Genomic DNA, 72,089 nt, shown 5'->3' with positions numbered 1-72,089 from the left:
GAAATCAGGGCAGGTTCATAAAGTAAAGTGAAAGCAAGTATATTAAGAAAGTAAAGACATAAAAGAATGGCTACTCCATAGACAGAGCAACCCCGAGGGCTGCTGGTTGCCCATTTTTATGGTTATTTCTTGATGATATGATACATAAGGAATGGATTATTCATGCCCCTCCTTTTTAGGCCATATAGGGTAACTTCCTGATGTTGCTATGGCATTTGTAAACTGTCATGGGTGGGAGTGTAGCAGTGAGGACAACCAGAGGTTGCTCTCGTCACCATCTTGCTTTTGGTGGGTTTTGACTGGCTTCTTTACTGCAATCTGTCTTATCAGCAAGGTCTTTATGACCTGTATCTTGTGCCTACCTCATCCCATCCTGTGACTTAGAATGCCTCACCTTCTGAGAATGCAACCTAGTAGCAGCTCCTATTCAAGATGGAGTTGCTCTGGTTCAAATGCCTCTAACACCTTGATATGAGTATTGCTGTCCTGAAGGTAAAACCGGACTGGTGATGCCTCAACTTCCTGTCCAGGAAAGGGACCTGGGATAGAGTGCTAGCAACATCACCAACTAGTTATAGGAAAGCCATTCCTGTCCAGGGACAGAAACTAATTGAAATAGAAAAGTAGGTTGAGAAATTCATATCTTGTGTTTTCTTCAACCTCTGTACTTTCGTTCTGAGGTTAAAAAAAAAAGTTCCTAAAATAAAACACACTCCAGAAACCTCAAATTTAAAAATGAGTATATATCACTGGACATATCACATTTTATTTATTTATTTATTTATTTATTTATTTATTTATTTATTTATTGAGATGGAATCTCGCTCTGGAGTGCAGTGGCACGATGGCGGCTCACTGCAACCTCCGCCTCCCAGGTTCAAGCGATTCTCCTGCCTCAGCCTCCCAAGTAGCTGGGATTACAGGTGCACACTACCATCCCCGGCTAATTTTTGTATTTTTAGTAGAGATTGGGTTTCACCATATTGGTCAGGCTGGTCTCGAACTCCTGACCTCGTGATCTGCCCGCCTCAGCCTCCCAAAGTACTAGGATTACAGGCTTGAGCCACCACACCTGGCAAACATAACTTTTATTAGAAAGAATAAATATTTTATTAAACTTCTAGTATTCTTCATTTTAATTGGTTTCCTTCCTTCCTTCCTTCCTTCCCTCCTTCCCTCCTTCCCTCCCTCCCTCTCTCCTTCCTTCCTTCCTTCCTTCCTTCCTTCCTTCCTTCCTTCCTTCCTTCCTTCCTTCCTTCCTTCTTTCCTTCCTTCCTTCCATTCCAATGTGTGTTTGTGTGGGCATACCACTGAAAACCCTTCATGGAATGAGGCAGATGAACTTACATGAACTTAAACATTTTCTTTAATCCTCACCACAAATTGATGAAATGGGCATATGGCCCATTTTACAGATGAAGTAATGAAGAATCAAGGAGTTCAAGTAAATTGTCTACCTGACAAAGCCAGGAGGTGGTAGAGCCAGGATCTAAACACAAATCTGATGCCAGGACTCCCAAATTCAGAATGGGGGAGCACCTTGACCTACAACCTCACTGTGCTTCAGAGACGGGGTATTCCCAAGGCTGACCTGGGCAAACAGATGAGCTGAACACTTAAATGTGAATGAGACTGACATTTACACTTCACCATTTTAATTGTGCGGATAGAACTGGATGTAGGGATGGGATTCAGGTAACTTTCAACCAGGAAAGAAAGAATGGATCAGGAGAAAAAATCCAGGATAATTGACCATAAACCCAGGAAGCATAATAGCCCTCTGGGCTCACTATCTTAACTGAGAATCATGGACTGAAACGTCAAGGTTTCTGGTGTAGATGTTGAATCACACAGTCATTTAAGGACATCTGGATGGAAACGCAAATTTACGCATCAATTGGTAAGAAGTGTGGAAAACATTTTATCCTTTGCTTTTATTTATGGTATCTTCTCCTTTAGCTCCAAACTTTCTAGTTTCTTCTTTTCTATCAAGAAACATTACCAGAAAGTGATTGGCCCATATATCTGACCTTCTTTAAGATTTGGGCACTTGTGAATACCACAGGTCTTTTCAGAAGGAACCTGAGATTCCTGCATTTCAAGGCTGGCCATTGAAATGCAAGCCCTTGTTTTTAAAGAGTCACTTCCACATGGACTTCAAACTCCCTTTTGATCTCTTCCAGGCCCTTCCCCCAGCATCATTCTGGAATGCTCACTTTTCCTAGAAAGTGAGGCTCTTTTCCATCTGGTTGTGCACATACTACTTTTCCTTGCTGACTTTCAATAGTGTGGAAATTAGTTGCTGGGTGATAGGGCTTCCTATCGTGATTTGTTTAGCTCTATTTGGGGGGGGGGGGGGGGGTATTCATGGAGGATTTAGTTAACATTGCTGTCAACACTGGCAAGTAGGTCTTCAAAAAAGTTTTCCCTAGTCACACATCTACTCGCTGAGGAGACAGGCAGTTCTTTTTCAAACTTCTCAAATATGAGAATATGTCATTAAACGAGCCTAAGAAGAAGAAAATCAAGTCCCCATAGTCACTGCAAGGGGCCGCAACCAGAAAGAACCTATTTTGTTTAATATTTTTAAAAGAAACATATTCATATGTTCTTGATGCCTAATCTGAAAAAGGGCCACTGCCCTTCTAAATGTTGCTTTCAAACCAGTGAAACGCAGTATTCTTGGAAGAATAAATTGTTACTCCCAAACTTGGACATAGGTGATCCCTTTTAAGCTTGCGGTCTCCCAGCAATACCTACAGCAGAGAGTCTTAATTTGGATTTCAGAGGGACTCTGAAAAGTCATACAAATGTTTCCAGTATGTACGTGTGTGCACTTAGCATTTTTCTAGGGACCAGGGTTATAGTTTTCATCAGATTTCTATAAAGGACACATAACCCTAAATGTTTTACATTAAATGACCTACTGTGGCATTGAATAAAACTTCCTAGGGAGAACTTGGCCTGGCCCCTATTAATTAGACCTGGGGAAAGTGGGCAGCAGAAGTAGAGCCACATTTTGGATCTGCCTTCAGTGTGATTCTGTCATTCAACAAACATCTAGCAAGGACTCGGTGAAAGGCAAGAGATTTGATTGTCTCCTTTTAGGAGTCACCATCATAAATGCAATTGTTAACTGCAAATTACTCAGCCCCTTTCAAGTCTCTGGCTGCGGGATGGAAGCCTAGAGCCTTCCAATTCCTGGGGGAGCCTACATGCTGTGTGATGAAGTGTTCATTAGTGGATTTGTGTAAAGTGCTTTGAAGATCCGAAGACCCAGCGTGCTAGAAGCATCCTCGACCTCCTTAAACTTTCTTTGTCTCTCTTTTATCTAAAGGCAACTTGTCAGTACCACGATGAGGTACCCAAAATACAGATCTTGCTTTGAAGTCCTCATAATCAGTAAGTGGCCCACCTGAATAGAGGCATTTTCTTCTTTCCTGAAGAGGGGGTTAAAAACTTGACTCTCATAAGAGGCCTAGTTTTGAAAAGGAGCTTCCCTTCTTGGCCACAATGGCAGGTTTCATTTGAAGATGCTTACAAAAAGTTAAAGCCTAGAGTGTTTGGTGATAAATTAAATCAAAGGATATGCAGGCTGGATGCCCCAGTGCATTCGGGAGGCAAGCTGCTGGCAGTGGGATCTGCATGATGCCCGAGAAGCCTCCACGGGGGATAAAAGGATCAGAATTTACAATCTAGTAGGGGTGTAAGATAAGCACAGAGATAACTATGATATAAATCAGGATGTGTTCCACTGGGGCTATAAGAAAGACTCAAAGAACAGGATGGGAATTAGAAAATGGGCCTATCATGCTTTATGTATTGAATCAGAAGTTTCAAGAAACCAGTGGCTTTGGAATGAGTAACATCAAATTATAACCAACATTCATTGTGTCCTCCTTATGTACTCATTGAACTAAATCCTTTCCATGCATCATCTCATTTAACAGACCTTGACTGACAGGTAGGGTGGTGGCAGGTGGTTATGTCTGGGGACAGCATCGCTCAATGGAAAGAGCAAGGACAAGAGCCAGCGGCCTCTGTGCAAGGCTTCTCAACTAAAGCTTCTGTCCACCTTTCTTTGCTCTTTTCTTGATTCCTTACATATAAATGTATATTTTTGGTTTGCATTAGCTTCTACTGATTAGACTAACATGTGCCCAAAGCATAAGAAATCATGACTTCAATGTTAATTTCAATATCCTGATCATATGATCCGGTGGCTACAATGTCAGCTCTGGAGCATCCAGGTGGAAGGGGCTGGGAGCAGTTGGAGACTTGTCTAGATAAGACATTTGCCTAGCAAACAAATGCCTTATTAGGTTATTTGCATTTGCCTGGCTTGGATCCTTGACCAGAAAAAGACATTAGCGGAACAATGGGTGATATTTAAATAAGGTTTGTTAATTAATGATATTGTATTAATGTTAACATCCTGATTTTGATAATTGAATTGTGGATATGTAAGCTTTTAGTATTTGAGGAAGCTGAGTGAGGAAAATAGGGCAATTCATTATACTATTCTTACAAATGTTTGCAAGTCTAAAATAATTTCATAGTGAAGAGTTAAAAATAAGAATAAATAAAAATAAGTAAAATAATGCGTGTGGATTTGGAGTGATCGGGGTGGACCTGGGTGAAGGGAATTGGGACAAAGCCCTAACCCCTTCCCTCGGTTATGTCCCTGTTGGGATGCTTGTTGAAAGCAGAGTCCTGGCCCCAGAAGGTTCCAGAAAGTGGCCTGAGAATCTGTATTCGGACAGGCTCTTCCAAAGGATCCTTAAGAAGAGGTGAGTTTGGGAAACAGCATGATCTCATTTGTTCCTCCAATTCCCCTGCCAAGTGAGAAACATCATCCCCGATGTTCAGAGGAGGAAACTGAGCCCGAGGGAGGGTAAGTTGCCTGAAGTTGCAGGTCTGGAAAGTGGTGAAGCTGGGGTTTGCTATGTTTTTCCTTTGAAAAACTCCCTAGTAAAACATTTCTTAGGACCCGCCACTAAACTCGTGTGATATTTATGTGCTTATCTGTTCCAGAAACTCCTGGCAGGCACTTCCTCGTTTACCAACTCTCCATCCTGCCTACCTTGCCAGCATCCAGCAGGATGCCTGACACATAGTAGGGAATGCTCTTTATTTCTGGATTGGGCTCTAATAACCATCAGAGCTTTTATCTCATTGGCCGTCTTGTATATGGGTCCCATCTAGAGGACACATATTCAATAACTATTCTTGCTTGGAAAAATTCTTGGCTTTCTAGCCTTTCCATTTCAAGAAATGTTTCTGTTGGTTTTAATTTAATTTGAGGCACATAATACACATACACAAGTGGAATTAAATAATCTAATGTCAAATATTAATTATAATTTCAGGAAAATAACTTTGATTAAGTGATTTAAAAGGCAGGGACAGGCTTCTCTGTAAAATTATTTCCAATCCCAGAGCCATTTCTGGGCTTTTTCTCTCTCCCAGTGTAGAGAATCTTGTAGATTGCTGGGAGGCAGTAAGGTAGTGTATTCTATACATTGTGAAGATGTTTAATACTGTGGTGACCAAGCAGAATCTAATATTCTTGGCCCTTGCACTCCCAAGCACTACTATTTTGCTTCTCCTACTCTTAATAACAGGATTAGGAAAGGAAAGGCAAACCGTGTGAGACTCATTTGAAGGAAGTAATGAGATTCAGGACACATTATCCCAAACTATAGCACCTCGGTATTGCAGAAAACAGCAGAAGCAGGAGGATCACTGTATTAGTCTGTTCTCACACTGCTAATAAAGACATACCCAAGACCAGGTAATTTATAAAGAAAAAGAGGTTTAATGGACTCACAGTTCCACATGGCTGGGGAGGCCGCACAATCATGGCAGAAGGTGAAAGGAGCAAAGTCACGTCTTACATGATGGCAGGCAAGAGAGCGTGTGCAGGGGAACTGCCCTTTATAAAACCATCAGATCTCATGAGACTCATTTGCTATCACGTGAACACAGGAAAAACCAACCGCCATGATTCAATTACCTCCCACTGGGTCCCTCCCACGACATGTGGGGATTGTGGAAACTATAATTCAAGATGAAATTTTGGTGAGGTCACAGCCAAACCATATCAGTCACTCTCCCCTTCCCCTCATTTTTCTCCCATGAAGCAGGTCATAAACCTGATGTTCTCCTGCCCTGCTATAGGTCGTAAGATCCTCATTCCAGAGGGGCCTCCTCTGTACCTGGAAACAAGGAACATCCTTATCTCTGAAGACACAGGACACAGAAGAATCTGAACAAAAAGGCCATGCTAAGCCCTCTCCCTTGCCCCAGTTTATTACCAGTAGATGGAATCCTCTTTTTCCCCTTATATTTCTCCATGACTTTCTTCTTTTCATCAAACTTAACATAAAAATATACAGGTTTTTCCGTTTGTGTGAGCCTTCAGTCACTGATGAAGGCTCCTGTGTCATGTAAAACTTATATTAAATCCATTTACAGGAACAAGAAGAGAAAGAATTCATTTCATCACTTAAAATTGTGTTTTATAATGAACTACAATTTATTTTTCTGCCAGTGAGCACCAAGTTATCCGTTCTATATTTTGGAATAGGTTCACAGGCATTATTATTATTGTTATTATTGAGACAGAGTCTTGCTCTGCTCCCCAGGCTGGAGTGCAGTGGCAGAATCCCAACTCACTGCAACCTCCATCTCCCTGGTTCAAGCAATTCTCGTACATAGGCATTATTTTTAAATCTTATATTCCGAGAAGATTAAAATGATAAAAACATGGGATTCAGAGACCAGAAGACCTGGGTTTACGTCTAAGCTCCATCAGTTACTGGCCATGGGACTGGGATAAGTCACATAATTCCTTTCATCTCAGTTTCCACACTGGTACTACAGGGGCTCTAGTCGTCACCCTTAACCTCACTGTTATGGCCAGGTTTAATCAAATGACATGAGTTAAAAGGACCTGGCACTGGGGATGTGGATATAATGAGAGTCACCCACTGCTAAGTGGTACAACCTGCAGTAAAGCTACCCTCCACATTCCACAGCCCAACTCCTTCTCAGCATCTAAACTCCAAGCACCCAACATTATGCTCTTTTTGTTCCCTGGCTAACTCTGGATGCCCCAGTTCTTCTGTTCTCAGTAGTCCAGGAGACCCTTCCTAGTGTAGGGTAGGAAACATTTCTTTCCTCACTCATCACTAGGTTTGTGGCTGAGGCCCCTATTAAAAAATAGAAACAGATTAACAAGAGAAAAATCACACAAATGCTTTAATAAGTCTTACATGTCATAGGAGCCTTCAGAAATGAAGATCAAAGAAACAGCAAAACCTGGGTATTTTTATGCTTAGATTTGATGGAGAGTGGACAAGTTGTGGAGAAATATAATTGGACAAAAGGAGTATGGTCTAACAGTAATAAACTGGGGAGAACTTAGAAAGGTCTGTTGGTTCAGATTTTTCTCTGCGTCCCTGTGACTTCAGAGGGAAGGATGTTCCTGTCCTCCAGGTATAGGGAGGGCACCTCTCACATGAGGGTCTTGTGATCTATTTCAGAGGAAGGTTAGAGAATCCTGTTATGACACGCTTTAGGGAAGAAAGGCAGGAAAAGGTCAGAGGGACCTCCCTGCTTCTGCTGTTCTCTCTGATTTCAAGGTGCCATGTCTTGGGAGGTTGTGTCTGGAATGCCATCCCTAGTCCTGAGTTCACTCACCCTTAGATTTAAACCATGAGTCCTATGCTAAAGTGTTCATGGTTAATGATAACTCTTAGGGTCATACCTCTCTGGTTATGATGTGACTTATCCAGAGTCATGCAAGAACATGGTAGGAAGGCAGGGGTAGAGCGCTGGACTCTGCATTTTTCAGGCCAGGCTGGGTAGTTGTATCCTCTTTTCCATTCTATCTAGGGCCCCAGAATGTTATCCTGTAGTGCTTGTGTGTGATTTTGGGCAGTTGAACTCCTTGATCTTATTTACAACTTTGAATATGCTTTGGGTTTCAGTTTTAGCTCAGAGACTTCTGGGATTGAAAGTTAGCTACATTTGGGGGCTTTAGTTTATGATTTTTCTTTTTCTTCTCCTATACCACTACAATGCTTTGAAAGGGAGACCATGTCAGCAGTAGCCTGAACTTCATATCTTTACATTTATTTTGCTCTTAACTATGCTTTGAGGAATTGGAGAAAATGCCAGTTCCTGCACTGCAATGCAACATATTGTGATAGATGCTTCTTCTGAGATCCCATATGCTTCATATTGCCATGGAAAAAGTACTGGCATAGCAAGATTTTTTTTTTTCTTCTATAAATGTCCCCAGAGACTGAATTGGATTTCTGTTGGTTGCTTTTACAGCAACATTGTCTGATGGGGGGTTGGGGGGTGGTGGAGAGAGAGAGAGAGAGAGAGAGAGAGTGAGATAGAAAGAGAGGGAGAGAGAGGGAGGCATGTTGTACATTAACAAACAGAGTAGGTTTTAAAGCACAGTTGCTTTAAGACAGCAGCTTAGGGGCACAGCCTTAGGGTTCTCCTGGTTCTGATTCTGCTAACTAATATATAAATGGACTTACCTTGGAGTATTGGAAAAGCAGTAAACTTAGAAGAAGGAAGGCACAGTTCCTGACATGGCCACTCATCCTTTCTGAATCTCATGCAAGTATATCAGTTAGGTTTTGCTTACGCCATTTAATAATACAGGTGAATTTTTTTAATAATTATTATTTCTCACATTCTGGGATGGTTCTAATGGAGCTGGATTATTCAAGGTAGCCTCACTCATGTGTCTGGCTGTTGGAGTGATGTCACCTGGAGGACTTTGGCTACCCGACTCTCATCACCCAGCCGGTTAGCCCTAGCTTGTTGTCCATGGTGGTGGTCGTGGAATTGCCCAGCCTTTTTATGCCTCAGCTCATGTCACGTTTGCCAATGTCCTCTGTGGCCAAAGCAGGTCACACATCTAAGCTCACATTCAAGGGGCAGAAAAATAAACTGGTCTTGATGGGACGTTTTGAAAAATCACATAGCAAAGAGGCAGCAAACGCAGCCTGCTATCACAAGTAGATTATGCTCTCTGAGCCCGAGTGCCCTCAAATTTAAAATAGGTGAACACTATGTAGCTAATCATTCAAATTTATCATATCAAATATGACCTCTTGATCCAGTGTGCCACCCCACTTCATCTGCTCTTCTGTCACTCTCTCCTGTTTTCCTAAGTGGCAGCATTGTTTATCTACTAGCTGAAAACAGACACTTGGGAGTCTTCCCTGAGCCCTCCTTTTTCCTTATCCTGGTATTCCTCACAGCTAACCCACCAGCAAGAAAGATTCATGGGTACTAACTCCAAAAAAGATCTTGTACCTGTCCATTTCTCTTCCTGCTTTTATCCTTTCTCCCTCAGCAAGACCGAGCCTTCCTCTTCTTGGAATTTTCCTGCAGATATTCACATGGGCTCCTTTCGTTCTTGGCTCAAGGTCACATTCTGAGTGGGGTGCTCCCTGGCCGGTAAATGTTCACTGTCAACCCCATACAATCTGACATTTCATACCCACTTTTCTTGTTTATTTTTTCTCCTTTCTATTTAACACCAAGTCACCTATTCTTTAACTGTCCCCTCCACCAGAACTTCAACTCGATGAGGACAGGAGACTATTGGTTTTTTGGCTCACTAGTGAATCTCCAGTGCCCATTGCAGTACCTAGCACATAATCAGCAATATCAATTTCTTGAATCACAAAAGAGTATTTTAGGGAGATAACTTCCCTCGTTGTCTGAATCACAGAATGGCCTGCTTTCATGTGCAAAGGCTCTTAGGCACCTAACTCAGTTCTAAAAGGTCAGAGACATTTGCTGGAGAAATGGCATCTGAAACCTGAAGGCTGAATAGTCTTAAAGAAGGGAACAGGTGAGAAGACACAGCAGGATACCGAAGTGGACACATAGGTGGCCCACTGGGTATAGGAAGACCCCGATGTATATTTATTTTTCTAAGAATGAAATAAGCTTTGCTCGTTTTTAATATACTCATTAGTACTAGAGTCCTCAGTAGGTACCTGTGTGAGACAGGTAGAGGTCTCTCACTGTCACTAATACTTGGAGAGGTGTCCCCATGGGGAGATACAGGGGTCCACAACAAAAGAGCTTGACAAGACCCTCACTTATTTGTTGTTTTTGCCACATTCTGACTCACTGGGAGTTTCCTGTACGCAGTTGTATTAATATTATAGTCATTTTGATTGCTTTTAACTATATAAACTTCACAAAATGAACAAGCCCCTTGGAAAAATTCCTGTAAAGGAACTAACTTATACTGAAGACAATACTATAAAAGCAAGCACACACACACAAAAAAAACCCAAGGAGGCAGAGGCAGCATTTCAACTCCACATCAAAACAGTGGCAATCTATTCCCATCAGGCAAGAAGTGAGGGTGGTGGAGATAAAATTGCAACCACCAAGACTATTTGAAAAATAAATTTTCATCAATTATTGTTAGCGATTTCAAATCGATTATTCTTAAGCTATTAGCAACACAATGACATAAAACATTATGTTGGAGAAAATGATACAGTTCATTGAAAATTTTATCTTATTTTGGCTTCTTTTTAACTGAGGTATCATTTACAGACAATAAATTACACAGATTTTAAATGTCTGGTTCAATCAACCACTTTTAAACTTCTATCACCATAGATTCCTTTTGTCATTTTCGTGTATTTTTTATAAATGTAAATATACAGTGTATCGTGTGTGTGTGTGTGTGTGTGTGTACTTAGCTTTTTTTTTTTTGCTTGACATAATGTGCGTAAAATTTATCTGTGTTGTTTCTATCAGTAGTGTGTTCCTTTTTATTGTGAACTCATGTGCCGCTGTAGAAATTTACCACCAAATTTACATTCATTCTTTTATTGATGAATATTTGGGTTGTTTCAAGTTTTTAGCAATTAGAAATAAGGCGGCTATGGACATTTTTTTCCTATAAGTTTTGGTGGACAGTGACTTTATTTCTCTTGTATAAACACCAGGGAGTGGAATTGCTAAATCAATAAGTAAGTGAATTTGTAACTTTATAAGTGGTCACTTTTAACATCGACACCAGGAATGTTTGAGTGTTTTAGTTGCTTTTCATCTTCTCCTTCATCCTCACCCTGTCATGTTACCAGTCGATTGAACGTTAGCCATTCTTGTGCAGTGGTATCTCATTATAATTTTAATTTTCATTTACGTGTTTCCTAATATCAGTTGAGCATTTTTTCACATACTTACTGGATATTTCTATGTCCTTTTTGGTGGAATGTTTGTTCATGTCTTTTGCCCATTAATTTTTTTCTGTTATTGAGTTTGTATATTCTAAATAGGACTCCTGTATCAAATCTATATTTTATAGACATATAATTCTGCATTCATAAATTTAACCATTCATGGATCAAAAATAGTCAAAAAATGCATCCATACTGAACATGTACAGACTTTTTCTCTTGTCATTATTGCTGAAATAATACAATATAACAACTATTTACAGAGAATTTACATTGTGTTAAGTATTACAAGTAATCTAGAGATGATTTAAAGTATACAGGAGAACGTACACAGATTATATGCATATATTATACCTTTTTTTTTTTTTTTTTTTTGAGATGGAGTCTCGCTTTGTTGCCCAGGCTGGAGTGCAGTGGCGCGATCTCGGCTCACTGCAAGCTCCGCCTTCCGGGTTCACGCCATTCTCCTGCCTCAGCCTCCGAGTAGCTGGGACTACAGGCGCCCGCCACCTTGCCCGGCCAATTTTTTGTATTTTTAGTAGAGACGGGGTTTCACCGTGTTAGCCAGGATGGTCTCGATCTCCCGACCTCGTGATCCGCCTGCCTCGGCCTCCCAAAGTGCTGGGATTACAGGCGTGAGCCACCGCGCCCGGCCTATTATACCATTTTGTATCAGGGACTTGACCATCCTCAAATTTTGGCTTCGTAAGCGGGTCCTGGAACCAGCCCCCACAAATACCAAAGGATAACTGTGTGCGTGTATATATATATAATCATATATACATGTATACTCATCCAAGTATTTTTCTCTATGACTTGACTTTTTAAAATAGTATCTTCTGATGAATAGAAGATTTTTATTCAGATGATATATAATTTATTATTTTTTCTTTAATGGTTTGTGACGTCTGCCTTTTTCCAAGAAAACTTTGCTTATCACAAGGTTGTGAAGATTTTCTTCTCTGTTTTCTATTAGAAGATTTATCTTTTTGGCTTTTATTAATATGTTTGGATCTATAATCTATTTCAAATGAATTTTGTGTATAGCATGAGGTAAGAATCTAGGCTTCTATGGATATCTATTAGTTCCAGCATCATTTGTTGAATAGACTTTCCTTTCCCTATTGGACTGCTTTGCACTTTCAGTGAAAATGAATTGATCATATAAAGTCTGGGTGCAATGGCTCACGCGTGTAAACCCAGCACTTTGGGAGGCTGAGGTGGGCTGATTGCTTGAACTCAAGAGTGAGAGAACAGCCTGGACAACATGGAGAAACCCCATCTTTACAAAAAATAGAAGAATTAGTTGGGCATGGTGGCGTGCACCTGTAGTCTCAGCTGCAGAGGTGGAAGGATCACCTGAACCCATGAGGTCAAGGCTTAGTGAGCCATGATTATGCCACTGAGCTCCAGCCTGGGTGCTGGAGTAAGACCCTGTCTCAGAAACAAATGAACAAACAAAAACCAGAAAACAAAAAGAAACAAACAATTGATCATGCAAAAGAACTTATTTCTGGACTGCATTTTGTCCTGTCGATTGATTTGTCTATACCTATGCAAATACCACACTCTCTTCATGATTTAGCACTACAGTAATCTTAAAGTCATATATTGTAAATCCTCTAGTTTTATTCTTTCTGAAGATTCATTTGATTATTCCAGGTTCTTTACATTTTCATAAGAATTGTAGACACAGCATACAAATTTCTATTTTAAAATCCTGGTGGGATTATTATTTCGATGGTATTGAATTAAATTGTGGAGAATTGATATCTTGATAATGTTAAGTCTTCTTACCTATAAAGAGAGCATATTTCCTCATATATTTAGGCCTTTTCAAATTTCTCTCTGGAGATTTGTAGCTTGGAGAAGAGAAGTCTTGCCTATCTTTGGTTAAATTTGTTCCTAATTTTTTTAAGTCTTTGTGACACTATTGTAAATGGAATTTTATATATATTTTTGTTTTGTTTTCTAATTGTTTGCTGATAGTACATAAAATTGTAATTAATAGTTGGATGTTGTTCTTGATGTATCCTGAGATACTGCTAAACTCTCTTAATAGTTACCATAGTTTTTTTGAGGGAGAGAGGAGTTGGTGCCTTATGATTTTCTATATTGCTTATACATAGAAAAGTTTGACTTTTTAATTTCAAATCTTCATGCATTTTATTTATTTTTCTTGCCTTATTAATTTGGTTAGGGCCTCCAGTACAATGTTGAACATAAGTGGTAAGAGTGAGTCACCTTGCTTTGCTCCTAATCTTACAGTAAAATAATTTAATATTTCACTACTAAGTGTGATGCCAGCTCTAGGTTTTCATAGTTGCGTTTTATAAGATTGAAGAATTTTCCTTCTGATACTAGTTTTCCAAGAGTTATTATTATGAATGGGAATAGAATGTTATGCATTTATTGAGCTGACCATTGAGTTGAGTTGGTTTTTCTTTATTCTATAAATATGAGTTGCTTTGGTTAATTTTCAGATGTTAAATCCCACTTAGTCATGATGTATTATTCTTTTAGTATATTGCCACATTTAATTTTCTAATATTTTCTAAGTATGTTTGAATCTATTTTATAAGGGATAGTGGTGTATATATTATTTTCTTGTAAAGCCTTTGTCAGGCTTGCTATTAGCATAATGCTGTTATCATAAAATTAGTAGATTACATGTCCCATTCTCTTCTTTTGCTTGAAAGAGTTTCCATAGAATTGTTATTTCTTCTTTAAAGAATAGTAGCTTTGTTTTGTTTGATAGAACTCATGTGCACCTGGATATTTCTGTGTGAAAAGGTTTTTCATAACTAATTCAATTACTTTAATAAATATGAGTCTTTTTGTAGTTTATCTGTTGTCAGTTTTGTTAAGTTGTATTTTTAAGGGATTTATCTATTTCATCTATGTTGCTGCATTTATTGACATTATGCTGTTCAAAATAGTTCCTTATTATCCTTTCCATGTGTGTAAGATCTTTAGGAATCTCTTCTCCTCTGTAATACATTTTTCTCCATATTACTGATTTGCTCCTTGGGATTTATCAGTTTAACTAACCTTATTAAGGAAATATATTTTGATTTTTAAATTTTTAAAATTGTTCTCCCTAGCATGTTTGTTTTTAACTTTACTGATTTCCACAATGATCTTTCCATTCTTCTTCTTTCTTAGGGTGTGCTTTGGTCCTTTTGGTCCTCTTTTTCCAGCTTTTGTTTTTTTTTTTTTTTGCTTTGTCGCCCAGGCTGGAGTGCAGTGGCTTGATCTCGGCTCACTGCACGCTCTGCCTCCCGGGTTTTCTAGCTTTTTAAGTTTAAAAATTAGATAATTGGCCGGGCGCGGTGGCTCACGCCTGTAATTCCAGCACTTTGGGAGGCCGAGGCAGGCGGATCACGAGGTCAGGAGATCGAGACCATTATGGCGAACACAGTGAAACCCCGTCTCTACTAAAAAAAAAAAAAAAAAATACAAAAAATTAGCCGGGCGTGGTGGCGGGCGCCCGTAGTCCCAGCTACTCGGAGGCTGAGGCAGGAGAATGGCGTGAACCCGGGAGGCAGAGCTTGCAGGGAGCCGAGATCGCGCCACTGCATTCCAGCCTGGGCCACAGGGCGAGACTCTGTCTCAAAAAAATAAAAATAAAAATGAGATAATTGATTTTAAATTTTCTTCTTCTACAAGAATATCAGATATAATTTCATCACAAACTGCCACCTATAATTTTTGATATGTTATATCCTAACCTCATTCAGTTTAAAATAGTTTCTTATTTCATTTTTGATTTATTTTTGACTCATGGATCATTTAGAAATACATTGTTTAATTTCCAAATATAAGGCATTTTTTTCTCATTGTCTTATTGGTATTAATTTCTAATTAAATATCATTGTAGTCAAAGAACATACTGTGTAGATACCAGTGCTTTGAAATATACTTAGCTTGTTTTATGGTGATTAAAAAAATTTTTGTCTAGCTTTTATGATTTTTTTTTTTTTTTTTTTTTTTTTTGAGATAGAGTCTCACTCTGTTGCCTAGGCTGGAGTACAGTGGCACTATCTCGGCTCCCTGCAACCTCCGCCTCCTGGGTTCAAGCGATTCTCTCTGCCTCAGACTCCCAAGTAGCTGGGATTACAGGCACGCACCACCTCACTGGGCTAATTTTTGTATTTTTATTAGAGACAGGGTTTCACCATGTTGGCCAGGTTGGTCCCGAACTCCTGACCTCAGGTGATCCACCTGCCTCAGCCTCCCAATATAATTGTTATCTGAAGGAAGGCTATTCCAATCAAATTTCTCCAGTTGTGTTAGTTACCTACTGTTCTATAACAAATACCACAATTTGGCCAATTAAAACAACACACATTTATTATCTCCTATTCTGCCATCTTGGAAGAGACCCTACACATTTATTATCTCAAAGTTTCTGTGCATCAGGAGTTTGGGCATGTCTTAGTTGGGTCCCACAAAGCTGTAATTGAGGTGTTGACTGGTTCATATCTTCTAATGGAGCTCAGGATCCTCTTCCAATCTTAGGTAACTGTTGGCAGAATTCAGTTACCTGAGTTTGTAGGACTGCAGTTTCCATTTTCTAGAAGCCGCAGGCAGTTTGCTGCCATGTAGGACTCTCCATAGGCAGTTCTCAATGTGGCAGTTTGCTTCTCTAAGGCCAATAATAAGAGTCTCTCTCATGCATACTAGGAAAGAGAGAGAGAGGAGAGAGAGAGAGAAGAGTGAGAGAGACCATTGAGAGATACATGTGTATGCATGTATGCAAACATATGTATGTCCATTTATAAACACATACACACACAGTAATCTAATCTCAGTAGGGGCATCCCATCACCTTTGCCGTATCTATTATCTAGTAAAAAGTCACAGACTTCACTCGTATTCAAGGTAAGAGGATTAGACAAGGGTGTAGCTCACCGTTTGTGAACGCAGAAACCTGCCTTCAGAAAGAACCCCATGAACTCATCTACACACAAATACCCTGACTCCTTAGCCACTAGCATCATCTCTGGGCACCCAAAGGAAGGAGACAATATGGAGAGTAACACCGTGGGACAGAGATTGTTGGGTTCGTGATAGAATTCTGCCTATCACACCACCTTTACTAGAAGGCAGAATTCTGCTTTCCTTTTAAAAGATGTTTTTGCTAGATACAGAATTCTGTTGGCAGATTTTTTTTTTAACACGTAAAAGATACCATTTCATTGTCTTTAAAGCTCACATATTTCTGGTGAGAAGTTAGTTGTGATTCAATTTGTGGTAATATGTTTTCAATGGATGTTTTTTTTTTCCTCTGGCTGCTTTTAAGTTTCATTCTTAATCTCTGGTTTTCAACCAAATAGCTGACTATGATGTTGCGGCATGGTTTTCTTTGTATTTATCCTGCTTTGAGTTCACTCAGTTTTTAGATCTGGAGATTGAAGTATGTTAACTTTTTAAATTAAACTTTTTATTTTGAGATAATTGTAGATTGACATGCAGTTGTAAGAAATACCACAGAGAGATCCTGTGTGCCCTTTATGCATTTCTCTGCAATGGTAAACTACAATCTAAAACTATAGCTTAAAACTCTAGTACAATGTTACAACTAGGACCTTGACATTGATAAAGTCAAGCTACATATTGTTTCATTACCAAAAAGATTTTTCATGTTTCACTTTTATAACCATATTCATTTCCCTCCTACCCTATCCTCTCCTTAATTCCTGATAACCTCTAGTCTGTCCTCCATTTGTGTAATTTCATCATTTCAAGGATATTGCATACATGGAATCATAAAGTATGTAACATTTAGGGACTCGCTTTTTTCACCCATCATAATTCTTTGTCTATTTGTAGTTTGTGCCTTTTTATTGCTGAGTAATATTTCTTCATCATATGAATGCATCACTCCGTTTAACCATTCACCAATTGAAGGTATCTGGGTTTTTTCCAGTTTGGGAGTATTACAAATAAAGCTCCTATAAACATTCATGAGCAAGTTTCTGTGTGAATGAAAGTGTCATTTCTCTGGGGAAAATGCTCAGGAATAAATGGCTGCGTATGGTAGCTGCATATTTTGTTTTTTAACAATTTTCATGAGTAATTACATACTTTTCCATATGCACCAGGAATATGTCAATGATCCTGTTTCTCTGCATCCTCACCAGCATTTGATGTTGTTGTTATTTTTTTATTTTAATTTGATGTATCTCACTGTGATTTTAATTTGTATTGCCCTAATGGCGAATGATGTTGAGCATATTTTCATGTGCTTATTTGCAATTCGTATATCTTCTTCAGTGAAGTATCTCTTCATGTATTTCATCCACATTCTAATTGGATTGTATGCTTTTTTACTGTTGAGTTTTGAGTTTCTTACGTATTCTATACTCTAGAATATGTGGCTTGCAAATATATTCTCCCATCATTAGTTGACATTTTCATTCTCTAATCAGAGTTTTTCATGGAGCAAAAGTTTTAAATTTTGATGAAGTCAAATTCACCAATTTTTTCTTTTATGGATGTGTTTTTGGTGTCATGTCTAAAAACTCTTTCCTACTCCTAGATCCCAAAGATTTTCTCCTACGCTTTTTTTTCTGAGTTGGATGGTTTCAAGTTTAATTTCATATTCAATTTTAGTTAATTCTTGTATAAGAAATGAGTCTTAAGTTGAAGTTAATTTTTATAGCAATGCATGTTCAATTGTGCCACCACCATTTGTTGAAAAAGCCATCTTTTCTCGATTGATTTGCTTTTGTACCTTTGTCAAAAGTGAGTTGAACATGTTTATGTAAGTCTGTTTCTGGATTTTCCAGTCTGTTCCATTGATATATGTGTCTATCCTTATGCCATTATTACATAGCCTTGATTACTGTAGCTATCTACTAAGTCTTGAAATCTGGTAGACTGATTCCTCCCATTTTATTCTTTTTTCAAAATTGCCTTAGCTATTCTATTTGTTTTTCCATATATTTTTTTTTATTTTTATTTATTTATTTATTTTTTAGACGGAGTCTCACTGTGTCACCCAGGCTGGAGTGCAGTGGCCGGATCTCAGCTCACTGCAAGCTCCGCCTCCCGGGTTCACGCCATTCTCCTGCCTCAGCCTCCCAAGTAGCTGGGACTACAGGCGCCCGCCACCTCGCCCGGCTAGTTTTTTGTATTTTTTTAGTAGAGACGGGGTTTCACCGTGTTAGCCAGGATGGTCTCGATCTCCCAACCTCGTGATCCGCCCGTCTCGGCCTCCCAAAGTGCTGGGATTACAGGCTTGAGCCACCGCGCCCGGCCTAAATTTTAGAATATTCTTGCCTAAAATTTAATTTTTAATCTGTATCTACAAATATCCTGCTGGAGTTTTTATAGGAATTGTCTTAAATCTTCATATCAGTTTGTGATGAATTGACATTGACATTTTTATTATGTTGAGTCTTCAATTCATGAACATAGTCTCTTTATTTAGTTGTTTGATTTCTTTCATCAGCATTGTGTAATTTTGATCATACAAGTCTCACCCATGCTTTGTTTGATTTAGACCCAAGAATTTCCTCTTTTTAAAATCTATTATAAATGACATTGCATTTTTAAATTTTGTTGTTCACGTGTTCATTGACAGTACATGGATGTATAATTGGTTTTCGTATGTTTATCTTTGATCTCGTGACCTGGTTGACCTCACTTATTAGTTCTAGGATTTTAAAAAATAGATGTTTTGGGATTTTCTGTGTAGGAAATCATGTCATTTGCAAACATGAAAATTTATATTTCTTCCTTTCTAATTTGTATGCCTTTTATGTCATTTTTTTCTTATGCCATTGACTAGTACTTCTAACTTATGCTGAATAAGAATAGTAAGAATATCCTTGCCTTGTTCCTGATCTTACCAGGAAAGCATTCAGTCTTTCACATTAATATAATGTTGGATTTTTAAAAATGCTTTTTATTGAGTTGAGGAAGTTCCTCTCTATTTCCATTTCTCTTAAAGTGTTGTCATGAATGGATATTGAACTTCGTCTAACACTGCACTAATAAATAGGATTATGTGACTTTTCTTCTTAAATTATTAATTTGGTGCATTACATTATTAATTTCCAAATATTGAGCCATCCTTGTATTATTGAAGCACACCCCCACTTGATGACAGTGTAAAATTCTTAATGTATATTGCTGAATTCTATGTGCTAATATTTTGTTAAGAATTTTTGTGTCTGTCTTAGTGAGGAATGTAGTTTTTATTTCTTAGTGAGTCTGTAGTTTTCATTTTTGTAATCTCTCTGTCTGATTCTGGTAATGTTAACTTTTTAAAATAAAATGAGTAATATTTCTTCCTTTTCTATATCTGAAAGAGATGGTGTAGAATTGATATTAATTCTTCCTTAAAGATCTGAAGAATTCATCTAGGCCTGAAGTTTTTTTTTTTTTGTAGTTTTTAAATTAGAAATTCAACTTTTAATATGGTTATAGGAATATTCAAATTATCTATTTAATATTGGGTAAGTTGTGATAGTTTATGTTTTTCAAGGAATCAGTTCATTTTAACTAAGTCGTCAAATGTTCTCTTGGTCTATTTTATGTCGTTATAACAGAATACCTGAGACAGGGTAAGATAGATAGATAGATAGATAGATAGATAGATAGATAGATAGATAGATAGATAGATAGATAGATAGATAGGTTTATTTGGGTCACAATTCCAGAGGCTGGAAAGTCTAAGAAACATGACACTAGCATCTGCTCAGCTTCTGATGAGGGCCTTGTGCTGCATCATAACATGGCAGAGATGTGGATGGGGAAGCAGGTGTGCCAGAGGGGCAGAGCATGAGAGGCTACCTGGCGTTATAACCACTCACACTCTTGGGGACTGATTCATTCCCTGTAAGAACTAACCCAGGCACATAAGAAAGACATTAATCTATCTTAACAACCTAAACTCCTCTTAAAGTCACTACCTTCCAACACCATTAACACTGGCAATTACACTGCAGCATGGGTTTTGCTGGTGACACTCAAACCAGAGCAAATGTATATGTATACGGTTGTTTGTAATTTTTCATTATGATCCTTTTGATGCTTGCAGAGTCTTCAGTACCTCCTGTTTCATTCTTGATTTTGGTCATTTATGTCTTTTCTCTTTTTCTTTGTCAATCTTGCTGCAGTTTTGCTTATTCTAGTGGTCTTTTCAGAGAATTATTTCTTTAATTTATTCTTTATTGTTTCTGTTGTGAATTTTAATGGTTTCTGCTCTTATCATTATGATTTCCTTCTTTCTACTTAGTTTGGGTTTATTTTGCTCTTTTACATTTTTTTTTTAAATGGGAGTTTAGAGCATTGATTTAGGACTTTTTGTCTTTTCTAGTATCTACATTTAGTGCTATAAGTTTCCCTTTCAGTGTTGCTTCAGCTGCATCCCACAGATTTTGATGTGTTGTATTTTCATTTTCACTAACTTTATATCTTTTTTTTTTATTCTACTGAGACTTTCTCTTTGATTCATGGATTATTGAGAAATGTGTTGTAAGTTTTTCAAGTGTTTGTAGTTTTTTTCTCTTTTCTTTCTAGTTATTGACTTCTAAACTGATTCTATTGTGGTTAGAGGACACACGCTATATGATTTCACATCTTTTAAGTTTGTTGAGGTTTGTTTTATGACCCAAGATGTGATCTATCTTGGTATATGTTCTCTGAGAACTTGAATAAAATGAGTATTCTGCTATTGTTGGGGGGAGTGTTTCATAGATGTTGATTAGATTGTCTTGTTTGATAGTGTTGTTGAATTCTTCTATAGCTTTACTGACTTTCTGTCTATGTTGTTCTATCAATTGTTGAGAGCTTAGTGTTGAAGTCTCCAACTATAAAAGTGTATTCATTGATTTCAAAACTAGTCTCTTTTGACTTTCTGTGTCATGGCTACTCATGTGACTTATCGGTTTCATTTTTCATTTCTAGTTTAGTACATTGCAATTTCTGCCTCCCGGGTTCAAGTGATTCCCCTGCCTTTGCCTCCTGAGTAGCTGGGACTATAGGCATGCACCACCATGCCTGGCTAATTTTTTGTATTTTTAGTAGAGACAGGTTTTCACCATGTTGGCCAGGATGGTCTTGATCTCCTGACCTTGTGATCCACCCACTTTGGCCTCCCAAAGTGCTGGGATTACAAGGGTGTGCCACCATGCCTGGCTGTTTAGTACATGTTTTATCATAAAACAATATACTAACATAGTAGCATATACATAGATATACATTGAGAATGCATGTTCAATAAGGATGTATGACCAAGAGCTTAGAGAAAACACCTGAACTAGAAAAGTAGCAGACAAACCTTTTCTTTAGGTTTGTACTGCTGTAGGTCATATAAGTCTTTACATACAACATTATAAAAGTTATAGATTTCATAGCAAAGCACTTAATACTTTCTGCCATTCCATTTATTATAGCAGAATACTGAGTGTTTAGCTTCTTGCTTTTTATGGCCTTTCTCCTTGATGTAAGGTCCGGGAGGAAAGTATATCTTTTTTTTTTTTACCCTGTCTGCCCAACACCTATCCCAAAGCACCCAGCCAATGCTCAATACAGATTTTTAAATGAGTAAATAGAAGAATTAATAAAACTTGCTTTTAGTTCCTAACCTAGGATCCATCCACCCTGCCCCAAGTTCTGTCCCCAAGTACGGAGAATTCTGTAGCTTTTGTCAGATTCTAAGAAACAATTCATGGAGCTCAAAATATTAAAACCCATGGATTGCAGGGCAGGTTGTGAGAGCAGATTAAAAAAAGAGACATAAAGGAAAATGCTGATAAATTATTCTATATCTTGATAGGGATGGTAGTTAATGGGTACATACATTTGTAAACCTATCAAACCACATTTAAAATCTGTACATTTTATTAATTTAAAATTCTATTTAATAATATTAATGGAAAATTCCATTGAGCTTGTTTCATTCTATTTTTTTCACACTAAAATAAAGAAAAGGGCTCTCGACAAATTATCCATTAATATTAAACCCTGATTCTGCTCCAGCCTGTAGGGTAAAGCATTTAGAGTCAGTCTGAGCTCTGGATTCTTTTCAGAAACCTTTATTATTCTTTCCTTACACTATCCTCCCCAAATGCTGTTTACTTTTTTTTTCCTGTGCACATGAAAGAGAAGCCAGCTTAGAACTTTTAAAATCTTTATGAACACAAGGAAAATGAAGCAGTTTCTGCTGTAAAAATTATAACTGATGACAGAAAGCAATAAAAGACTAAAACTGTTTGGGGGAAATCTGGTGTTTTATTTTTTGGGTTTTTTTTTTTGTGTGTGTACAATGCTTAGTATAATTTTATTTCCTTTATAAAAACCACAAATTGGTGATTATAAGGTATGCTGAAATCTTAACAAGGTAATTCCAACTTCCCCTGTTTTTATTTATTTATTTATTTATTTAGTATTATTATAGTTTAAGTTCTAGAGTACATGTGCATAATGTGCAGGTTTGTTACATATGTATACTTGTGCCATGTTGGTGTGCTGCACCCATTAACTCGTCAGCACCCATCAACTCATCATTTACCTCAGGTATAACTCCCAATGCAATCCCTCCCCCCGAAATCTGGTTTTTGACATCAATAAAGAGTAACCTGTAAAAGGAGGACATAAAGGAACTAATAGATATTGCTGTTCCTGTATAAACAAGACTCTTCTTGTGTGATTTTACATCAATGAGACCTGATCTGGTGAGGTACATTTTAAATGCATCTGGAAACCAGAGAGAGCAAATGCACAATGCTGTATCTGCTGGAACTTGAGAAAGTAAAAAGATCACATAATGTGGGAAAGTGTTCTCATAACAGAAATGATAATGACACCTCTGTTTTCTGAGTTAAGTCTGGCAATTTTGACGGCCTGTATTCATTCATCTTATAAATGTTTGTAAAAATCCCATTTGTATAAGCGATAGCGCCAGGTCTGGGGTCCACCAATGGACATGGACTGGCACCTGCCATTGAGGAACTTCTATTTTAGTAAGGGACAGGCACCTAAAACAGAATAGCAGGACATGGTGAGTGTTGTGATGGTGGCACGTGCTATGTGTATGGGAGGATGGAGGTGGAGGGCCACATGTTGCTGAAGAAGTTATGTCTTCCTTTATTCTGGAGTTAATATTGAAGTGAGGTTTTCAGATCTGATTTGATTGACATCTTGTTGGTTACTGCTCTGTTCCAGGCTTTTGTATACACATTCTCTTGGTCAATCATATAACTTAATACCTCGGGATGTAAGTAACATTCTCCTCATTCTCCTGAAAGAGAAACCTGATGTTTGAGAAATTAAGTAAAACATTTTGTTCAAGTAACATAGGCAGTGAGTGGCAGAGCAGGATTCGAATGCAGGGTTTTGATGGCAAGTACAGCCTTTGTCTCTTTTTTCCTCCCTCCTTTATTCTTTGCTTCTTACCTGTTTTTTCCTTCTGGTGTCCTCTCTGCCATTTGGTACTGGATATTAGAAAATTAAAAGAAAAATAGGTGTTTGGATCTGGAAAAGCTGGCAAAGAGCATCTCAGTTCCCATCTACCACCACCCCCGGCTCCGAAAAAAGCCGATATGGACCAAAGGCCCAGAGGTGTAATTGTATGTTCAGACAATAGTCTAGGGATGGCAGGAAGTTTTCAAGTTCGTATCCCATTTTTTCACATTTCCCCGTTGTCTACTGGAATGTCCTTCCACTCCAGCTCTGTGCATAGCAATCACTGTGTTGAGGTTCCAGCTCCAATAACACATTTTCACACTGAATGATTACTTACTTTTTTCGAGTTTGAGGTCTCAGTGTGATATTTCAATAATTTTGAAGGAGGAAAATAGAGCTGCCCTCTAAGATATAAAATTTACCACTTATAAAAATCATAACAGAGATGTTCAAGGTCTTAAGGAAAAAGGATGATGTCTAAGTCATTACACGTCTATGGCTTCATTGACTGGACAGGCGAATGCAAAGACCCACGGTACAGCATGGAGGAATCCCAAGGAAAATACAACAGTGCTCTTCTCAAAACAGTTCAAGAAAGCCCACATTTGTATCTTCAGGTCTCAGTGGGAAAATGATTCTTATTGTAAAATGTCTGCATTGGAATAAATCAGTTAAATACTCGGCTAGTTTGACAAACTCATTTTGTTCTGATTCGTCCTCACTCAGCACCTTCTAATTAGGTTATGGATCCTTGATCAAGTTGGGCTGGAGCAAGGGAAAGCCTTGATCATGACAAAGAAGTCGCTGTGGCCCAATGGACAACATTTTTCTGTGTGAATTAACGTATCAGTGTCTGTGTTGGAGAAGAATCTTGGGGGAAAAAGATCTACAGATCTGAGACCTTAAACAACACCATGTGATGATTATTCCTGCTTATGGGCAGCAAATGGGATTAGCTGACTGTGATATTGCCAAAAGAAAGCTGACATTCTTCTTTCCAGAACGTAGACCACATCAAAGATGGAGAAAAAAGGTAACCCTAGCAAAAAGTTTTGCCCAAACCCTCTTTGTTTACAGTCTCTGCTGGCTTGATTTCTATGCTTCTATTATAGCAATGCAAGAAACTTGTCCTTCTGTGTCCTGTAGAACGTGGCACAGGAGACTTATGGCTGAACATCAGCACAGGCCCATCATTAGTTTCTCCTTTAAAAGAGGTCAATATAAAGACTCAAAAACATGGAGAAAAACTGCTCACCTTGCCTGCAGCGACTTGGCTACAATGCATGGGTAACTCCTTTTCTTATGTGTCCTCAAATCATTAAGTGGTTAGCTCTCAGCTCAGAATGCAGCATCATTTTGGACACTTAAACATTCTCATTGAAAGTCTGTGATGATTGGTGGGCAAAAGTCTAACAGATAATGCCTAGCATAGAGTAATTTTCCATTAAATGTTTGTTGGATGACAGCTCCTGTACCTTGATTGTTTCCTCCCTGAAATCCTACCACACTTGTAAGTGTCACAAAAGTAATAGTGTATTCAGATTAACCGTTTTTATCTTGCTTATTCTTACCTACTAGACTATACATTCATTAAGTCCACAGATTATATGTCCTTGTATCTTTGCTGCTGGTATACTGCCTGGTGCCCATCAGGTATTCCAGTGATCTTGTTTCTGCAGTTAGGTTATTAAGAGGTTCATGAGCAGCATCTATAATAAGTCTTTTATGTACCTCTCAATATTTAAAACAGAGTTGTTCCATGCAGTTGGCACACAATAAATGTTACTAACAATGACAGTGATGGATTGAGAAGAAAAAAATTCACCTTTCTTGAGATTCTGAGCCTGTATCTATCTTGGCTAAAGTAATTATGCAGATAATTAAGGCTAAAAGAAACTTGCTGTTTTCATTTGCACGGAACTGCCAGGAGTCTAGGTCTGCGGTGATCAAAGTCTCTAGGTGATGGTTTAACTCCTTGTCTCCCCAACCGTTACAGACAAACCCAGAGCACTGAGCCGTCCCGGAGAACCAAAAAGAGATAGAGTTAAAATAACAGTCAAGCGTCGGATTTAAGAGAGAGAGACAAAGAGAATAGAGATATCACTTTTATCTTTAGAAAAATGATCACCTCACTTGCTGCATTTTGGTAAATGGTCGGTAGATGCCTATGAAGATAATGATCAAAATGCTGAATGAAATTGCTGAGCGAGGTCAAGAGTGGACTGTGGGAGACAGGTATTTGGTATTTGCTATTAAGATAAAGGATGGCTCTCACTCCCACCTTCCCCCCACTTTCCCCATTTATCGCCAACTATGAAGTCTTTTCTAATTGTCCTTTTAGGGAAACCCTGTCTACTAGGCACTCGGAGAAAAATTGAAGCCTGGGAGGGAAGCAGTAATGCTAGTGTTCCCAGGCACACAGAGAAGAAGGGACCACTTCCGGTCCATGCAAGTGTGAGGAACAGAAAATGAGAGATGAACTGGGTGAGGATCCCTGGGATCCAGGGGCTGTTGGTCAGTAAAAACGGGCTGCTTTTGCAAAGACCTCCTCTCTGGATGTGGGGTCGTTTCTCCCACACAACCACCAAACAAGACAAGCATTCGCTTAACACTTTTTTCTTTCCTTTCTTTTTCTTTTTGGTCATTAACTAAGGCATTTATTAAATATTTTTACAACAGGCCTACACATGTATGGTTTCAGTGCATATGTAGTATACGTGTAAACACTGCTGCATTAAATTTAAAATTACAATGAACTTTGTCAAGAGTGCAAGGAGAAATGTCAAATAACCGCTATGGAAAATAAGGTTATATAGTTCTTCCTTAATGCCATAGATCTGAATATTGGTTCTTTTATATGTTTAAAATAAGAATTACTACAACAACAAAAAAACCCACAGAAGTATCTCATCCATTACTGTTAAATGCTGGTGAACATCATACAGGTTATAATTTTAATATTTTTTTCTTTTCCAATGTATTAAATAATTATTCTTGTGCAATAACTACATGCATTTAAAGCGTGCAATTCAAAGAGGAGGTCGTGGGAATCCCAAGTTGAAGCCAGTGGGTCAGAAGTTCCTGAGGCCTAGACTTGCAACTAGTGTTTAGGGGGTGTAGTCTTGGGGACTGAGCTCTCGGCCTGTGGTATCTGACACTGTCTCCAAGTAGATAGTGTCAGAATTGAATTGGGGGATACTCAGCTGGTGTCCACTGCTGGTTGGTGGAGAAAAACCTCCACACATTGGGCTATGGGAGTCTTCTATGTTGATTGCTGTGGTATGAGAGCAGAGGAAAAACCTGGTTTGAGAGTTTTTCCAAAACTTAATTTTTTTATTTTTTTTATTTTTTTTTTGAGACAGGGTCTCACTCTGTCACCTGGGTTGGAGTGCAGTGGCACAATCTTGGCTCACTGCAACCTCCACCTCCTGATCAAGCAGTTCTCCTGCCTCAGTCTCCGTCTCCCAAGTAGCTAGGATTACAGGCGCATGCCACCATGCTTGGCTAAGTTTTGTGTTTTTAGTAGAGATGGGGTATTGCCATGTTGGCCAGGCTGGTCTCGAACTCCTGACCTCAGGTGATCTGCCCACCTTGGCCTCCCAAAGTGCTGGGATTACAGGCATAAGTCACCACGCCCCAAAACTTAAATATTTAAGGTGCTGGATATCCTAATTACTTTGAGTTGATTATTAAAATGTATTGGATTACCCTATATATACCAGAAATATGTATATCTTATATGTAAATAAAATAAATGAAAATAATTATGTTAAATCTAAAAACGTGTGTGCAATTCATGAGTTTTGATAGTGGCATACACCCACAAAAGTGCCGCCACACTCAGGATTCAGAACATGTTTATCATTCCTCAAGAATCCTCAAGTCCCTTTTCAGTTCATTCTGCCCCACTCTCTCCCTCTCCTGGGCCTCAGGCAAACACTGAACTGCTTTTTGTCACCATGGATTGGTTTACATTTATCTAAAAGGAATTATACATGTGTCTGGCTTCTTTCACACAGTGTGATGCGTTTGCGTTTCATTCATATTGTTGGGTGTCAGTGGTACATACTTTTTAAAATCACTGAGCCATATTCCATGGCATGGGTTACACTAGCGCTGGCTTGACTGTTCACCTGCTAGTGGACACTTTTGTTTCTCCCAGTTTTTGGCTGTTGTGAATGAAACTACTTTGACTACGTATATACAAGTCGTTGTGTGGATGTGTGCTTTCATAATACTTAGGCTGACTCATGTCCTTTTGAAGAGGTGGGAAAACGAATGGCTCGGAGATAATGGAACTGGGCCAAGGTTGCAAATAACTGACAGGGCAAGGCCTTGAACTCCATTCAATTCAACTTCAAACTCGGTTTCTGAAACTGAGCACGGTCTGGTGTTACTGGTTGAGAGTGCAGGCTCTTTAGAAGCCAAGAGAGGCTCTAAATCCCTGTCGGCGTGTTGCTGTGTTAGCCTCCCAATTTCATTTATTTCTCAATACACTTGTTGAGCTGTACTAAGTGCTCGGCTCTGGGCCACACGCTGGTGTTAGCTACAGAAACGACTAAGACACGTCCCTGGCCCAGCTGAGGCATGGTGTGATTCTCCAGCAGGGTCAGTAGCAGGGAATGCACATATTCTAAGTGCTGTGAATGAATAAAGCTCAGGTTCAGGCTGAAAAAACATGGACAGAACTGAAGCTGCTTAGTGTTGTTCAAAAACGGACACAGGAAGTGGGCCTCCATTTTCAGGGACTGGAAAGGAAGCTTGAATGACACAAGGCAAGGACGGGCTGAAGACTGGGGAGAGCTGTGACCTCTTGCTCCTGTGAGGCAGGGAACAATTCCTCAGCTCCTGCTGATTTGGGCCAGGCTTGTGGACATCAGTTGACATAATACTAAAGATGGCATTCACTGGTCAAGCACTGTTGTATTTATTTTCTATATTATTGCCCCCATTTTACTGAGGAAAGAATTAAGGCATGAAGAGTAACTTCTCTTTCCTCAAGAGAAGAAGAAATGTGCACTTTTCAATCAAAATATTCAAATTATTAGGTTGATTAAAACTAGTCTCTGAGTTGGATGCTGCACACCCTGAAGTTTGAGATCTTTGCACTGCATACTGTACAGACTCATTTGCTGAATGAAGGAAATTGGACTCTATCCTGGGGCCAAGGGAAAGAAACGATAGGGTTTAAGCCGAGGCAGCATTGCCAGCTTCAATTTTGGAAAGATCATTCTGACTTTTAAAGGCGAGAGGCTATGACAACACATTCAGGACTAGTGGGAGGCAAGTCAAGTGCCCAGCAAGCAACACTGGAGGACGCGCCCACTCGCAGGGCTGTTATGCAAGTGCTCCAAACAAAAGATTTAAACCAGCTAAATAAAAATGACAGCAGATTATAAGATGTCAGGCTGGACAGGACCGGAAATAATATCGGAAATAGGGGTATTCCTGGCCTTAGGTCACATTAATTCAGCCTGGGGGTGGGAATAAATTTATCTACATTTGACTTCTGGATCCTTCACGTACCATCCCAGTGACCTGGTGCAGATCTCCTGAACTCTGAGCCGCTGGTCTCTTCTTCTATCTGCAAAGGCAAAAATTTGCTCTAAAGTTAGTGTGGGCATCAAAGGAAAATAAATCTTGTCATCTTGGGGAAGAGGGTGTTTATAGTAACCACACGTGGTGGTGGGTGGAGGGGCAGCTCTTTTTAGGACCGTAGGTCTGCAGGTTCCAAATCCATGAGAGGCCTAGACTGGGTCAAGACAACAGTGTTCCTGGCCCTGGTCCTTGCTGGGCTGTGTGGCCCTTAGTAAGTCGCATTACCTCTCTGGCTTTATTTCCTTCTGAAAATGATGGTTGGCTTAGATTTCTAAGGTTCTTTCGATCTCTGAAAGAAAAATATATATCTACGATTATGTAAGCACAGAGAAAAGAATGAAAAAGACTAGAAACCTCCCAGTCTGAGATTATACCCGGATTTATCACACTGTGTGGTAAAGAGGATTTTCTTCTTGTCTATTCTTGATATTTCCTATCTTTTCCAATTTTGAATGTGCTGCATTGTAAGAAACTGGCCTGAAATCAAGGGCTTGGTGCTGTGATTTTAAGAGTCCAGGTGAACCCTTCTCTGAAGACCTCCCCAAAAGATGCCACCACCTCCTGTTTGCTGTTCATCATTTTGTGAGAACAGATTCTTCCTTGGAGGCACTTCTTAAAATGCAAACATCCAGCGGGAATGTTCTCCAAGGGCAGCTTTTGCTATTTTTAAGCCTCCACCCTTGACACTCCAGCTGCCTCTGGGTCCCTACTTCTTTCCCGGGTTTCCATGCATGGCAGGCGGCAGTTTGGCTCCTCTGAGAAGCGCTGGCTGGGCTTCTAGATTCAGCAAGAGCCCAGGCTTCTTTCTGCATTTCCAGAAATGGAGGGAGTGATTCAGATCAGATCCCCAAGATTAAGAGGTTTTTATCTTTCTTCTGAGAGTTAAAGCTGAAGCCAAACGTTATGTAACAAAGCAGATATGTGTCTACAAAAACAAGAGCGGTTGTAACAGTGCTTATGTAGCCTCGAGGACAAAGGCATTAACAGCTGGCACTAGAAGTTGTCTTGAGGGGGACTTGATTTCTCCAGGAAATTCCTTTGATTAGCCTCTTGGGGGTGAAACCCTGAGGGCATGACTGGAGCGTGGGGGTGGGAGGTTTGGGGAAGAGAATGAAAGTGTTAAAATGGAATGAGAAAGGGAGATGGTAAATAGGAGAAAGAAGATGAATATGGTGGGATGTCAGGGCCAAGCTGAGGTACACTTTGAACAATTAACAGTGGTGATTGTCCCAGCTAGCATTTCCTGGGGACTTACAATGTGCCATATGATGCTTCAGGCTTCTGGTAGACTGTCTCGTATCACTGTCCTATGTTTAGGGGTAATGTTTATCCCTGTTGTACAGATGTAGAAACTTGGCAGAGGGGTCAAGCAACATGCCCAAGATTACAAAGCTAGCAAGAGGAACAGATTTTGTAAAAGGTCCAGTACCAGCTTGCACTGTGTGTGTGTTATAATACCCTCTGTCTTCCCAAGAGTTCAGTAAATGGATTCTGCTCCCAGGGAGGGCTGTTCAAGGATCTACTAGATCTAGAAGGACTTATAAATCTTAGGTCAACAGCGCTGGCTAGCCTTGACAGATGATATGTGGAAACCTGGGGCTACATGACGCAGGCTCAAATTGTTGAAGTCAAGACTAGGACTAGACTTCAAATTTTCTTACTCTTGGTCCCCAGAGCTCTTGCTGTTTGGTAAAGCTGTAAATTTAGGTACAGTTTGTGGACACCTCCCAGAGTTATAAAAGCAAACTCCTTAGCTAAGCATGTAACGACCTTCATACTGTGTCCTAGGATGGCCTCTCAGCCCTGCTAATACCTACTCCACTGCACTTTATTCTGGCTGGAAGCAGTGTGGGCAGCAAGCTGGACTGAGTGGGAGGAGGTGAGGTAAAAATTCAGCAAAACAAACAGTGCTTTTGTTCTAATGGCAACAAAGCAATGGCAATACAGCAGGTGGTAGAAATACTAATAAGAAAAGTAAGGAAACCATAAGGCTGGGGGGTACCATGCTGGATAGCTTAGGCTGAGAAGGCTGCTTGGTGAGGTGACTCTGAGCAGAGATCTGAAAATGGAGTCATCCGGGAGAAGGGAGTTTTAGGCAGGAGGCCCCTCAAGTGCACATTCGCTGAAGCAGGAACGGGCCGGTGTGCATGCTCCTTGTTTATATTTGTTCATTGCTGTATAAACTCCACTTGTAGAACCGTGTCTAGGCACATAATATGTGTTTAATAAATATTCCTTGGATGAATGATTGAGGTGAGTAAGAATGCCAAGGGTTTAAATAAGGGATACCTCAGAGAAAACAGATGGAAGGAATTGGCAAACTTTGTCTGAAAAAAAGTAGTAAATATAAAATATATATTTAGAGTAAATATTAAAGTAAATGAAAAAATATATTAAAAATAGTAAATATAGGCAGCTAGTAAATATTTTAAGCTTGCTGGGCCCTACTGTCTCAGTCATAATGATTAAACTCTGCCCAAGTGGCACCAAAGCTGCCAAAGATGATAGGATAAGGTTATATATTAAACGTTAACAGAAGTTCGAAAGAAGTTGATTTCAACCCTCATGAATGACTTTGAGGGGTTAAAAATTATATTATATTGGATTAGGACCCACTTTTATGACCTCATATTAACTTAGTAACTTAACTTACTAACTTTAGATACCCTGTCTCCAAACATAATCACCTTTTGAAACACTAAGGGTTAGGATAGCACATGAATTTTGGGGGGGTGCAAGGCAGCCCATAACAAGCATCTGTGGGTATACCTTAGAGATATTGCAGGTTCATTTCCAGACCACTGCAATAAAACAAACATTGCAATAGATGAGTCACACAAATGTTTTTGTTTCTTGGCGCCTATTAAAGTTATGTTTACACTATAAAACTATTAAATATGCAGTATGGCTAAAAAATAATGTGCCTACCTTGATTTAAAAATAATTTATTGCTAAAAATGCTAATGATCACCTGAGTCTTCAGCATAATCTTTTTGCTGGTAGAGAGCCTTGCCTCCATGTTGATGACTGCTGATTGATCAGGGTGGTGGTTGCTGAAAGTTGGGGGTGCTTGTGGCAATTTCTTAAAATAAGATAACAACAAAATTTTCCCCATCAATTAACTTTTTCTTGCATGGAAAATTTCTCTGTAGCATGCAATTTTTTTTTTTTTTTTTTTTTTTTTGAGACGGAGTCTTGCTCTGTCGCCCAGGCTGGAGTGCCGTGGCCGGATCTCAGCTCACTGCAAGCTCCGCCTCCCAGGTTCACGCCATTCTCCGGCCTCAGCCTCCCGAGTAGCTGGGACTACAGGCGCCCGCCACTTCGCCCGGCTAGGTTTTTGTATTTTTTAGTGGAGACGGGGTTTCACCGTGTTAGCCAGGATGGTCTCGATCTCCTGACCTCGTGATCCACCCGTCTCGGCCTCCCAAAGTGCTGGGATTACAGGCTTGAGCCACCGCGCCCGGCCTAGCATGCAATGTTTTTTAATAACATTTTACCCACGTAGAACTTTTTTCAAAATGGACTCAACCTCTCAAACCCTACCACTGTTTTATCAACTCAGTTTATATAATATTCTAAATCCTTCATTTTTATTTCAATAATGTTCATAGCATCTTCACCAGGAGTGGATTCCATTTCAAGAAACCACATTTTTAGTCCATTCATAAGAAACAACTCCTCATTCTTTAAAGTTTTATCCTGAGATTGCAGCAATTCAGTCACATCTTCAGGTTCCACTTCTAATTCCTGTTCTCTTGCTGTTTCAACCACACCTGCAGGTGCTTCCTCCACTGAAGTTTGAACCCCTCAAAGTCATTCATGAGGGTTGAAATCAACTTATTTTGAACTTCTGTTAACGTTTGATATGATTTGGCTCTGTGTCCCTACCCAAATCTCATGTTGAATTGTAATCCCCACATGTCGGGGCAGGCGCCTGGTGGAAGGTGACTGGATCCTGGGGGCTGACTTCTTTGCTGTTCTCCTGATAGATAAAGTTCTCATGAGATCTGATTATTTGAAGGTGTGTAGCACTTCTGAAACTGACTTTGCAAAAATAATAACTGAGGAAATTACGATGAGAGAAATCAGACCTAACTGACTCTATCTTGCTTCTAACCCTTAAGCTGTCCTTTTTTACTCCTGGGCATAGACCGAACTAACTTTGGGAAGGAATTCAGTTCATGGTTTGACTCTGAAACAAAATTGATAACAGCCTTTTCCTGAAAAGGCCCCCTTCTTGCCTGGGGTCCAGTCTGCCTTTGCAGTACCAACAAATTAGCTACAAGATTTGAAATTACAATTTAGGGGTCATACAGCCTCTGACTCCAAGAGTCTGAACCTCCCCACATTGCTCCTGGGGATAATGTCACTGTTATAAAACCTAAGATCAGTGCTTGAGATATTTTGTAGACCCTGTACTTGATGGATCAGCTGACATCACCCAGACTGGTAATCTGGCCCATCCAGTTCTGCCATTGCACCCAGAAACAGAAGACATTAAGAAAACCAAATTTCTGTGGTTTTGGTGCTGTGGCTCATGCCTGTAATTCCAACACTTTGGGAAGCTGAGTTGAATGGATCACTTGAGGTCAGGAGTTCAAGACCAGCCTGGCCAACATGGTGAAACTTCATTTCTACTAAAAATACAAAAAAATTAGCCTGGCATGATGGTGCATGCCTGTAATCCCAGCTACTTGGGAGACTGAGGAAGGAGAATTGCTTGAACCCGGGAGGTGGAGGTTGCAATAAGTTGAGATTGTGCCATTGCACTCCAGCCTGGGTAACAGAGTTGGATTCTGTCTCACAAAAAAAAAAAAAAAAGGAAAGAAAAGAGAAGAAAAGAAAACCCAACTTTGAACCGCTATGATTCCATCTCCAACCTGACCAATCATCACTCCCCACTTCCCAAGCCCCTACCCACCAAATTCTCTTTAAAAAGTCTGGTCCCTGAATGCTCCAGGAGACTGATTTGAGTAATTACAAAACTTTGGTCTCCCACACAACCGACTCTGCGTGAATTACTCTTTCTCCATTGTAATTCCCCTGTCTCGATAAATTGATTCTGTCTATGCAGCAGGCAAGGTAAACTCATTAAAGGGTTACACTTCCTTCCTTGCCCTCTGTCTCCTGCCACCATGGTAAGACATATTGTTTTCCCTTCGCCTTCTGCCATGACTGTAAGTGTCCTGAGGCCTCCCAGTCATGCTTCCTTACAGCCTGTGGAACTGTGAGCCAATTAAACCTCTTTTATTCATAAATTATCCAGTCTCAGGTAGTTCTTTATAGCAGTATGAGAATGGACTAATACAATGCTGATATTTTGACCTTCGTCCATGAATTACAAATCTTAATGGTATCTAGAATGGTGAATCCTTTTCAGAAGGTTTTCAATTTACTTTGCCCAGATCAGAAGAATCACTATCTATGACAGCTAATGCCTTATGAAATGTATTTCTTAAATAACAAGACTTGAAAATTGAGATTACTTCTTGATCCATGGGTTTTAGAATTAATATTGTGTTAGCAGGTATGAAAACAGCATTAACCCTCTAGTATGTCTCCATCAAAGCTCTTGAGTGACCAGGTGCATTGTCAATGAGTAGTAATATTTGGAAACAAATCTTTTTCTCTGAGTAGTAGGTCTCAAATGTAGGCTTGAAATATTCAGTAAATAATGCTGTAAACAGATGTTCTGTCCTCCAGGCTTTGTTTTTCCATTTGTAGAGCACAAACATAGTAGATTTAGCATAATTCTTAAGGGTCTTAAGATTTTTTGAATAAGTGAGTATTGGCTTCAATTTAAAGTCACCAGCTACATTAGCCCGTAAGAAGAGAGTCAGCCTATCCTTTGAAGCTCCGAAGCCAGGCATTGACTTCTCTTTTGCTATGGAAGTCCTAGATGACATCTTCTGCCAGTAGAAGACTGTTTTATTTACATCGAAAATCTGTTGTTAAGTGTAGCCACCTTCATCAATGATTTTAACTAGATTTTCTGGATAACTTACTTCAGCTTTTCCATCAGCCCTTGTTGCTTCATCTTGCACTTTTCTGTTACAGAGACACCTTCTTTCCTTAAACCTCATAAACTAAATTCTGCTAGCTTCAAAATTTTTGTCTGTAGCTTCCTTACCTCTCTCAGCCTTCATAGAATTAAACTCTTAGAGCCTTTCTCCGGACTAGGCTTTAGCTTAAGGAAATGTGGCTGGTTTGATCTTCTATCCAGACCACTAAAACTTTGTCCGTATCGGAAATAAGGTTATTTCACTGTCTTATCATTCACTTGTTCACTGGAGTAGCACTTTTAATTTCCTTCAAGAACTATTCCTTTGCATTCACAATTTGGCCAACTGGCACAAAAGGCATAGCCTTCCTCACTAAGCTTGATCATTTTTAGCTTTTGATTTAAAGTGAGAGATGCGTGACTCTTCCTTTCACTTGAACATTTAGAGGCCATTGTAAGGTTATTAATTGGCCTAATTTCTATATTGTTGTATCTCAGGGAATATAGAGGCCTGAGGAGAAGGAGAGAAAAAGGAGAATGGCTGAATAATGGAGCAGTCAGAACACACAACATTTATTGGTTAAGTTCACTGCCTTATATGGGTGCAGTTCATGGCCTTCACTAATTACAATAGTGACATCAAAGATCACTGATCAGAGATCACTGTAGCAGATACAATAATAATAATATAAAGTTTGAAATATTGGGAAAATTATCAAAATGTGATGTAGAGACACAAAGTGAGCCCATGCTATTGGAAAAATAGCACTGATAGACTTGTTCAAAGCAGGGTTGCCACAACCTTCAGTTTTTAAAAAGCACACTATCTGGGAGGTACAATAAAGTGAAGTGCCATAAAATGAGGTATGCCTGTTACTTGCTTCAGACAGTATTCAGAGATGCTAGAGATACGGCAATGAATGAAAACAGGGGAGAGGGGAGGTGAGTATTAATAATGATAAATTATAGGAAGACAGCAAATGACAGGTTGCATAGTTAGAAGTTTCCTTGAATGAGAGGAGGGGCTTTGGGAAAGTCTTGCCCCTCCAAGCCACGTGATAAGGAAGCTACATTCTGCAACTTTCTTGCTGCCCTTCCCATGCCCACTTGAGGTGGAGATGTTCTCTCCTTTCTGCTTTCTGATAAGCCTCTAGCATTGTGTTTTCCTCATTATGTCGAATTTGTGTGTGTGTGTGTGTGTGTGTGTGTGTGTGTGTGTGTGTGTGTGTCTGAGCTGCTCTGGAATATGGTGCAGTGCCTGGCATGTAGAAGATGCTCAATAAATCTTTGATGAATAAATGAATAAAACGGGAACAGGCTCTGCCCTGTAGGCTTTGCAGTCAGGATTATGTGGAATTAGGCTATGGGTGAGGCAGAATTATAAAAGCAGCGGAAAACTCAAAAATCTGGGACATCTGAAAGCTTCTTGTCTGCTTCCCTGCCATCAGTAGCAGGGTTTCTGCAATGCAAAGGTGGATAAAACTTTTGTTGGCTGGTTAAAATAAAATGTGAAGAGTAAACATTTTATTGTAGTTTTTAATTGTGAGGCTTTCTGCAAGAATGGGGGAGAGACAGCTCTGTTTACTCACAAAGGTAAGCCTGAAACTATGATTTCATTTTCAGTGCAAGGAATATAGGGAGAGTGGAGAAGGTAAGTTGGGATATTAGGGGGAATAGTACAAGTACAATTTATTGAGTTCTTACATGCCTGGCACTTTGTTCAACTCTTCACATATGTGATTTCATTTAATCCTCATGTCAGCAGGACAGTTCAGAATGCCTTCATTTTGAGTACCAAGAAACTGCTCAGAGTGTTTGAATAACCAGCTCCAGGACACACAGCTTTCCCATCTCAGAGCCAGGATCTGTTTGGGCCCTTCTGACTTCATTGTGCCTGCTCTTGCCCTCCCCGCTTAGATTCCCTTTCTCCAAAGATGCCTCAGTCGTCTCTTCTTGTCCCTCGCATTATTTCCTTCCACAATTTCCCCTTTGTACAACCTTGAGCTGTGATCTGGTACTTTGCATCTTAGCTAAGCTCTGGCTCACAGATTTTAAATCAAGAGAAGACATTAACAAACCTGTACACACATGGTTGAGTTAAGAAGTTGTTTTTGTCTTTGCAGAGCTTTGTACTCATGTAGAAGACAAAAACCAAGGCAATTAACTTTCAAGAAATTACATCGCCAAATTTTGCTCTGTGAAATAGTCAATGCATGAATCTTTCTCTGAAATAGTCAATGCATGAATCCTTGGTTGACTGAAGTTAACTGAAGCTGGATCTAACTTACTGCACAGAGATCTGTGCTGATCTGTAGACAGTGCAAGCCATCAGGGTGAAAAAGAGGCCAGTCCTTTCTGAGTCTGTACCTGAGACTGAAAATTGCTTTGATGAGTTTGTGACCTGATAGGACAAAATACCCCAGAATTTGGTAGCTCAAGTTCTTTAAAAGTTTTGACTACAAGGTGATTATCTGCCTACCTCTCTTTGAACTAGCCTGTCCTATATTAATAACCTCACCAACATCTTTCTTCATCTACCATCTTTGCGTTGCAAGGTAAAAAAAAAAAAAAAAAAAAAAAATTGATAGAAGAGATGCATTTGCCCAAGTTAGGATGCTTAAAGTAGTTTCTCTTCTTGATATGCTTTCTGGCATCCCATGGAATGTAATCACCTGGAATGTGATGAAGGTTAGAGCACCTATCTATAAAAATATGCCCAACTCTGTCATCTTATATGTGTATCCTATTCATAAAAATATTGCCAATAAGAGAATCATACATATCAAATAAGAACATGCTTTAAAATGTGTAGGGTTGAAAAGGAAAAAAAAAGAACATTCAAGGGCAGTTGTAATTTGAAATACAGGGCTATGTTCCAGGCAAAGAGAGGGAAAAAGGGTTTATTTATTTCGCAATTATTTTTTATTTGTTTTAATATTTTCCTTTCTCCATGAGGTTCTCTTCTGAGTCTTGTCCTTCCAAGATTGTACTCTGCATTCCTTTGAAAAATCCAACATGATCTATTTCATGAGGAATAACCTTAGCTGGAAAATTGAGAGAGATATCGCCTGTGTGCACTGTTAAGCCATGACTCCTTGTAAGGTTTAAATGGGACCAAATCTTTAGTTTGCTGCAGGTCACTGGGCCCTCAGCCAAGATTCTAGGGTCAGATGCAGTTTGGAATTTAGGATTATTTAAATTTTGGGAAAGCAGCTCATTGTATACAGTAATCTGGTTGTACTACTTCTTCAAAAATTATATTAATTATCACACAAAGTGGGCTAAAAGCTGTCAGTAAAAGGTTAGGTTTTGCAGCCAAATGAGTCTTGAAGAAAGCTTCCAATTTTTAATTTGCTGAGTATTCTGGATTTTGGAATTCCAAAGAAGGAATTGTGGATCTGTAGTGTATAATCAGAAGAAGATACAGGCTTTCTAATCTCATTTCCAGGCCATCAGCTGCCCTGGCAAAAAAATTAAAAAATAATAAAAAATAAATGTCCTCTGGAGAAAACTCCTTGCAGAGAGACCTAAGACTCTGTCCATCACCACCCTCCTCAATTAAGCACACTGGAAATCTGTGCAATTTGGATTCTGTCTCGGGGAAATCTCTTCCCCGTCCTCTACCCTCTGTCCTGTGTTTTCTTCCTCAATTTAAAATGGTAGGAATTTTAGACAGGGGAAAATGGAATTTGGTGTTTTTATTTTTTAATTTATTTTTCTTTATTCTTTACAAAAGTCATGTACATTTATGGAAAAATCAGATACACCACCACCAATAAAACGGGTTTTAAGTCACCAACCACCCAATGATAATGTCATGAGCTTGCTATATATACATATATATACGCACACATATATATGCTCATTCTCTCTATATATGTATATATGTGTTTGTGTGTATATATATACACACATATGTATGTATCTTTCCAGATTTTTATTTTTCTAAGCATGTAGAAAAGGCATTCTTTCAGTCCAATTAATTAATTCTACACAAAATTCTGTAATGGAGAACTTTTAGAAAATTACCACTTTACAAAAATGATATGTGTTTTCAGCAGGCAGTCATAAATTAAGAATTAAAAAATTTGAATCTCATCATAAATATTTTGCAGTTGGAAATGGGGCATACTTTTTTATGCTACCTTTTATTTAGGATCTGTGTTAACTTCTTGTTAATCTTCTTGAGAATATATGTATAACCCCTGAGAATCCCACTGCAGAGCCTCAGAATGAGGCTATATCCCCAACATGATGGCAAGACTTTTGGCTTCTTTAAAATTTGACATATAAACTAGAGAAAGAGAGAGCAAATATATTTCGAAATATTAGAAATGGAAGGAAATGTGGAAATCCATTTTGTAACAGACAACGAAATTGGGAGTCACGGGTGGCCCATTCAGCTCAGCAACACTAGGTACTAATGCCTGAATTCAGATCCTATTTCCCTTATTGGGCAAATCACTTAACTTTTCTGAGCTTCAGTTTCTTAAACTGGAGGAGAGGTAATACCCATGCCTACTCTTAGGGCATCATAAGGATGAAATGAGGTAGCACACTTAGAGAGTGAAGCATTGTGCATAGCTGTGAGAGAGATCCCAGGAAGTTTAGTTTTGTCTGTTAGTGTCAGACCTGGGAGTGGGACTCAGGCCTTTATACTTTCAGCCAGGGCTCTTCCCCAACATTAGTCAGGGAGGACTGGGGCAGCAGTACTTGAGGAATAGTCTTCAGAATGGTGCGGTGGCAAGAAAGGGCAGAGACAGGGCTAGAGCAACTTGAACATCCTCACTGCCTGATATAGTTTGGATGTGTGTCCCCACCAAATGTCATGCCGAAATGTGATCCTCAATGTTGGAGGTGGGGCCTGTGAGGAGGTGGTTGGGTCATAGGGGTAGATCCTTCATGAATGTCTTGGTGCTGTCCTAGTGATAGTGAGTGCGTTCTCACTCTGAGTGTATGCAAGATCTGGTTGTTTGAAAGAATACAACACCTCCTCCTCTCTTGCTACATCTCTCATCATGTGAATCACCTGCTCCTCCTTCACCTTCCACCATGATGGAAATCTTCCTGAAAGCCTCACCAGAAGCAGATGCTGGCACCATACTTCCTACACAGCCTGCAGAATCCTGAGCCAAATAAACCTTTTTCCCTTGTAAATTACCCAATTTCAGGTATTCCTTTATAGCAATGCAAATGGCCTAACACACCTCCTCCTTTTCTTTCTTTAAAACAATCACTGCAAAGAGTGAGAAGCTGTACAGACCATCTTTCTTTTATTATACGAAACTTGAACCATGTATAGAAGGTTAGGTTTCTCAATGATAGTCTCTCAGAACAATGGGGGTGGGCCATCCCCTAGTGCTGTAGTTTGATGTTTATTCCCCCAAACTTAATGCTGAAATTTGACTACCAATGTTGAATGTGAGGCCTAATGGGAGGTGTTTGGGTCATTGGCTAAGAAAATTAGTACTAAGAGTTAGGGTGTTGCTATAAAGATACCTGAAAATGTGGAAGTGGCTTTGGAACTGGCTAATGGGCAGAATTTGGAAGAGTTTGGAGGGCTCAGAAAAAGACAGGTAGATTAGGAAGAGTTTGGAACTACTTAGAGATTGGTTAAGGAGTTGTGACCCAAACGCAAGTAGATATATAGACAGTAAACGCCATGCTGATAAAATCTGATGGAAATGAAGAACTTATTGGGAAATGAAACAAAAGTCATACTTTTACGTTTAAGCAAAGAACTTGGGTGCATTATGTCCATGCCATAAAAATTTGTGGAAAGCCACACTTGAGAGTGATGACCTAGGATATCTGGTGGGAGTAATTTCTAAGTAGCAAGGCACTCAGGAAGTGGCATGTCTACTTTTGATCGCTTACAATAAGATAATGACAGTGAAGAAATTACCTAAGGTATAGTTTTAAAAAAGCAGAGTGTAAAAATTTGGAAAATTGGTAGCATTGCCATATGATAGGAAAGGAAACGGCATTTTCAAAAGAGAAATCTACACATGGCATGGAGCAACCACTTGCTAGAGAGATTAGTGTCACCAAAAGGGAGTCAGGTGCTAATAGTGAAAACAACGTGAAAAAGACTCTGAAGTCATTCCAGAAGTCTTCTCCCTTTTGGAGTGGAAATGTTCACCTAATGCCTATACCACCGTTGTATCTTAGAAGTAAATAACTTGGTTTTTTTACTCGTTTGTTAGTTTTTTACAGACTCATAGCTGCAAGAAACTTGCCTTGAGTCTTAGATGCAACTTTCAACTTCGGACTTCTGAGTTGATGCTGGAAAATTTAAGACTTTTGAAGACGACTGAGAGGGATGATTCTATTTGCCACTCTCAGAAGAACATGAGTTTTGGGGGACCAGGAGTGGAATTCTATAGTTTGGATGTTCATCTCCCCAAACCCCATGTTGAAGTTTGACCCCCAGGGTTGGAGGTGGGGCCCCATGGGAAGTGTTTGGATCGTAGGGAGGATCCCTTATGAATGGCATGGTGCTCCTCACAGCAGTGAATGAGTTCTTGCTCACTCATTCGTTCTGCTCACTCACTATTAGTTTCCACAAGAGCTGGTGCTTAAAAAGAGCCTGGCACCTTTCCTCTCACCCTCTCTTGCCTCCTTTCCTGTCATGTGATCTCTGCACACACCGACTCCCCGTCACCTTCTGCCACAAGTGGAGGCAGCCTGAAGCATTCACCAGATGCCCAATCTTCCCACCAGCAGAATCATGAGCCAACGAAACCTTTTTTTCTTTATGAATTACCCAGCCTCTGGTATTTCTTTATAGTGATACAAATGGACTAAGACATCTAGGATGTAGGGGAATGAGATAAAGATGATTTTGGAAGGAAGTCATGGCGAATGTATGGGAACCCATCCGTAAGGTAGGCACTTACCCTGAGAGAATAGCGTTTCCACCTAGACATGGCTAACATTTTTGTAAAATTAACATGAAATGTGAAATGTGTAGTCACTGTGCTTGGCAGTAATGTGTAGATTTCCTCAATATTATGTGAACATTGGCATTTAATATCAGCTTGCTACTTGAAAGATGCAGAAAACACAATAAAATTTGACTTAAAACTGATGACTGAAGAAACAAAGACATAGAACATAAACATAGATGTATCTGGCTGGAGGAAATATGAACAGCCTTTGTGTGGTTTGAAATACACATGCACACACACGAATGCAAGTATACAACACACAAATGTGAGTATGTGTACACACATGCGCACAAACAAGCAATAGCATCTTCTAAATTTCCTGGTGATCTGACAGATTAGAGAATTGGTGGTGCACTCCTAATGTATGATTTGCTAACCATGTGATCAATTTTATTTGCCAAATATCCTTTAATTATAAGATCCATCATCTCATTTTTATTTTTTTTAATGAGAGTGCCACAAAAAAGGAGCTGGGTTTGTAACAACCAGGTCCTGTCTTCTAATTATATTTACTATTAGATTTCAGGAAATTTTAAATATTCTCTGAGTCTGGAGAATTCAAAACTCTCAAGCCTCTTGGAAGATTGTGATATATAACCTTAATTTACTTAAAGGAAATCTCTAATAAGGTCCAATAATTTGTAGCCTGATACTAATTTTTATGCAATGTTGAGATGGCCATTCATCCTTTCCCCAGGGAAGTTCTAGGGGAAAAGGTGCCAGGCTAAATCACAAATGGAATTAGTTTGCAGGCTGGAATGACATTTCTTTCTTTTTTTTTTTAAAGCCGCACTATTCCTCTTCATTTCATTAGCTATTGTTTGGAATAGCATGCTTGGTAATCTCTTGTGGGAGGAGAAAAGAATTTGGAGTTTAAATATAGTTTGGGATCAGTAAAAAGTAGAACATTACTCAATGAAAGGAAGTAAAGGATCCTAAGATTCTTCTTCTGTTTATTAAAGACTTGGGGAAAAGCTGTAAGCAAAGGAAAGAAGAGAAAGACTGAGTTTTTATTATCTGTTTTTTAAAAATTCCATCCATGTTTAAACAGTTAAATGTATTTTACATCCTTTGCAGGAATTAATCCATTAGGGTCTTCAGAAATTCTCTTCTTGGGTGTGTTTTCTTGACATATTTGGAATGAGTGCTAGTGCAAATGGAGAATTTATAAGAAAACCCCAAACTGGAGATAACAAAACCAAAAATACAAACCATGCAGCCTTAACAGTGTTTCAAACTTCCATGAATCAAATCTAAAATGAATATAGGAAAATACTTACTTTCCTCTTTGCAAGAATGAACAGGCAGGCAAACCCACTTCTTCCTCTACTGGGAGGGGAAGAAAGTCCATTAAATCACATTTTAGGTCCTTTAAAAAGGGCATTTGGAACCTACACCCATGCTACGAGTGCCACTGTGCTCTTGCTTTAAATGTCCCAATGTGTTTTCGAGTGCTGGGTTCATCCCAGCCTTTCGCAGACGTGCACGCACATCTAATCCAGCAGTACAAAGCTGCCGGAGCCCTACCCCCAGGAGGCTCTGAGCTCCTGGCAGAATCTCAGCTTTTCTGAATAAGATGGAAATTTATTAGGAGGAAATTATTCTGGTGTCTTCAGAAATACAACATTCCTGATAAAAAATCTTGCTCCTGACAGCAGACTAACAAGATACATTTGTTAGTGGTTTCTGTTCCTGGGAATCAGCGGTCGATGCCCTGCCCTTTTATTGTATCGTTTGAGGGAGATGCATGCAGTGACAAGCATGATTTAAGTTCTGCATTTTACAAACATTGGAATTGTGAAATATTGCCATGTACTCTGCTGAATGTACGCTACATGCCATAGCCCTGCAGAGGGAAGGAGTGGTGACACTTGGCACATAGTAGGTGAACAGTAAATTATTGGTCTTTTTAAATTTTCATAGTAAATACAATGCCTGCCTTCAGAAAGCTCATAGCCTGACAGACAGAAAAACAGATCACTTCAGATACTGGTAATTCGCTGATGGTCTTTGTACTGCCAGATATATAGGTTACTCTCAAGAAAGCCTCTTAGAAAGCTTAGCTCTTATTTATTTCAGGAACTATTGTCACAAGCTTAGTTTTCTGATTTCCTATTTATTTTAGAAACTATTGTTACAAGCTCAGTTTTCTGATTTCCTATTTAGTTATACATTAGAAGCAGCAATTAAGAAAAGCTAGAACTTGCTAAAAGCAGTTGTAAAAGCAGGGACACAGAGGTATACCAGCCGCTGTGAGGGTAAGAAGCTTTGCTCTCTTATACCAGAGAGAAAAGAAGGAGGCAGAAAAACTGGAATAATCTGACCAAAGAATTCAGATACCATAGAATTTTTGGGGTAATTTGAAACAGAAGTCTACAGAGGTATATTACATCTAAATATGTGAAGGACATTTGAGTACGCAGGTCCTATTTTATATAGTCACATTTATGACTCTTAATTGAAAAAAAAAGGCTCAAATGTGTTCAGAATGGTCTATTTATGAAAAGAATAAGGAAATATTTGATTCTTTTAAGAAAAATTAAAAAATGATCAAATGTGCAAGTGTTGGCACTTTAAAAGGATATTTCATTATTTGGACAATTTACGGATATGCTTTTCGCATTATCCACATTACCAGGTAAATTAGATTTCACCATGTTAGAGAGAAAAGTAGATCATGGCCTTAAGCAGAGTTTAGTATGTTGTATAATTGTAAAGAAGAAAAAAGATGTGGATTATTTTCTACTAATTATAGTTAGCAGAACCCTCTACATATTTTCAGTAAAGATGCAAACATAGTTATTGAATATTTAGGATTATGTATTAGTTTCCTGTTACTGCTGCAACACATTAACACAAACTTGGGTGGCTTAACACAGCACAAATGTATTCCCTTCCAGTGCTGGAAGTCAGAAGTCTGAAATCCGTTTCACTGGACAAAAGTCAAGATGTTGGCAGGGCTGGTTCCTTCTGGAGCCTTTGAGGGAAGAATTTGTTTCCTTGCCTTTTTCAGCTTCTAGAGGCTGCCTGCATTCTTTGGCTCATGGCCCCTTCCTGCATCTTCAAAGCCAGCAGCATAGCATCTTCAAATCTCTCTTCATCTCTCCCATGACTTGCATTGTCCCATCATATTTCCTGTTCTGTAGTCAACCCCTCTGAGTCTCTCTTATGAGGACACTTGTGATAACATTTATGGCTCACCCAGATAATGCAGGACAACCTCCTCATCTCAAGAGCCTTAATTTCATTACATCTGCAAAGTGGCTCTGCCATATAAGAAAATATTCGCAGGGTCCAGGGATTGGGACATGGACATCTTTGATAGCTCAGAGCATAAACAAGTAACTGTGGGTAGGGAAAACATTTCATTTCCGTCTGACCCTATATCTCATATTACTCTGATCTTACTCTGCCCATTATCTCATTTTTTCTGTCCCTGCTTTTGAGGAGGAGAAATGACTCAATTTGAATGAGGAGTGTGAAAGAAGAAAGAGGCATCCTTGTCTCAGTCCCTCCCACACCTTCAAGGCTGTGTCCCAGGTTGCAGGGTAGGGGAAGTTGGAAGCCACTTGCCTGTGAATGTTCTCTGATAGGAACTTCATTTTGTCACTGAGGGCTCTGTTTGCATTACTATTTTGTCATATTTCACCATTGATTTAGGTCTCAGGTAAAGAAGAGGGGCACTTTTTCAGGAGATCTCCAATAGTATTACATGCTTATTAGTAAAATTAAAATAACAGACATTTTATAAAGTTGATCTCATAAATTTTCCCTGTAAAGTTAACTGCTGTGAATCTCATTACTGGGTATATACCCAAAGGAACATAAATCATTCTATTATAAAGATACATGCACACCTATGTTCATTGCAGCACTATTCACAATAGCAAAGACATGGAATCAACCTAAGTGTTCATCAGTGCTAAATCAGATAAAGAAAATGTGGTGCATATACACCATGGAATACTATGCAGCCATGAAAAGGAATGAGATCATGTCCTTTGCAGGGACATGGAGTTGGAAGTCATTAACACCAGCAAACTAACGCGGGAACAGAAAACCAAACACCACATGTTTTTACTTGTAAGTGGGAGCTGAATGACAAGAACACATGGACACATGGTGGGGAACAACACACACTGGGGCCTGTTGGAGGGGGTATGGGGGGAGAGAGAGCATCAGGAAGAATAGCTAATGGATGCTGGGCTTAACACCTAGGTGATGGGGTGATCTGTGCAGCAAACCACTATGGCACACGTGTACCTGTGTAACAAACCTGCATATCCTGCACATGCACCTTGGAACTTTAAATAAAACTTTAAGAAAAAAAGATAACTGCTGTGAATACTTTGAAATACATGATTTAAATGCTTGTGTATATTTAAATAATTCTATACACAGCATTTGTAGCTGCCTTTTTCCACTCAATAATATATCATGGTTATCTCTTCATGTTAATATATAGAGATTTCCTTCTTTACAATAGAGGCATTCCATGGTGCAAATGTACCTTTATTTATTTAACTTACTACCTAATCTGTTAGGTGGTACCCAAGTTTTTCCTATTAGAAACAACAGTACAATAAATTTTTATTTTTTCTTTCACAATCCCCAAGGCCATTTGCTAAGTAATTCAACTTCTCCAAGAAAGTTTTATCGACTGTAAAATGGCCTTATCTGTCTCAAATAGTAATAAATAATAACAGAAATATCTATCTCAAAGTATTCTTTTAAGAACTAAACCAGTCAGTAAGTGTGAAATGCTTATCATAACTGGTAGATAATTCAATAAATATTAGCTATTGTTTCATTATTTTTAGTATCACTATTAAACATCTTTTCACATAATCCATATTGATTCCTTTGGATAACTTCTTAGACGTAGAACTACTGAATCAAAGAGTATGCACATTTAACATTTTAAATATATTGCCAATTCTACCTCCAACATGTGACATTATCTTTTCATGTCCCTTCACCAAAACTGGACAGTTTTTAATCTTTGAAAATCTGATTAGATAAAAAATACGTCTCATTCTTTTCATTTTCATTTAGTTAATTAATACTAAGATGAAACTTCCTTATGGCCGTGGTCTATTTTACTTTTCCTTTTAGGATTTTTATAAATTTTTAAATAAATCTTTTCTTTTTATTGATTTGTAGAAGCTGTTTTTATATTAACATTTTCTTATACTTTGAAGCTCATCTATTTTACAAATATTTTCTCACACTTTTCATTTTATTTTATTTTAAGTTCCAGGGTACATATGAGGGCTGTACAGGTTTGTTACATAGGTAAACATGTGCCATGGTGATTTGCTGCATCTATCAACCTATCACCTAAGTATTAAATCCAGCATGCATTAGTTATTCTTCCTGATGCTGTCCCTCCCCCAACACCCTCTCCAACAGGTCCCAGTGTATGTTGTTCCCCACCATGTATTCATGTGTTCTCATCATTCCGCTCCCACTTAAAAGTGAGAACATGTGGCGTTTGGTTTTCTGTTCCTGTGTTTGCTGATGTTAATGACTTCCAGCTCCATGTCCCTGCAAAGGACATGATCTCATTTCTTTTTATGGCTGCACAGTATTCCATGGTGTATATGTACCACATTTTCTTTATCCAGTCTGTCATTGATGGGCATTTGGAATGATTTCATGTCTTTCCTATTTTTCACACACTTTTCCTTTAGTCATCAAGCATATATTATATATTTAATATCTCTAAATGTTTAACAATTTTTTGTGGCATATTTCTAGAAATTCTATAGTAATAATATTTTGAATTATATTTTTAAATGCCAAAAAGTAACTCAAGTAAATATTGAGTTACTCCACCTCCAAAAGTGAATGAATACCATCTTTTCTCATTCATAAAGGATAAGAAGTAAGTTAGTGGATAAGTTTTTCTTAACTTTTAGTTATTCTCTTTTACCTCACTAACTTATTGGCCAGAAAGACATATGAAATAGCAAAACAAATGAAAACTAGCAAATGTTAGGAGCAGGTCCCCCAAAATCTAGCCATAAACTGCCCCAAAACTGGCCAGAAACAAAATCTCTGCAGCACTGTGACATACTCATGATGGCCCTAACACCCACGCTGGAAGGTTGTAGGTTTAGGGGAATGAGGGCAAGGAACACCTGGCCCCCTCAGGGCTGAAAACCGCTTAAAGGCATTCTTAAGCCACAAACAACAGCATGAGTGATCTGTGCCTTAAGGACATGCTCTTGCTGCAGTTAACTAGACCAACCTATCCTTTACTTCGGCCCATCCCTTTGTTTCCCATAAGGGATACTTTTAGTTAATTTAATATCTATAGAAAAAATGTGAATGACTGGTTTGCTGTTAATAAATACATGGGTAAATCTCTGTTCAGGGCTCTCAGCTCTGAAGGCTGTGAGACCCCTGATTTACCACTTCACATCTCTACATTTCTGTGTGTGTGTCTTTAATTTCTCTAGCGCCACTGGGTTAGGGTCTCCCCGACTGAACTGATCTTGGCAAGCAAACATGTATTATCTTGGGTATTTTTCCTTATGGTAAGGAGGCTTATTCCAATTACTCAATGGAAGTAAATATATTGTATTTTATGGTGTGCTACAAAGCACCATGGCATTTAAGACCTCTACCTAAACAAGTTTGAGTGCCACTGCAGCTTCCATGAGTAAGTAGCCAATATGTTAAGAGGATGAATACACACACTTCTTAGCCTGGTTCTTCTCAAGTTTGTCACATTCCAACCACTCTATTATTATTATTATTATTTTGAGGCTGAGTCTCGCTCTGTCACCCAGGCTGGAGTGCAGTGGCATGATCTTGGCTCACTGCAACCTCCGCCTCCTGGGTTCAAGTGATTCTTGTGCCTCAGCCTCCCAAGTAGCTGGGATTACAGGCATGTGCCATCACACCCAGGTAATTTTTGTATTTTTAGTAGATACAGGGTTTTGACATATTAGCCAGGCTCGTCTTGAACTCCTCGCCTCAGGTGATCTGCTTGCCTCACTCTCCCAAAGTGCTGGGATTACAGGCATGAGCCACAGTGCCCAGCCTACTCTGTTCCTTTAAGTCTTATTTTCACCGGCTGTGGTGGCTTACGCCTGTAATCCCAGCACTTTGGAAGGCCAAGGCAGGCAGATCACAAGGTCGGGAGATTGATACCATCCTGGCTAACACGGTGAGACCCTGTCTCTATTAAAAATACAAAAAATGGCCGGGCGCAGTGGCCCAAGCCTGTAATCCCAGCACTTTGGGAGGCTGAGACGGGTGGATCACGAGGTCAGGAGATCGAGACCATCCTGGCTAACATGGTGAAACCCCGTTTCTACTAAAAAATACAAAAAACTAGCCAGGCAAGGTGGCAGGTGCCTGTAGTCTCAGCTACTTGGGAGGCTGAGGCAGGAGAATGGCATAAACCCAGGAGGTGGAGCTTGCAGTGAGCTGAGATCGCGTCACTGCACTCCAGCCTGGGTGACAGAGCGAGACTCCGTCTCAAAAAAAAAAAAAAAAATACAAAAAATTAGCCTGGCGTGGTGGCAGGCACCTGTAGTCCCCGCTGCTTGGGAGGCTGAGACAGGAGAATGGCATGAACCCAGGAGGCAGAGCTTGCAGTGAGCCGAGATCGAGCCACTGCACTCCAGCCTGGGCAACAGAGTGAAACTCTGTGTCAAAAAAAAAAAAAAAAAAAAGTCTTATTTTTAATTATCCAACCATGCCAAATGTCACATGCTGAACTGTGCTCCCCAAAATACGTATGCTGAATTCCTAAGCCCCAGTACCTCAGAATGTGATCTTTTTTGGAAATAGGGTCATTGCAGACATAATTAAGATGAGGTCATACTAGAGGAGTGAACCTCTAATCCAGTATTACTGGTGTCCTTATAGAAAAGGGAAATTTGGAGTCACACATGCAGACAGTGAGAATTCCATGTGAAGATGAAGGCCGAAATTACGTGATGCATCTACAAGCCAACGAATGCCCAAAATTGCCAGCAAACCACAAGAAACTAGGGGAGAGGCATCAAAGAGATTCTTCTTCACAGCTCTCAGAAAGAAGCAATCTTGCCCACACCTTAATCTTGAACTTCTAGTCTCCACAACTGTAAGACAATAAATTTCTAAGCCACCCACTTTATGGTACTTTGCTATGGCGGTCCTATCAAACTAATATACCAGGTTACTCACAAACTCCTCATTACATCTCGAACCTTTCCTTTTTCTAGTTTTTATTTCTGCCTTCCTCAGAACACCTTCCCTTCTTTCAGTTCTCTGTCTGTTCCTCAGAACACCTTCCCTTCTTTCAGTTCTCCATCTAAGGAAATGCTATCCATCCCCCAATGGTCTACCTGCCTTAACATTCCACAGCCAGTCTTACATTTTCAAAGTAAATGCAATAGCAGTGATGCCTGGTAGTCTTGCTTTTAATGACAATGTGGTCATTGATTGGAAGGATATGTGATTAGTGGTTTGGCAGTTGCAGAAGTCGTCTGAGGCCAACACCAAGGCACACTTGTGGCCCTTTCAGGAATAAGCCCATCATGCCGGTGCCTGTCCCAGGCTCACACTGTCCACTGGCCCTGGAAAAGCTTGTAGGAGTCTGCCAGGTTGGACATGATAGAAGGAGATTCCAGTTGCCATAGGTGACTTCCAAAACAATTCTTTCCACAGCTGACCTGAGTGGCCCTTTGGGGCATAGCTGCTCGGCTTAAGCAAGTCGGCCCTCAACCCCAGCAGATCCGCTGTGCAGCTGGAAAAGGGGGTGAACATTTGCTTCTGCCCTGCATGGATAACTTTAAAGGAAACATAGGTTCACTGAATCATAAGGACATTTTACATTAACAGTTTCTAGAAACTGAATCTGAATTACACCCTCTTGTCTATTCTTCGAGGCAGCCACAAAAGGTTTTTTTGCTGGTCTTAAGTCAAACACCACAATCCAGAGGACCCACCATTCCCTAGGTATGAGCGGTCTCTGAGTGGTCTTCCTACTGCTGACCTCTGTTGGCCTGCTTGTGCTTCTTTGTGCCCAAGTCTTGGAGCCCCCTGTACATCCGTGCAGGGTGATGTGAAAGGATGTGCGTTATTTCCTCATCCACCCCTAGACTGTATAGTATAATGCGCCTAATGGTTTATGGGGTCAGATAGCCTGTGTTCGCCTCAGTTTCTTTCTGGGCTGCTCTGCCTAGGAGCTGGGTGACTCTGGGTCCACTAATCAGTCCCTTTCTGCCTCCATTCTCTCATTTGTAAAAGACAATAGGACCTAATTCATGAGACTGTTCTGAGAATTCAGTCAGATAATATGTGCAAACCTCTCAGATGATTACCTAGCCCATGAAATAAAATTTTAGCTGTTACTGTTTTTTATTTTCTATTACCCATAAACTACCTCATAAGATTGGAAGAAATCAAGTAAGATCATATATGTAAAGCAGTGCAGGGTCTGATACACATTATGGTAACCATCAGCATTATATAAAATGATTTGAAGACTGTATATATCTTTTAAAATTTATTTTTATATATAAATTACATATAAATGTATGTATACTCATATATAAATTATTAAAATCTTAATATAATTTGAATGAAATGGTTTGATTGTAATAAGTGATTTATATATAAATTATTTGAAGACATATATATATATATATATTTGATATTTATCTACTAATTTCTTCAGTCAGCCTTTATTGAGTACCTATTATGTGCTAGGTTTACATTTGTAGTATACAGTTTATCCTAGTGTAGTAGATTGACACTGGGTTTCTCAATCTTTCCAATCATGATTAGTCCTTTTTTCTCTGATCTCTCCTTGTACCTCAGTTTCTTGTGTTATATGTGATTTTGTGATCTTCCTTTATGCACCAGAGTAACTCTGAGTAGATCGTAAACTTCTTGAAGGCAGGTGAATACATTCTCCTATCCTATCCCAAGCAGCTTCACAAAGCCTAGGTCAGTGATCTACTCATGGTAGTGGCTCAGTAAAAGTGTTTTGGGTGGAACTGAAGATTTGGTATCAGAGTCTGTCATCAGCCATGTGATTTTTTGAAAACCACTTAACTGTCATGTGTCTCCGTTTCCTCGTCTCTGAAACAGATGGTTCAGATAGAGGAGAGACGGGCAAAGGTGTCATTTGTTCTGCCACAGCTGATGAATACGTAGCGGCTTCTTGGAGTAGAGGATCCAACTGAGCTATGGACTGGGATAGAAAAAGGCCATTACCTCCCATCAGTAGCTGCCATGGTGAAAGCAGGGAAGGACCAGGGGCAACTCCAAGGTGCTTTCTAGAGAGACAATTCTACATTTTTATGTGCTATGCTTATTCATCACTGTGTCCTTTCCCTTTTATTTGACACATACTGAGCATACAGCATTATTCAAATTTTGAAGGAGCCTTTTTTCTTTCATCCTTAGTATTCTAAAACTCAAAGGGATTTATAGCCTGTAGAAACTTGTCCATTTAAAACCAGTGACACCAGATGGTCCCCAACAAAATATATAATTACTTCTGACTTGAGTTAACAATCCAAGCAATGAACTCCTGAAGAGGTAATTGGGAGACATTTGTGTTTTTGACAATTTTGAAAATGACTTTTATTTTTTAGCAAATAAATAACTGTGGTATTTTCAGGAATATACTTTTGTTGTAGATTCTTTTAAAATGCTCATGATCTAAAAGAAGAATATCAAAAAACACCCATCATTCTACTGCCCCAAGGTATTTGTTATTAAAAGTTCACGCTGCCATTTCAGACTTTTTTCCTATTGTTACATGTTGCATATATATAAATATACATTTTAGACTAAAGGAGAATTATACCATTCTTTCTGTTTTATTATCTTTATTCTATCAATTTATAATGAACATCATTTTATCTTTCTATGTCAATAAACATACATATGTTAAATTATTTTAAACTTGAATTATTTCATGGTATTGTGTTGGGACTTTGGGAGGACCCTCCAAATAGCAACCATCTTTCTTACCTGAGTTCTGAATTATTTGAGAAATGAATATCACCTTCATTCCTGATGATGATGGTGCAGCAGCTATTAGCTGAAGACTGGTAGACTGATTGATACAGAACCCCAGAATTAGACAGAATTCCCTCCCCAGCCCCAGGCAGCACTAAACAGGCAGGTGTGGTTCCCATAGAGAACAAGAACCTCTGCAAGCATCTCATTCCCAAGACATGGGAGGGAGGGACTGGCTAAGCACGTCCAGTTGATTGTTTCCGAACTCATCAATGAGAAAAGTCACCCCTGATTTTCTTTGGAAGAGTAAGAAAGGGGATAGAGAGGAATAGAGGTTACTTTAGTGGAGCTCCCTCCATATCAAAGGAAACATCAGAAATAGAGAAGCTGCCCCCAAGGTATGCATATGCCATAATTTATACAACCAGCCCTTATGAGACATTTGGCTTGTTTCCAATCATTCCATTATATCACAAATTATTTTATCTGGACATGATTATTGTCCCCCATAGGTACAAAAGGGATGCTCACTGTTGTCTGGGATCATGTGGTTAGTGTTGGACATGCACTTTGAATTCAAGTTCTCCTGACTCCAAAGCTCAATATCCCATCCCTCCAAGGTGAATGAGAGGTTACCTTGATCAGGGCTTCAGGCAGCTATGGGAAAAGGCTTGATGGCTAAGGTGGGATTTACTGCGTCTTAACTATAGATATAGAACAACTGGGAAACTACCCAAGGATCTAAAACAAATGTGTAATGATCTGGTGCAGACCAGGTGTAAATGGGGCAAGTGAATGATCTCAGCAGGATGGAGTGAGGTAGGGCAAGATTCCAGGAAGAGGAGACTTTCTGTGCTGCCAGCCAGCCTGTAAGCACTGAAGACTGTCCTTGAACTATCTCTCTCCAGCCTGTAAGCACCGAAGACTGTCCTTGAACTATCTCTGTAAAGGACTGACCTGCTTCAGTTCAACTGACAGTGGCCACGCCTTATCTCCACTTTCTGTAAGATGTCAAGAGAAATTACAGACACGTGTCTGCAGAGCCCAAGTCCCTGAGGCTTTTTTATTGGAAACTTTGTCATAGAGAAAGCAGCACCCAAGTGTCAGTGATGAGACTCAACTCAGATGGCAGGGCTTGGCAGCCTTCCTCATACACTGCCAGTTTGATCTGAAGATGGATGTTTCATTGACAGCAGGCACTTCTGGTGTGTCAAATCCCACACTAACAGATCGCTCTCGTTTTCTAGTTTCTGGCCTAATGGTCTGCAGTGTGTAAGTAATTTTTCCCGCCCTTCTTCGTGTCTCAAAGCCCTGCTGTTTGCTCTAAGGTGAGATATAGTCACAATCTTGCTTTTATGTCAAATGTATGATGTGCTTTATTTAGCTGGGATCTGCTAAGATGCTGTAGGTAATTCTTTCCCTGAGCATCCCTTGGCTGGATTGTTTTGTAACAAGTCTTGATTGAATACTGGTGGTTTGATTCAGGGAGAAAAGCGAAACTACCCAATAGATAAAGGAAGCAGATGGGTATGCAAAGGCAGTGGGCAGCTCTGGTTCAGAACTGAGCTTAAGGAGAACACAAGGAGAAATGGACCAGAACCTCAGGAGTGCAAATGACAGGGGACCCATTCATTCCTCTGTTGATTTCTTCTAGCCTGCAGGTAGTAGGTGCTTAGTGTATGTGAGGCTCTGTGTTAAGAACTGCTTTATGTAATGTGCCTGAATGATACAAAAAAGAGTAAAACAAATTCCCTGTTCTCAGAGGCTTGTGTATAAGATGTATGTACAGCTATTAAATGAAACAATATGGTGCATGTGTAATAGAACAGCTTGTTGGGATGTTTTTTGTTTTGTTTTGTTTTGTTTTTGTTTTTGTTTTTGTTTTGAGACAGGGTCTCACTGTCTCCCAGGCTGGAATACAGTGGTGAGATCACTGCTCTCCGCAGTCTTGACCTTCTGGGCTCAAGTGATTCTCCCACCTAAGCCTCCCAAGTAGCTGGGACTACAGGCACGCACCACCATGCCTGGCTAGTTTTTCTGTAGTTTTGGTAGAGATGGGGGTTTTGCCATGCTCTCCAGGCTCGTCTTGAACTCCTGGGCCCAAGTGATCGCCTGCCTTGGCCTCCCAAAGTGCTGGGATTACAGATGAACGTTCATTTGAGTCTTGTCTCCACTCTTTTTACCACCTGTCTCAGAGAGTTGCTTGAACCTCCCATTCTCTCTTGCCCTGGGGAAGGGTTCTGTTGAAGAGAGCAAGGTAGTGAAGCAGTATGCAGGGTAAGTAATGGTCAACCCTGCCTTAGGTTACGAGTGTCATAGAGAATGAGATTAAGCCTAATGAATTTGTTAAATGAACTTATGGATATATATTTTTAGTTTTAATAATTATTGAGCATAACCTTCAAGTTGGGCATTTCATTTCTGTAATTTTATTGTAGTTGTTGTAGTAGTTGTTACTGTTGCCCCCCTTAAAGAGATGGGTAAACTGAGGCCTGAGAGTTTTAAAAACTTTTTCCTATTCTCACTGTTGGTTAATAACAGAGATAGAATTTGAGTCTATGCTTGTCTCCATTTCAGTCACTTTTCGTGGATAAAAGTTTTGGATGTTGGAACTGCAAGCAGTTCCTTGCATTTCATCAAGAATCAGTCACACTGTTGTTCTAAGTATGCAGAAGCTATAATCTATGGACTTGAGAACTGAGCAAAAGGAAGACAGACTGGTTGGTATAGCCAAAAGAAGGTGATTGATTGCTTTTAAAAAATTATTTAGTTGGCCGGGCACAATGACTCATGCCTGTAATCCCAGCACTTTGGGAGGCCGAGGCAGGAGGATCACTTGAGGCCAGGAGTTCAAGACCAGTCTAGCCAACATGGTGAAAACCCATCTCTACTAATAACTGAAAAATTAGCCAGACCTGGTGGTACACACCTGTAATCCCAGCTACTTGGGAGGCAGAGGCATGAGAATCCCTTGAACCTGGGAGGCAGAAATTGCAGTGAGCCGAGATCATGCTACCATACCCTCAGCCAGGGCAACAGAGCAAGACTGTGTCTCAAAAAACAAAACAAAACAAAAAACATTGAGGTAGTTAGTTATTTTGATATGGCGGTCTCGTTATATTGCCCAGGCTGGTCTTGAACTCCTGACCTCAAGTGATCCTTCCTCCTCAGCCTCCCTAGTAGCTAAGATTACAGGCCTGAGCTTCTGCTCGCACTGATTCACTGATCTGGAGTTTGATCTCACCTCCATCTTTAACTCTTCTGTAATTTTGAACCAGTTATTTCTCCCTTTGTGTTTCACTCTTCTCATTTACAAAATGAGAACTTTGATCTGACAGACCCTCTGATCTCTGCCCATGGAAAGTGCATTAAAAAGGGGGTTCAGATCAATTATGTAAGAAGCAAGAATTGCAATTCTTGAGTGTAGACTTCAGAAGAATGACGGAGCCAAAGACTTCACTTTTAGAAAAGACATATTACTTTGAGAATATATTTACTGTCTTATCTATCTTCAGAGGCTGGTACCTAGAGCAGCCCAACACATAGTAAGCTCTCAATAAATACTTACTGGCTGCATACGATTTATATTGCAGGAGCTAAAATTTGAGTCACATGTTAAAGGAGAATGTGGTTGATATTAAAGTTAGGATGATTAAAGTTAGTGATATTAAAGTTAATGTGGTTATTAAATATAGAAATAAGTCATGGAAGGAAACTCAAAAATCTCTGATTCTGAATTTTAAAATTAGGTAAATATTTATCCTTTTGATTACTTAAATGATTGTTTCCTAAAGTATATTTTATGATGTGCTACTCTTCATGCTCTTATGTGATAAAAGGGTTTTATGATCAAATAAGTTTAGCAAATACCCATTCATGCCATCCCTCTCCTTAGGGATTCAGTAAACATGTTAGCATATCAAAGGCCCTGAGAAGTCCTGCAAGAAGTAAATCGATTTAACTTATTCTAAGGTTTCCCACCATCACCCATTCTTTTAAAACAAATAATATTTATTAACATCTATGGAGTAAACTTCAAGCAGCACTGAATTAGATACAACTATTCTCGAGAAAGGAAAATGTATTAAATAACTCCCAAAGGTCCTGTTTATTGTTATAATAATATTTAGATATTATAATATAAATGTGAGATTGCCCTTGCCCTCTTAAATACTTGTAGAAAAATCTGTGATTCTAATTTATTTTATTTTGATCAGAATTTTTAAAAGCAATATTTGGAATTTTATTTTTAGGTTCAAACATTTGTTTAGTTTTTTTTTTTTTTTTTTGCAATCATTTTCTCCTTTTCATCTGGCTCTTTATAATCTAGGGGACCTCTAGTTGCTTTCAAAGATATATCGTTCTTTTTCTCTGGAAAAATAATATTACACCACGTTGAAGAGGATTTAAATCCATATATTTTAGGAAGCGTCTACTTTTTAAGGAAGGTGGTCTTTTGAGCTGAGGAAAATGGATTCCTCCACACTGATATGTATGAGAAATCTAAATTAAAGGCATTGTGTGACAGTGGCTGTTGCCAAGAAAGCAGACATAGTAATAAGGAGCTCCAATCAAGGAACCTCTTAGAGGCAGTGAGGTGCTGTGAAATGAGCAGCAGCCTTGGAACCAGAGACCTGGGTTTGCCTGCTATGTTTGCCCTTTGTTCACTATGGACCTAGGACAAGTTACTTCATCTCATCTTAGGGTTATTGTAAGGACCAAATCATTTAGTGTATGTAGTAATACTCTAGAAACTAAAATATTACCTAAATATTAAAATGAGCCATCGTTACATTCCTCTAGAACAGGGGTGTCCAATCTTTTGGCTTACCTGGGCCACATTGGAAGAAGAATTGTTTTCAGCCACACATAAAATACACTAACACTAATGATGGCTGATGAGTTAAAAAAAATTGCAAAAGAAAACTCATAATGTTTTAAGAAAGTCTATAAATTTGTGTTGGACCACATTGAAAGCTGTCCTGGGCCTCATGGCTGCAAGTTGGACAAGTTTGATCTAGAGAGACATACAGAAGATGAGGTTCTTTCATGCGTAATTTTTTTTCTTTTTCTTTTCTTTTTTGAGACGGAGTCTCACTCTGTCACCAGGCTGGGGTGTAGTGGCATGATCTCAGCTCACGGCAACTTCTGCTTCCCAGGTTCAAGCAATTCTCCTGCCTCAGCCTCCGGAGTAGCTGGGATTACAGGGCCACCACTACACTTGGCTAATTTTTGGTATTTTTAGTAGAGACAGGGTTTCACCATGTTGGCCAGGATGGTCTTGATCTCTTGACCTTGTGATCCACCTGCCTCGGTCTCCCAAAGTGCTGGGATTACAGTCATGAGCCACCGCGCCTGGCCTCATGTGTAATTTCTAAACATTCAGAACGTAAGGCTTATGATTCCAAATTTCATGCTTTTTCAAACCTACGGAAACATTCATCTCCACCTCATCTCAAGTTTTGCTTCTTAGTGTTTACTGTGGAAGCTCTATCATCTATAAATCCAATCCCCAGTTCTCAAATTCTACCCTGACAGCTGTTCCTCAAGAGTTTCGAAGCTTCAAACGATGGTTTCTCCAGCAGCAGGTTTAAAACTCCATGTCAGCTGTTCCATGAAATCTGGACTTCTCCTACGTTACTTTTTAAGTGAATTGAACCATTATTCACCTACTATTCATATTTCACCTACTATTTTCTCATGTCTGCTTTTTGGACAATATCTTTGATTCTTCCATATCCTTCACCATCCCCAATGAATCAATAAATTAGTAATATCTCCCGAGTTTAGTTATTTAATGCCAGCCTTTTGTAGGTTGAATTTTGACCCACTAAAAAGATAGGCTTGGGTCCTAAACCCCAGTACCTGAATGTGACCCTATTTGGAAAAAGGTCTTTACAGACGCAATCAAGTTAAAATCAGACTGGAGTACGGTTGACCCTAATTCAATGACTGGTATTCTTATTAAAAAAAAAAAAAAAAGAAATTTGGACACAGAGACAAAGATATATAGGAAGAAGGTGCAGATTGTAGCAATCATGAAAAGCTAGCAAGAGGTGAGGAAGGATCCTTCCCTAAAGCATTCAGAGAAAGCTCAACCCTCCCAAAACCTTGACTTGGGATCCTAGACTCCTAAGTTGTAAGAGAATCTATTTCTGTTGTTTGAAGCCACCAACTTTGAATACCTAGTTAAGGGAGCCCCAGGAATCTAACACACATGCTCACTGTCATTTTCCTGGTTCAGGCTCCTATTAGCTCTTGCAGGGATCACTGGCTGTAAATGCTGCCTGTGAGATCATTCAGCTCCCGCCTTCCCCATTAAATTCCATTTTGCACGTGGCAGACTGAGTGATCTCAACTAAAATTCACTCAAATCAAGTTACGTTCCTGATTAAAATTCATTGCTCTTAAGATAAAGTCTCCATTTTTCTTAACGTAGCTTCTCATCTTCTCTTTCTAACTATCCCTTTCTTCTATTTATTTATTTATTTATTTATTTACATACATACTTACTTACTTACTCACTCACTCTTTGAGACGGAGTCTCACTCTGTCGCCCAGGCTGGAGTGCAGTGGTGCTATCTCGGCTCACTGCAAGCTCCGCTTTCTGGTTCACGCCATTCTCGTGCCTCAGCCTCCCGAGTAGCTGGGACCATAGGAGCCCGCCACTATGCCCAGCTAATTTTTTGTATTTTTAGTAGACATGGGGTTTCGCCGTATTAGCCAGGGTGATCTGGATCTCCTGACCTCGTGATCCACCCGCCTCGGCCTCCCAAAGTGCTGGGATTACAGGTGTAAGCCAGCTCGCCCGGCCCCCTTTCTTCTAATTTAGCTTACCCTCAGTTCTCAGCTTTCATGCTATTTCTACTTCCCTGTATTCCTTCATCAGACAAGAAACTCCATGAGGAAAAGTCCGGTGTTTATCTTCATCACTGTGATTTCCTTAGACATGGTACTATGCTGAGCATATCAGATACATGAACATTGGTTGCAGTAATTCATAAATTATCCCTTGAGTATAGATACAGAGACTGAGGCTCAGTGTTTACATGAAATCCAGATTAAAGGCTGTGGACTTGCTAGCATTATTGCTATCCGTAGCTTGTATTTATTGCCAAAACTGAACCATCTTTGCAACAACTCTTTGATGTGGGATCTTTTATTATCCTCCTTTCCAGAAGAAGCAACTTAGGCACAAAAGGGGAGAGACTTGCCTAAGGTCATACTTCTAGTTAGTGGTAGAGCCGGAGATTGAGCCCACGCAGCCTGACTTCAGATGTCACAGTTTCAGCATAGCTCCATTTTCCCTGGATAGTTTGCATAAAATATTCAGACCTGGTTTGGGGCCAGGTATCAAAAGTCATGCATCTTTACTTTTGTTTCTGAGTATAAAGTCCCTATGCACTGTAAAGAAATTGGCATTGGTCACATACCTTCTGCACAATGCTTTACTGGAGCCTGGATGACAAAGTTCAAATTTCACTTCATCTTCATTCAATATCATTTAGTGAGCACCTATTATGCATCAGGTTCTATGGTAGACAGTAGGCATGCAGAGATGATCAAACCAGGTATTGGACTTAGGAGCTCACATTCTGATAAGGGAAAGAGTCAAGCAAAAGACAATATTATAGTTCAATGTGATTGATATACTCATGGATTTATTTTCAAGGTAAAGAGCTGGTCCTGGGAGGGGCTGGACTCATTTGCTTTGGGAAAAGGGAGCCACAAGAAAAACTTCTGGCTGTTGAGCAGGAAAAGATGATGAAATCACCCAGTGTTTTTCTTTTTTCTTTTATTATTTAATTCTAAGCAGTTTAGTAATGTCAAACAAAACAAAGAGGGCAGAGCACAAGCCAAAGAAAAGGGCTGGAGCCAGAAGATAATGGGATATCTATATCATGCTAGAGAGCCTGGATTTTGCCAAGGGGATGATATAATTACTGAAGGATTTAGTAAAGGAAGAGATGCAAAGACTTTTGCTTTAGAAAGGCCACGTGGCTGGCCTCCTTACAGTATAAAAAGTATGTTATGTTTCTATTACATGGACATATGTGCATTTTGCATGTGCATGCATTTTTGAGTGTTTATATTGATGTACACATCAATATACTGTGAGTCAGTTGAACTGTATGATACTGCCATTTCTATTGGTTAAAAAATGGTCAAATATCGCTGTTTCCAACAGTTTGATCTGTAATTTATAGTATAGTAGAAGAATAGATTGTGAAGTCAAAAATCTTAGGTGTGAATTTCATTGTTTTAGCTTGAGTTCCTCAGAATCAGACTGACACGAGGACTCAAGGTGAAGGAGTTTATGGCAGGACATGCTGGTTGAGGAAGAGACCCAGAGAAGAATATGCAGCCCACAAAGAGCATGCTATCCAGCCAGCCACAACAGAAACCAGTGGCAGTGGAAACTTGCTCTCACTAGGCAGATGTGGAAGTCAGTGTAGACATGCACCTCAGAGGCAGCCCACCCAAGGGGAGGGGGCTGGAATATTTGCATTGTAACTTCCATTAGTAACTGGTTAAGAGCTGCTGCTAAGGAGAGTCATAGTGGCCTTCAGAGCTCCAAAGAAAGTCCTTCCACCTGCTGTTAACTGGGTTTACATACTCCTGTTAGAAGTCAGCTGGGATGTAATACAGTGATGAGGCCTGAGGGATATGATTCCCCACACACAACTCTATGACTTGCCAGCTAAATGGCCTTGATCTAGTTCCTTAATGCCTTTGAGGCTCATTTTTGTACTACCAAAATGGGGACCACAATACCTTCACCTGGGTAGAATTAACACACTTTATTGTTAATATACTACTAAGGTAATATATTTCTAGTGCATTAACACCAAAACAAATATCAGTCTCAACATTTACAAAACCACTTTTCTTTTTCTTTTAGACCTTCTCCTTACTGAGCCTTCATTCCTGCTCCCAGAGAAGTCCAACAGGTAAGTCACGTGAACCGATAACCTTGAACTCCATGAGATAAGCTCTTAGAATTGAAAAGTAACATATGCCTCTCTACTGTGTTCCTTTCAGTCAAATACAGCCCACTTATTGCTAATAATATTTCTGCTTCTTCATCCAAGGAGGATGTCAGTAGTGGGGTCACTTGTGTGGCCCGTAGAGAAAGCTAGCGCTGTTTCCATGGTGTCATACTAAGAATTCCGGATTGTGTCTGCAGCAAGGGGAGTTCAGATCACAGGGGTGGCCAGCTGCTCTGCATTGATACCTAAGCAAAGAGGAATTGAGATTTTTCAGGGTAAACACAGAGAGTCCTGAATTACAGGTTCATACCTGGAGGAAAGACCAGGAAGGCGTACTCTTCCATCTTAAAATACCTCCCTTGCCAATGTCTGAAATCCCACTTCTAGCAACACATGTTTTGTGTGTTAGGTATTGCTCTCTCTCTCTTTTTCTCTCCAAATTGAACTATAATTATATATGGTGAAATGCACAGATCTTAAGCACAGAATTTGGTGAGTTTTAAAAAATGTATACACCCGTGTAACCAATAGCTTTACCGAGACAACAGAACATTTCTGTCACCCCAGAAAGGTCTCTACTGCCTTTTATCATTCACCTTCCCTAGATAGCCATTCTTTTTCGTTTTTTCCCCACAGATCAATTTTTCCTGAACTCAAAATTCTTATTAAAAATAATAAAATATGCATTCTTTTGTGTCTCATGTCTTGCTCAACACAACAATTTTAAGATTCATTTATGTTATTGTGTATAACAGTAGTTTCTCCTTTGTTATTGCTGGGTGATATTCCATTGCATAGTATACCATCATTTGTTTACCTGTTTTCCTGGTGATGAACATTTGGATTATTTTCTTTATTTTATTCTATTTTATGCTATTACAAATAAAATTGACATGAACCTTCTTGTAAAAGTCCTTTGGTGGACAAAGTTTTCATTTCCTTCAGCAAAATATCTTGGAATAATGCTTTACAAAAGAAGGTATACAAATGCCCAACAAACACCTGTAAAAACATTCAACACTCTTACATAATCATGTAAGAGATGTAAATTTAAATCACTACGAGATACCACTGCATCCCACTAGCATGGCTAAAGCTTACAAATATTCTCTTTGAACAGGCAAATGAATCTGGAAATAATATTCTTTTAAGTTTTTAATGTTTTTGTTAGGAAACTTTTGAAACACACAAAAATAGATGAGTACTTTAATGAACCCTCATATATTCATTTCATAGATTCAACAATTACCAACATTTTGCCATAATTACCTTGTGTCATTTTTCAACAATAATCAATTATCCCATTCTCTGACACGAACTGGGTGGATGTCCTACAGTTCAATTCAATTCTGTTACTAATTATCTGGCATTAGTACAGACCCCACAAATCAAGGGCTCAGTCCCATAAGCCTGCCCCCACTTCAGATGCCAGCCTGAAAGGGGGTCCTCAGGACCTCTGCATTTCTGCCTGGCCAACTACAAAATTGGGAATTCTGAGGCTACTCTTCCCCTCAAGTTTTGTAATTACCTAGAATGACTCACAGAGCTCAGCAAAAGTGCCTCACTTATAATTACCATTTTATTATAACAAATGCAGCTCAGGAACAGCCAAATGGAAGAGATGCATGGAGCAAAATATGGGAGTCATGGGTGGTGAGGGGCTTCTCCCCCCTCCCCAGGTGTGCCGCCTTCCCAGCACATCGATGTGTTCCTCAACCTGGAAGCTCCCTGAACCCCACAACTTAGAGGTTTTGTGTGGAGGTTTCGTTACAAGGTATGATTGATTTAATCATTGGCCATTAGTGACTAACCTCAACTTCCAGCTCCTCTCCCCTCCTCAGAGGTCCTGACATGGTGTTGAAAGTTCTAACCCTCCAACAGTAGTATTTAATTTAATTTAATTTAATTAATTTAGAATCAGGTTCTCACTCTGTTGCTCAAACTGGAGTGCAGTGGCCGATCATAGCTCACTATAATCTCAAACTTTGCACCTCAAGTGATCCTCCCACCTTGGCCTTCCAAGCTCTGGGATTACAGGTGGGAGTTACCATACCCAGCCTGCTATAGTGTATTTTAAAGAAAAACTTCTATATCAGGTTACTTTATACCTAAGTAAGGACATTTCATATATAACCAAAACACTATTTTATACTTAATAACAATAATATCATCTAATACCCTCTCATACTTAAATTTCCCAAATCATCTCAAAAATGTCTTTATAATTGATTGACACATTGCATTTGGTTGTAACATATGTTTTTTTCTTTTATCTAGAAGAGTCCCTATCCTATCCCCTTCCTTTTTTCGCATGCCATTGAATTATTAGAGAAATCACATCAACTGTCTATAAAATCCATGCTATGATTGTCTCCTAATAGTACCATTTCTCTGGTGCCTTCATCAATGTCTTTTCTTTAAAAAAAAAAAATTAACTTTTATTTTAAATTTAGGGGTACATGTGCGCGCTTGTTACATAGGTACACTTGTGTCATGGGGGTTCACTGTAGAGATTATTTTATCACCTAGATATTAAGCCTAGTACCCATTAGTTATTTCTTCTGATCCTCTTCCCTCCTCCCAACCTCCACTCTCTGATAAGCCCCAGTGTATGTTGTTCCCCTCTATGTGTTCATGTCATCTTTTATTTAAACAAGAAGATAGATCTAAAAGATTCAGGTTCTTGTTTTTAGAGCAAGAATACTTCATAAGCGGTTTCATTTATTTTGATGGGTATTTTTTGAGTGTCTACCATGTTTTCACTGCTGAGAGTTACAAAGGTAAATTCCATATATCAAAGCCTTATTGTTAAAGATGTTATAGCCCAGTTGGTGAGAAAGGCACGTAAGCCAATCAATATAATAATATAAATGCCATGGAGGATTTGGGTGGGGGATATAAATTCTGATAGAGGCACCAAGGCTACATGAGAAAGTGATAAATGAAACGGCTCTAGAGAAAACAGTAACGTTTGCCAATCGAAGGAGAGCGAGTGGGGAATTTGCTAAGCCAGGGACCTGTGTGTCTACAGGAGGAGATGCATAATTTCATGAGAACAGGTTGTTGAGGTCTTACAGAAAAGTGCAAGAATTTGGATTTTATCTTTTGAGCACTGGCAAGCATGGAAATAATTTTATCTGAGGGTGGTCGCTGGGTGGGATTGTCAGCCTGGAGTGTAGTGTTCAGCACCTCAGTGTGAATAGCTTTACCAAGAATTGCCCTCTCATCTCGTATGGAGGCGGACTCCACAAGTCCTGTTTTAATTCTTTAGGATGTGGCCCCAGACAAAAGCTGACATTTAGCATGTTAAATGCCCCATGCCATGTTTATTGTGCCCCTTGCCCCATCAAGTGGCCTTTGTAACCATGGAAACAGTTCAGGTTTTCAATCTAGCAGAAGATAAAGAACAGGCATATACTGTTGAGCGGACTAGGCAGACATTAACTCCCTTTCCTAGGCTGCTCGATGATGCAAATCAAGTTGTAGTGGCAGCAGCCAAGTAATAGTCCTGCCACCTGATGTCCACCCAGTAGCTGACTTCTGCAGCCTGTATATAATGATAATGATTGGAGGAGGCATCGTGGCACCTGCTCAGAGGAATCAGTGAATAAAGAGCAGGCTCCCAGTTCTGGAAAACTGTAAAAATGACTCAAATAAAGAAGCTAGTTGGGCTGCTCTACCTATGGAGTAGCGATTCTTTTGTTTCCCTGCTTCTCTAATAAACTTGCTTTCACTTTACTCAGAAAGAAAGAAAGAAGAAAGAGAGAAAGCAAGCAAGAAGGAAGGAAGGAAGGAAGAAAGGAAGGAAGGAAGGAAAGAAGGGAGGGAGGAAGGAAGGGAGGAAGAAAAGGNAAGAAAGGAAGGAAGGAAGGAAAGAAGGGAGGGAGGAAGGAAGGGAGGAAGAAAAGGAAGGAAGGAAGGAAGGAAAGAAAGAGAGAGAGAGAAAGAAAGAAAAGAAAAGAAACTAGGTGGAAGTGCTAGAGCAGGGGCAAGAAAACTGTCACCGGAAAGCCAAAGGCTCCCAAATTTACCCTTTTTGGCTGCACTCAGAGGCTGGAGGCCAGGTGTGAGATCATCACAAAACACTGATTTCCAGCCCATCTCATGTCCAGTTTCATCAGGTGGAGTGGGGGACTTTAGCACTATTTTTCAAAACCCCTAGGTGATTCAAACACAATTGGGTTTGCAAACAACTGAGCTAACCCAAGCAAAGGAAAAGTCAACCAAGTCAATCCAGATGGGCAGGATTGGGACGAGCTAAATCTAAGACCAGGCACTAAACTTCTCAGCAGCCTAGCAAGGGTACACAGAGGAGACCTCTCTACTTTGAAGAATCCCTTTGATGTGTCTAATACATAATTAGAGAGATACCACTGCTTCAATGGTAAAGAGATCCTACACAGCAAAGGTGCTGAGAAAGAACAGATTAAGTTCACAGTGTTGCCCAGCGCTGGTGTGTAGAACAGATGAGACGGGCAGCACCCAGGCTTCCCTTGCTGGAGAGGGAGGTATCCACACCTGAAAGCCTCTGCTACCTATTCTCTTATAGTCTTTAGGGGAGAGCTCTGAGTATACATTCAGAAGTTGCTTGGGAATTTTAGCCAGCAACAAAGACCACGTACTGTGGGTGAAAGCAAATTATTAAATAACAAAAAACAATCCAAGCTGCAATCTACCAGGTTTCTAGGGCACTCAGTGTAACATGGGAGTTCTGTTGGACCCTACCAAAGCAATAGGTTTGTTGCTTTGCCAAAAGACTGATGACACAATATCCTAATATTGTGAACTCCAACTTTTTTTTTTCTGTAAACTCTTACCAACTCTTTATCACTCAACACCTGAAGCTTCAAATAATTGACTTGTAGAAATGAAGACGTAAACAGAATTTAGCTTCTTTTGCTCCAAATCACATACATCCACAGCCTTAATTCCTTCTTGTGGAGCTCTTGCTACACATTTGAGTCCAAGCTTCTATGTTTATTGATAAACCAACTGAGTGTCTGCAAAAGCAATTGCTTGTGAAATATCAAGAGTTGTAGATAACGATTATAAAGGCTAGTAAAATTCAAATATAAAACAATCAATCGGCAAATATTATTAAACACCCAGTGTATATTTTTCTATCTTTTTCCCCATGGCAAATTTCACTATCTAACATACTAATAATTTACTCATTCATTAAGCATGTTGTTTGTCTTTCTCCTCTTGCGCTAGGACATAGGCTTGTTTGCGTGTTTGAAGATTGCCCCAAGTCCTAGCTCAGTGCCTTGTGTGTAGTCACTCAGAACTACTTACTGGATGAATTCATGAATAAAAGATAAACAGGTTCTGGATTTCAGGTTCTGGATTTCCATGAACAAAATGAGCTAAGGTTTGATTTATAAATCCAAATTAAAATTTCTGGCTTAATGCAACCCCTTTTGTATTAACAGGAGCACCAGAAGTTAGTTGAACATTGGGTGGTGGGTAGGTCCTGTAAGGGAGCAAATCAACATCAGCAGTCAGCATGGTTAGAAAAGAAAGCAAACTGGTCCGGTGCTCTTGAAGGCTGTTTTCATCTAGTTGGGATGTTGGGGTGCTACAAACATTTTTTTTTCCACTTTGGGATTTTTCTGTTTAGATCATTGGAATCATTTTACTTCATTTGCAAACCAACTGAGTGAAGATATTGTGATCCGTGACCATTAGGATAACAATTTTAGAATCTGAGACACAGAGATTTCTTTCCTCACCCATCCGTAGGTTCATGGCTGAGGCATCTATAACGAAAGAAAGATTAACAAGAGAAAAGCATATAAATTTATTTCACAATGCAAACAAATACTCTGAATCTGGAAAGAAAAGGACAAGAAGGTTTTACCTTCCTCTCCCCACTGGGAACTACAGACAGATATCCAGGAGTGCTGACCTTGGGAAGAATTCTTACCTTTTTTTGGCATTTTGTTCATTGTCCCAGGATCTCATCTGCAGGATTAAAAGTGACCGAGGAGTCTCAGCTGTTCCATCTGGAGTGTGAGAAACAAACTTGGGGGAGGCAGAAGAAATATCTTTCTTTACTATCACAGGGTTCATGGCTGGGGTCCTTATAACAAAAGACAGATTAGCAAGAGAAAATCATATACATTTATTTAATGTAAGTTTTACATGACATGGAAGCCTTCAGAAATAAAGACCCAAAGAACAGGAAATCTGTATGTTTTTATGCTGAGTTTGAGAAGTGGATAGTAGTAGAGAAGTGTGCTTGGACAACAGGGGTATAATCTAATGGTAATAAACCAGGGGAAACTTAACAAAGCTTGTTTATGCAAACCCTTCTCTGTGTCCCTGTGTCTTAGCAATAAGGACATTTCTTTCCTCTGGGTATAGAGAGGGTACCTCTGAGATGAGGGTCCTGTGATCTGCTTTGGAGGAAGTCAGAGAAGTCTTTTATAATCTGTAACAGAAGATACGGGCAGGGGAAGACCAGAGACCTTCCTGCTTCTGCTGTTTTCTCAAATGCCAAGGTGCCATATTTTAGGGTAGCATGTCCTAAATCCCATCAAGATTGTAACCTCCTCAACAGCAGAGACCGATTTTCGGGAGGCCTAGTACACAGAGGGCACTTCCATATATGGTTGTTAAGACAAACCTCATAACTTGCCCCCAGTTTATAAATAGAAGGGTCAAGATTTGAAACCAAGTTCATTCTCTTTCCACTGTCCAGGCTGGTAATCATCAGGATGGCTGGAATTTTCTGAGTGTTGTCTTTGTAGCAGCCACAGTTCCAAACACCTTATGTTTCAAGTTTGTGGGGAGAACGAATTTGAATCCAGCCTGTCTCTCTTCAGAGTCAAGCCTCTTTACTGTTAAAGTTGTAATTTTAGTGTCTCTGAGATTGCTTTTTTATGCATAGAAAACACTATTCAGAAGTTGTATTTGGGTCTAAAAAACTAATATTCAGTGCATCAAAGTTACAGATTCATGAAACCTAGCTCTTTCCTAGAATTTTAGCTTCATTTTGAAGTTTTTGCTTTACTTATAAATCTAGCAAATGTTAGCAATTTTTTGTTTATTTTTGTTAGCAATCTTTTTGTTGATCAAAAAGTTGACATTTTTTATTATTTTATTTTGAACAATTTCAGACATACACAAAATAGAATGAATAGCATAATAAACCCACATGTATCCATCATTCAGTTTCAATGATTATCAGTCAACTAATGGGCAGTCTCTTCCATCCATACTTCTACTCACTTCCCTTTCTCTTATTATTAGAAAGCTAATTTGCATTATCCTATCATTTCACCCATAAATACTTTAATATGTATGTAAGAAAGACAAGAATTCTTATAAAAACATAGCCCCTATTTTATTACTTTACATAAAATAGCAGTCAATTCTTAATATCAGGTTTACAGTGTTACTCAATTTTTTGATTGTTTCATAAATGTCACTCTTGTAAAAACATTTTATTTGTTTGAATGATAATTCAAATAAGATCCATATATTGTGATTGTTTAATAGGTATTTTAATTTTATTTTAATCTGTCGGTTGTCTCTTCTTTCTCTCTATCTCCCTTTGCTACAATTTGTTTATTGAAGAAAATGGGTCATTTGTCCACAGTCCTTTCCTTACAGGAATAATAAAATTTATATTTTGCATAATTATTTAATTACATTATTTCACAATACACACACAATAGTCTCAGAATGACAACATCAACTTTGCCATAAACAATAGGAAGATTTTTGAAAGTTTACATATTTGAGGGGCAGTTCTTGTTGTCCTTAGGGTGTATCCCACCCACCAGGGATAAACAGTCAAATTATTGTGATTTACAGTCATTCGAAATTATTTTTCTCTTTGTGGATTTGACACAAACTATATATACAGTGAAATTCATCTGTTTCATTTTACTTTTTATTAGTAGTAATTGATTTTTAAATTTAATTTGTTTTAAAGATATGTACATTTTTGGCATAGTTCCCAAGACAATCAAAAAACAAAGCTGAATCTTAAAAAACAGCCCCCAAATGGGTGACTATTTTCTTTTTATTTTAGGACTTATTCTTTAATTATTTACTTTTTATTAATATAAGCAAGTATATGCATATATCATACTCCCTTTATTTAAGAAAACACAGTATTCACACTTTTCTTACCTTGCTTTTTTAACATAATTGATCCTGTGTATTACTCTATAGTGTATATTAATAGAGCTATTCCTTTTTTATATAAATCTGTATGTTATCACATTGGGTGAATGTGCCAGGATTTATTTGCCCAGTCTTCTACTGATGGACACTTAGGTCATTTCCATGTTTTTGCTATTATAAGTAATGCTGCAATAAACAGCCTGATGCTATTCCTTTCCCTCCCTACCTCCCTCCCTACCTCCTTCCCTCCCTTCCTTCCTTCCTTTATAAGTAATCCTGCAATAAATAGCCTTGATACTATTCTTTTCCCTCCCTCCCTCCCTCCCTCCTTTCCTTTCCTTCCCTTCCCTTCCCTCCCTCCCTTCTTCCTTCCCTCCCTCCCTTCCTCCCTTCCTTCCTTCCTTCCTTTTAGCTAGGGTATTTGTAAAATATATTCCTAGAAACCAGATTGAATCAAAGTTTAAATGCACATATCTACCTATCTATCTATATTTATATATATTGATATTGACAAATTCTCTTCTGTAAGAGCTTTACAACTTTGCATTTCTAGCAGCAATATATGAAAGTGCTACTCGCCTAAAGTCACACCTACAGAATTTTTGCCAAATTAATAAGAAAGCTTGGATTTTGCTGCTTAATGAACAAGAAATGGTATCCTTTTCTGAAGTAGATTTCTTTAATTATAAATTAAGTTGAGCATGTCTGCAAAAGTAAACATGTAATTTTTCTCTTTTGGTTTATTAATATGATGGCTTATACAAATACAGCCTCCAATATTGAACCACCTTTGCGTTCCTCCAAAAAAAGTATCCATGGTTACAATGTTTATTTTAGTTTTTTAAATATTTTTATTTTAAGGTTCAGATTGTTTATTTCTTTAATGTGCTATTGGGTTATGCTTGCTAATATTTTTTTAAAGATTTTTGGGTAAATATTCAGTAGTGTGAATGGTCTGTATGTAGTTTTCTTTTTTGATACAATTTTGTCAACTTATACCAATGTTATATTCACTTTATAAATCTATTTAGAATTTCTCCTCATTTTTATCATTTATTCTTTAATATCATATGAAAAATACATACTCATTGAGAAGCACTTTTAGCATTCCAATGAGCTGAGGTTGCCTATCTGCTAAGGAAGTTAGGTAACATCTCAGTTAACTGTATAAAAGAGACTTTGTCGCCAGGCGCGGTGGCTCATGCCTGAAATCCCAGCACTTTGGGAGGCCGAGGCGGGCAGATCACGAGGTCAGGAGATCGAGACCATCCTGGCTAACACAGTGAAACCCCGTGTCTACTAAAAATACAAAAAATTAGCCGGGTGTGGTGGCGGATGCCTGTAGTCCCAGCAACTCGGGAGTCTGAGGCAGGAGAATGGCGTGAACCCGGGAGGTGCGGAGCTTGCAGTGAGCTGAGATTGCAGCCACCGCACTCCAGCCTGGGCGACAGAGCGAGACTCCGTCTCAAAAAAAAAAAAAAAAAGAGACTTTGTCTATGAGTGAGGCTGGATGCTGCAGACACTGATCAGACTCTCAGAGCTACTTTTACTGAAGATTGGATAGCACATAGCACGTGCTCAAAGATGTTCGATACTATGATAAGATGACAAAAGGAACATAAGACTGATGAAAATCAGTAATCCTAAATTAAAATCAGTACATGTGGTCTGGCAACAGGATACAATATTTGAAACTGGGACTATCCCAGAAACCCCCGAGTGTACAGTTATTGCTCCTATAGATTCCCTAATGTTTAATTGATGTTAACCATTACTC

The sequence above is a fragment of the Theropithecus gelada genome, chromosome 5 (assembly GCF_003255815.1).
Source record: "Theropithecus gelada isolate Dixy chromosome 5, Tgel_1.0, whole genome shotgun sequence".
NCBI classification, from domain to species: Eukaryota; Metazoa; Chordata; class Mammalia; order Primates; family Cercopithecidae; genus Theropithecus; species Theropithecus gelada.
The sequence above is the reverse complement of the archived record's forward strand: the minus strand, read 5'-3'. Positions refer to the sequence as shown.